Genomic DNA, 70,942 nt, shown 5'->3' with positions numbered 1-70,942 from the left:
ATTCTCGCCAAAAAAAGCTCTTCATATTCTTAAAATGTATACTTGAGGATTTGTCCACATTTCTTGTTAGACACTTTATCACTTGATTGTAATGAGCGGTCTTAATAAGGCCTATGCTTTTTATTTAGGAACCTCGTTTACCATAAAAAAGAATGATTGCATATGATTTAAGGGTCCAACTAAACCAGTTGAGTGGTGGCTCAGTTGATACATAAACTAGGACTATCCAGAATAGATGAAAGCTCCACTATCCACTCCGACCACCATTTGGAGAACGGGTGAAGAGTTATTTGATACTTTTGTGCCATGAAAAAATAAATACGGCCCCTATGGGGTACAAAGGCGAGTGATTCAATAACTATGATTACCCAAAGATATGGTAATTGTCAAGGAGAGGTAAGCATCCAAGCTCCTTAGCTGAGCTGAGCTATAAGAGAGGCGGAGAGGCCTATGCAACAGCATGTATGGAAATTTAAAGAGAACGGGGAAATGAAAATTTTGAAAAAGGTACGTGGACTGTTGGTTAATACCACAAGTATAGAAAATAATACAATGAGTCCCAATGACTGAAAAAGAGAGAGAGAAAAAAAAGATAATATATAATTAACACCCTAGTTAAGGTTTTCTTGAAATAAGGAAACATAATCATTCCATCAATTGGGGGGGTGGGGAGGAATAATTGAACCTCACATTATAGGAAAAATCGGCAAAGATAGAAAATATAACCAAATCAACAGATCCTCTACTTGCCACATCACCAATTTGATTATTGAAACCAATTCCTAGTTGGTTGGGAGAAATTGGAATCCCATTACCATCCCTAATGGAATGACATTCCTGCATTTGAGGGAATGGTCATTCCTTCCCCCTCCCGTGAGAATAGCTGATTCTAATCTTTATTATTCCAATTCCTATAAACTATATAGGGATGGCAATTTTTTTATGGGTACTTAAGCTCCCCCACCCGACAGGGTCGAATATGGAGAGTACTTTGGCAGGGTCAGGGATGGGGCTATCATTGAACCCCCGATTGGTTCGAGGACAGGGATGGGGAATGAAATCCCCACCCGGCCTGGCCCCGATTAATATACATATATATAATAATATTATATAATATTTATATCATTATATTATTCATTTTTTTGATTAATAAATAACATTATAATAATTTCAATTAATAATTAATTAAACATTATATAAATTATAAAAACTCAAAAAGAGTAAAAATTAAAAAAAAAAAAAAAGATTAAAAGACAAAAACTAAAAAACTCTCAAGACTAGTCTCTTGACTAGCACTCGACAAAGGACATAGAAGACTCAAAGAAGAAAGAACTACACAAACTACAAACAGAGTGGCGACTGAAACTAAAACCCTAGTTCTTCCTTCGTTTATCCTTCGTTTATCCTGGCCAACTGCCATTGTCATTGCCCGTTAGACGTCGGATATCTATCGTCTCCTCCATAACCTCTTCTCGAGGAAATGACATGTAAATCAATTTCCCAAACCCCTCTTGCAAAACACCATCTCCAAATGGGATTTTGTGGTTAAGAGGTCTGAATTTGACTCCTATTCTCTTATAAATTATTTATTAGTCGGCCATGCCCAAAGATCTTCCTAAACTCTTCATGTAATCGGGGATTCAAGTCTTCAATGGGGAATCTTATATTACATTCTTCCATGTTAGGGTCGGGTATGGGGGATGATTTGGGGGTTGGGGTCGGGGATGGGGAATGTAATCCCCACCCGATTGTCATTCCTAAAACCAAACGGATTAAGTATATAGTTATAGATATGGTATGAACCACATGCACCCTAAGTATATAATTATAGAAATTATAGATATTAGATATGCACTATAGGTCAAAATGAGAGCAAAGCTTGTTTAAAAAAATAGATACAAATTTTGCATTCAAAATGGGTCAATGTAAAAAGGTAGATTCGTGTTTGTAGTTGATGAGAGTAAATCCGACCTCTGAACTTGGACCAAACACATGGCAGGTTTAGGTGGACTTGTAGCCTTGTCTTCAGCTTGGAACTCACGATCCTATCATCATCTTAGAGGATAAAAATCACATCAGCCACATGTAAAACCACTTGGGCTTTTTAACTCAACTTATTGTACAAGTAATTCCGACCTCCGCGAGGAGGCCTCTCTGTCGAGATGAGCTTCCCTTCCAGGAGAGCTCCACATTCCAATACTTGTCCATCAAGCGACCACTGATTAGGTTCCAAGTGTCTCGATCAGCTAAACATGTTACAGCTAAGCACTAGGTGGTAGATACATGCATCAGGTGGCTTAATACGTAGCCCTGATTAGGTTCCAAGTGTCTCGATCAGATACCAAATGGTCGAATCGGACCATACATGTCCGGGCCAAGCATTATGTGGCCAAGCTCGGATAACAAGTGTCTTGAGAGAACCCCAGGTGTCCTACCTAACCTCCACCAAGGCAAAACGAACTTCAGGTGTCTTAAGTTGGGACAAGTAAAATACATCTGAACGACACGTATATGCTTTAAAAGACATCCCAAATCCTTTACGCGGCATGCTAGCATTCAATTCATACTTTATCCTTATTAAATATCCAATCAACCTCTACATAACTCGGCATAAATGACTTGATAGTCGGAATTACAAGCCCGTAATATCACCCCTGGCTGGTCCCATAACCTCGTTTTCTCACTCACGAGTCACGCCCAAGCTGCTCCGGGGACTTGATCGCTTTTGATTTGGCAAAAATACAAAATCTATCAATTCTGACCCTGGGCTGAACCGTTATTCTCCCTAAAAATATCTTGTTGAGTCCAGATCTCGTAGGCTTAATCAATATCCATTGCAAGTTTCTAATCGGACCTCAGAGCAAATTTGGGGGCTGAAAACAATTTCTGCAAGTACTCATCTGCCTAATTCCTAGGTTCCACCAATCTGAAGAATTGAATGTGCTTCTTTATTTCCTTTTTCCATTCAAGTAATCCGAAACAAGTGTTGGCAGATCTTCTTTGTAAATAAGAGGACAATGAGACGCAGTTTGAAACTACATACCTTGTTTATAACATGTAATGTAAAGCAATCCCCACCCTCCTCAAACCTTATTCAAAACCCACGGTCTTTTTTGTCATGATCAAACAGCAGAGACCAATTCTCTCCTCTCCTTACCAACTCCCCAACTACTGTTAAAAAATCATTAAAACTACAACCCAAATTGAAGACAACCAAAAACAAACAACAACCATGGCCTCAACACTTATTTGTTCTCTCCTTCTTTCAGTACCTGTAGTGCGCAGGCTTGTATGGACCTTCAACGGGGACACTAATGTATGCAGCCTGTTCGGAAGAAAGCTTGGTAAGCTTGGCCCCGAGCTTGCTAAGGTGAAGAGCAGCGACCTTCTCGTCGAGATGCTTGGGCAGCACGTAGACCTTCTTTTCGTACTTGCCGGTTCGCTTCTCCTTCCACAGCTCAAGCTGGGCGATCACCTGGTTTGTGAACGAGCAAGACATCACGAAGCTAGGATGCCCTGTGGCGCATCCCAGGTTCATGAGCCGACCCTCGGCCAATACAATTATGCCACTGTTGGTGTCGGGGAAGACCCATCTATCCGTCTGGGGCTTGATTGTGATCCTCTTCACACCTGGGAAGGTCTCTAGGCTGCGCATGTCGATCTCATTGTCGAAGTGGCCGATGTTGCAGACAATGGCGTTGTTCTTCATCTTCCTCATGTGGTCGACCATGACGATGTCCTTGTTACCGGTGGTCGTGACGAAGATGTCGGCCTCGGCTAAGACGTCCTCGAGGGTCAGCACTGGGATGCCTTCCATGAGAGCCTGAAGGGCGCAAATGGGGTCTATCTCCGTAACAATTACACGGGCACCGGCTTGCTTAAGGGCGGCAGCACAACCCTTGCCAACATCTCCGTACCCGCAGACAACTGCTACCTTGCCGGCAATCATCACGTCAGTGGCTCTCATCAATCCATCGGGGAGAGAGTGGCGGCAACCGTAGAGGTTATCGAACTGATTAGCAGAAAGAACAGAGCAGTTAGAAAAGGGAAGAACTAGAGTTCAGAGTGTTAATTGATTCGAGGTAGGAAATTGTGCCTCTCAGAATCGGAACAATTAACCACGAATTTGGATTATCACAAGCAATTTTTTATAGTTATTATGATTTGATATTAAAACAAGAAACTTAGATCTAGCAGATTTTGGAATGGCCAGATCTTGAACTCAGGTTTCCTAGTTAAACAGACAGATCTTGGAGATCTATAAGATTCTTCGATTGGAACACTATGAGCTCAAGATATTTCATTTTGCATAAAATCTGAACTAAAATTGAAGCAAACTTAGTGGAAACAGAACTAGATCTGAAGCAAAACATATAAAGGTCTGGATGAAGCAACACTTTTAACAGTACCTTGCTCTTGGTGACAGAGTCGTTAACGTTGATAGCAGGAAAGAGCAAAGTCCCAGCGGCTTGCATCTGATAAAGCCTCTTGACACCGGTGGTTGTCTCTTCAGAAACACCGACCAATCTGTCTTTCATCTTGTGATACTTCATCGGATCCGCCTTCAACCCATCTCTGATAATCGTGAGCACGATCTGGAACTCGGCGTTGTCCGTTGACGACGGATCCGGCAACTTTCCGGTCTTGGCGTACTCTTCCTCCGCCTTCACACCCTCATGGATGAGCAATGTAGCGTCACCACCGTCGTCGACGATGAGATCGGGACCGCCACCAGGACCCCAGTCGAGTGCCCTCTCGGTGCACCACCAGTACTCCTGAAGGGTCTCCCCCTTCCACGCGAATACGGAAGCGCTGTCGCGAGCAATGGCAGCAGCGGCGTGGTCCTGGGTGGAGAAGATGTTGCAGGAGCACCAGCGGACCTCGGCACCGAGGGCGGTGAGGGTTTCGATCAGAACCGCGGTCTGGATCGTCATGTGGAGCGAGCCGGTGATCTTGGCACCCTTGAAGGGCTGAGAGGGGCCGAACTCGGTTCTGCAAGCCATCAGCCCAGGCATCTCGACCTCGGCCAGCTCGATCTCGAGCCGGCCGAAGTCGGCCTGCGACATATCCTTGACCTTGTATTCACGACCGGAGGAGGTATTCTCGACGAGCAGCGACATGGTTGCAGATAGATCTGAGACTGAGATCGACTGTCTCTTTTTTTCTCACTCTACCGCTCTCTCGTCGAAGGCTAGGCTGGAGAGTATGTGTGGGCGAGAAAGTCCCAGAGTTGAGTGCTATAAATAAGTTTTACAACCAATACGGACACATTTTGCATGGGCTGATCAGCTAAATTATAACCGTCCACAAGAGGAGGTGGGACCCCTGTGCGTCTCATTTCTTAGATCCTAATTTACACACGATTTATGGAAAATGACGTAAAAGCCCCTGGTAGGTGAAGATTGAAAGAGATGAGTTCATCGTGACGATAAGTTATCAACATTTGTGGATTTACGTAAAAGTCCTTGTTTAGCTACTTCTCGACTTTTCCGCCGTTAGATTAGAATCTTCTGTGGTTTAATATGGTTTTTTGATGAACTAATATACGGTGGAAAATACAGTAACCTTGAGTCCTTGACCTTTGCTTCTCAAAATCGCACGGTAGGTGAAGAAAACGTCGGCGATTGGGTTAGCTCGTTCCGTAACAGAGTTGGATTTGGTGGCAGATTGTGAAAGCTGAGATCCAGAGACCGGTGCGACGGTGACATTTTCCATCTATGTTCCGTTCCTAACGCCTTTAAACTTAATTAATTAATGTGTTTAATTTTTAGGTTAGAAAGAAAACATTAATAAATTAAATTCTGTGGATATTATTTACCAACCAGCGGTTGGTAAGGTCTCCTCTAGCCGAGAATTGGGAGAGGTTAAAGGATACTGCAGTTCAATGCAGAATTCTGAATTACAATTTCTTTATAGTCTATTAGTAATCCCTATAAACTTTATTTTATTCTTAGATTTGGCATTAATTCACAGTTAGGATTTATTTTTTATAAGATAGAATTAAAAAATTCCAACATGACTGATCAGTTATTTTCCCAAAAATTAAAGAAAACGACTCGTTATTTCTTTTTTTTTTTTTGCATTTCTCTTAAATTTATCATTTTTTTTTTGAAAGAATACATATGTTAGTGAATTTTGTTTTCAAAATCTCACCTTCCGATTAAGATTTATGTTAGATCAGCGTTAATGGTCATTAATATATATATTTAAAAGTTGGGGTAAATTTAAGAGAAATGCAAAATTTTAGATAATATCCTTAAATTTCATAATGCATGTGGGAATATTGAAAGGTGCCCACGTGGCTCACGTTCGCATGTGTTGCCTTTACTACTGGAGAGAGGTGGTGGCCCGCAAGCTGAAATTGGATTGGAAGGTTAGGGTGGGGAGAAACAGGCGGGCATTTGGACCACAAAGGTCGTCTGTCGGTCCTCTCAGCCTTTAGATCCAGGCCGTTGGATTTGTAAATGGTTAATGGGTTTAAGATTACAGTTTGCAGCTTTGGATAAGTAAGCCTGTCGATTTTGGTAAAGAAGGGTTCTGAACTTTCTGATTGGGTGTTACGTGGGGCCGTTCTTATTAAAGGAAACTTTGATTGGATCTGGTTGCCTTTATTTATAACCTTCTAATGTTTTAGGCACCGGAAAGTATCAAGGTGGGAGTAGGAATGGCAACGGGGCGGGGACCCCTCTCCGTCTCCGCCCCGAAGTCAAAGATACTTTGATATTTTGGGTAATTAAAAAAATGGAATTTAAAGAAATTTTAAATATAAATATTAAATCTGAAGATATTTTATTAATTTTACCTTCGGGTTTGAGGTGGATTCAGGGAATTATATATAAAATTCATTCCCGATTCAAGGAAAAAGTATTTTCTTTGTCTCCTTCTCGTTCTCATTTAGGGTTGGGAAAAACCTGCCCCTTTCGGGGCAGGGCCCCAGTTTTACAAGGGAAAATTGCCATCCCTAAGTGGGAGAGTGAGGAAGAAAGAGATACAGGGGGAGATAGGAGATTGATTACATGTTAGGACCGGTTTTGTATCTCCTACCCATGAGAATTCTACCAACGAGCCGAGCTTTTCATGAGCTACTTGAGTTCGGCTCGTGAAAAGCTCAGCTCAGCTCGTTTTTAGCCGAGCTCGAGCCCAGTTCAATGGCTCAATTGTTAAATGAGCCGAGCTCGAGCCTAGTAGAGCTCAGCTCGTAAGGCTCGCTAGTCGGCTTGAATAATAATAATAAAATTATAGAAAATAATATATATAGTAAAAATATTATAATTATTAATTATTATAATTCTTAAACTTTTTAAATAAAAAATAAAACAATTATATATAATTTTTATTTTTCTAAATATTTTTATAAAATATAAAACGAGCCAAGCCGAGCTCGAGCTCAAGGTTCTGGCTCGAACCGAGCTCGAGCGCTCAAGCCTGGTACTATTCGGCTTGGCTTGGCTCGAATCCACCCCTATGTTTAACGAGACAAAATCAGCCTCTTACAAGATTGCCCCCCACAGCGTCCCACAGCACATCCCAGCCATGTATTGAAAACATCTCCCGAAGATGTTCCCAATACACAACGAAGATGTGTCATGGGACGTTGTGGGGGGCTGATTTGAACTCCAATTATATATGGAGAACTTCTCATCCTCCTACATGGTATTGTGCACGGGATAGTATATCATGAGTAGATGTGGATAGAATTTTTGTGAGCAGGAGATCCAAAGTCGTGGTAGAGTGCAAGAGTCATAGCATACTAGCATAGATTTTTTCTTATTATTGATTTTTAGTAACCAAATAGGGTACATATGGACTAAGGACATTCATACTCGAATAGATTGATGAGCTTAAGGCTGTGTTTGGTTGCAGTGCAATTTTATTTGTATTATTACAAATGCATGAGAGTACAAATGAAAAGAATACAAATTCTAGTTTAATTTTGTTTTGGATTTTATTCTATTCCATTTCAAGTCTTATTTTATTTCATTTTTATTACAATCAATCATTATAAGAAAAATTATAAAATAAAAATAAATCAGAATTTGCATCCAAATCATTTATACTATCAGAATTTTGCATTAATGGAATTAAATTTGCATTGCAACCAAATACAGCCTAATAGTCAAAACAGACTCAAAATTCCTAGGGTCCCAACCTAGCTGTTCTGCAGCTTATGCTTCCTCACTCTTCTAATAATTGGTATATGCACAGAAAGTAATTACTTAGTTTTATTAATTTTTATAAAGACGAAAACTAAAATTTCTCTCAAATACCCGGGTCCCATCAATTCCCCCACAACCCCGTTATGAATTTATACAATTATATTTATAAAATTTATATATATTAAAAGTAATATATTATAATGTAATCGGATTTCAAATTTTAATTGAACTGGATGGGTTTAAATCTACCTCCAATCCAACTATTAATCTATGCAAATTATAAATAGCTCATTTGAATCCAATATATTCTGTGACTTGCCCATTAAACTTTGTCAAACTTGGGCCTAGTTTTAGCCCTTAACATGGTGGTATATATATATATATATATATATATCTGAATTTGATTTGATAATTTGATAAATTTGATTATCTAATTTCGTTATGATAAAAAGAGGGATATTTGAATCCAATTTTTACCGTATCAAATTCTGATTCGAAAGAGATCATATCCAACTTATATGTAGCCTACCTACCATTCCCTTACGCTATGTTTGGTTTGAAGGAAAATGTAAGGAAAGGAAGGGAAAGTTAGGAAAATCTTTACAAACCTTGTATTGGTTTTCTTGTCTTTCCCTTCCATTCCCTACCTTTTTCCTTCAAACCAAATATAGCCTTAGTGAAAAGGATAATTTAAATTTGATTGGATTTGAAAATCCTAGTTTGGAGCCAAATCTTATCAGATTAATATCAAATTCAGATTTAATCTGATTCTACTCCATTTTTTAAAAATAAAGAAAAAATTAATAACTTTATATATACATATAATATTAAATATTTTTATATAAATTTATGTAGTATATAAACATATATAATTATATAAATTATATATATTGAACTCAATATATATTATAACATAATTAGATCATATGCGGTTAAATCCACTTCCAATCCAATTGTTAATCAGATGCAAATTATAAAATTTAAATCTAACCCGATTTATGTATATAGCTCATCCAAATTCAATATATTTTATGACTTACCCAAATATAAACTCTACCTAACTTGGGCCTAGGTTATAGCCAGGCTCAACCGTCACCTATACCGTTTCCTTGCCCATTACACCTAGGGCTGTAAAGAGATGGACTCGAATTGGATTCAACAAAATCCAAATCCAATTCAATTGGCAGAGGTGGGAATTCGAATCCCATCTAGTTTCAAGGCCTTAGTTCGAACTCAAATCATATTGGAGTTCATTTTTTTTTAAATAAAGAAAAAATTAAAGACTTTTTAACTTATATATAATAATAATAAATATGTTATATGTAAACTTATATAGTGTAATATATATAATTATATAAATTTCTATATATTAAATTCAATATATGTTATAATATAACTAGATTCCTATATTTGACAGGATGGAGTTTTATCCCATCCAATTTGATTATTAATTAGATATAGATTATAAAATCCGAATCTAATGCGATTATTAAATAATTTATGCAATGAATTAGAGATAATTGGATAGACTGTTGGACTTTTAAAGTTGATAGACCTAATTAAACCCACCCAATTCCAACAAAAGAATTGTCTTTAGTTCATTGGAAATCGAGATATTTTGTGACTTGTTCAAAGCTGAACTCTGATTCTGATATACTTAAGCCCATATTGTAGCCCTTAACATATTTGCTAAGACTAGGGGTGTCAACTGGACTGGGTTTGGTCCAATCCGGTCCAGTCCAATGTGAATCCATTACAAATAGACCTGGTCCAATCCAGTCCAGTGAATATTTTGGACCATTTTGGACTGGTCCAGAGGCTATCCAATCTGTTCAAATTCCTGTTAATTTAGATTGGTTTCAACTCAAACCTGATCCATAGACCTAGTTCAGATTATAATTAGTAATTAATTACAATTATAATGACACATATATAGGGGAGGTTTAAGTGTAAAATATGTTAAAAAAAATTTCCATATGATAATAGTAATTAGGTTGTCATTCTCCAATCTATAAAAGATTGTCTATTACATTTCAAAAAATAAATAATATAATGAAAAAAATAAAGAGCCAGGTAAATAAGAGGTGTATAGTAATTAAAACATGAAAATATGAAAAAATTGAGACAATTGCAAAGTTACAATGCATTGATTAATCAAAATGTAAAATAATATTAAAAACAATTCGTCATAACTTTTTTTTTGAAAAGTGACTAAAATAACATTTGAAAATAGCTCATTTTCTCACTATTTTTTCCAAGCGTTGAATCTTTCTCTCCTTTATTCTCCTTGATTTTCTCCCCCACCCTCTCTCTCTGTACCAATGGGATGAAACATTCTTTGGTTCTATTTGAAACAACTTTTGACTAATGGTTGGATTTGGTGAATATGAGGACTTGAGGAACGTTGGCTTGATTCCCGTGCTTCTAACGTGTTGATGTAGTTTTCTTCAATTCATGTGATTTTGAAGAGTTGGGAGTAAATTTTTTTTTCTCATTATAGGTTTTTATGCTTGGTCGGCCGTAAAAATGCTTATCTAAGACAGACTTCTTTGAAATACATTGATCTTATTGGGAAAGATTGAATTCAGATATGAAATAGAGAACTAAAAGGTTATTTTTCTTCCTTCCGCTTTGAATTTGAAAAGAACTCGTAATTGATTGTATTTCTCAAATGATTTGGTGTGAGGCCGAAAGAGAGCCTCTCAAGTGTACATGTGGGACTGTAAAAAAGAACCCCTTTCTCCCTAGGCAAGGCTATTCATAGCCTATAAGAAGGCTGCCACCTCAGGTCTCTTTGTAATTAGCAATCCACTTGGACTAAAAGAATGTGACCTACATTAATGTGTTAAATAGATATTATCCCCCACAAGCAAAAGCTCTGGACATTACTTTGAAGGCAAGCCATGGATTTAATAAACATGTATGGGAGATATTTCCAATATGCGACTGGATGATATGTGTACAAATTTTTTGCTTTCAGGAAATTAGGGTTCTGTGTTAGAAGCCTTCTAACATTTTTGTACTGTTTTTTTTTCTATGAATTTCTGAGACTTTACCCCTTTTCTAAGCACTATATTCATTCCAAACAAAGACATGTACAACTAGCTACATAACCAATAAATGATGAAACATGCCAATGATCCATAGGTGAAGGGCCTCAGGTGAACATATCAATGGCATATTCTCCCCTAGATGGTGTTTAGTACTGTGGCCACTTCCCATTTTGTTTGGTTATGGAATGTACCATGACAATTACAAATTTTGGAACACACTAAGGTTGTATTTGATACCATTGCCACTTATACTTACAACATTTTAGGTTAGTCAATACAAATGCTCTGAATTAACAATACAACATTTGGTACCATTGCATTTTCTTTGGTAAACATCAAATTTAGTGTTTTAATTATAAATGTCAACAGTCAATTCAGTGCTAATATTTTTTAGTAGAAGTGATTACCTGGTGTGATGTGACAATAATTTTTTATTTCTCAAAAAATTGCATTGACATCAATACAAATGCTCTGAATTAACAATACAACATTTGGTACCATTGCAAGTATAAATGACAATGGTACCAAATACAACAAAAAATATTTTGTTCCATAATACACCACCAAGGACAATGCCTAGGGACACTCAACTTGATATGGCTAGACGTTTCAAAACCATATTATTTTTGAGTTTGGATTTGATCCTCACAGAACTGTTCTCACATCCTTCTGCTGCCATACATTGGGAACATCTCGGTATTTGTATGTTATTTTTCATGGAGAGATATTCTCAATGCACAACTGCAAGAGACTGTGAGGACGGTCTTGTGAGTGCATTATTTTCATTATCTAGTTTAAAGCACCTAATTTTTAAGCTAAAACCAGAAAATCCACTTGAAAACTTGGTTTTTCAATGAAAAGACAAGTTTATTATTTTCAAGGCCTGTAAAACGGATTGGATCAAATTGTCTAGATGCAAAATTGTTTTTTGTAATATTCCGATTCCAATCGAATCTACTGGTATCAAGTGGAAAAGTAAATTTGTTTTTTCATCTATAAAACCGTTTTTAAGTATGATTTGCACCCCTACCTGATGCAAAATTTGTACTTTCTGTTTCTGTCTCTCTTGCACTCGTTAGCAATATATCTTGCATCTCAAACACCAATACAAAATTTATATTTTATCCAATTAGGCTCATTTTGGAAGGAGTACAAATACAAATGTGTAGAGTGCAAAATTTATATTTATATTTTGTATGTATTTGTACTGTACATATTTGTATTTATACTTCTAAACTGAGCCTTATGAACTGATCAAATTCTGATCACCTTAACCAGATCAAATTTGGATTTAAATTCGCAGCCTACTTACCATTTTTAGCTCTATCAATATTTTTAAAAGTCCGGATCTTCTAAAAGCAATATTTTTACACAGGCTAATAGCACCCAATCAGAAGTAACAGTTGCCTTTGCCACACATCTGGTAACAGTAAAGGTTGCTGACATGTTTATTTCTGATTGGTGACACTAGCTCCTGTTACACATCTTGCTTTTAGCATATCTAGAAGGTGGAGACTACAAAGGATGTGGAAATTACAAATAATTAATTTCATTACAACCACATAAATTGATTATAAGAATGTTATCTAACTGAAATTTCAAATGAATGAGGAAAAAAAATACAGAATACAATCACTGGTGTCAAACCTACTCAACATTGGCATTGACACAGGTATAGTAAGGAACTCGACATAGTAATGACATGGATGACTGAACAATAGTCAAGACTTCCGAGACAACAGCGGCTCTGATTGAAGGTTTGTCTCCCCACCTCGCTGTTCCCAGAGCCTCTGGAAAAAGCTTGATTGCATATCAGGTGTCTGAACAACTGTCCCCTCTGTTGCTTCTAACATTCTTGGGTCCTGGCCACCAGACTCTAGTTCAGGGCCAGGTTCATCTTCTGATTGTCGTTTCCATAACCTCTGAAAGAAACTTGGTTTCTTTTGTTGTGACAAGTCTGCTATCTTTGGTGTTGTTTCTTTTAAGTTCTCCACATGTTGAAGGCAGACCTGAACAGCATCATGGACTCTCACAAAACACCACTCCTTTCCAATTAATTGGACTAAATCAGATCTTGATAGAGTCAGAAGAACATCACGATTGGGGTTGGCAATTGCTATCTGCAAAAGAACCCACAAGTTTGATGAGAAACTCTGCTGTTGCAATCCCCCAAGATCCAAAAACTAAAAACCAGTGCTGTCAGATTCTGACCAGTTTGGACAGTTAAATTGGTGACTTGACCTAGTGAGCTTTCAAGATTCCAGTTAATTGATGGTTTTCACTATCAGAATGAACTGACGGCAGGTTAACCAGTAAAATGCGACCTAGTGAGCTTGAACAGCACTAGAATCTATATCCGAGTCTGACAACTTTGCTAAAAACAATCATCCACAATTCTTTACCTGGATGTCCCGTAATTTGTACTCCTGATGCAAGTCCTTTAGAGCTTGAACAGCACTAGAATCTATATATGTAACAGCTACAAGCAAAGACATTTTAACTATCAGGTATTGGTTGCTGTCAATTGTCTTAGTGTGCACAAACTTCTCCTACAAAAACACTGCCAGTATGCAATTGAAAAAAAAAAAAAAAAAGACGGGGGGAATCGTGCAAGAATGCAAACAACTAATCATCATGCAATGCGATGATGGAAGCTCAAAGATAAATAAGAGAGAAAATATTTAATCTTTTGTTGCATGCATGCTTCAAAATGGGTGTAGTTTTCATGCTGGCCACTAAAAATTTAGTCTAAGATCTGTTTCAGACGTTCTTGCCACATCTGTGACAAAGATTTAGATCGATAAAATACATTGCCTATAATTCCTTTGGTTATTGATGATGCGCGATCCGGTCTGTCCTAGCTGCCGGTTACCTCGCTTCTGACGAGATCGGAGGTGCCTGAAACAAGGGAAAAAATGGAGGCTTCCGGGGAGGAACCCGGTTGGAACACTCCGAAGCTCAAGTTGGTGTTCTTCAAAAGGCAAGGGAAATGAGGAATTCTAAGACCAGAAAACGCAAGAATCACATACCCTCTTCTTTGTGAGATGGGGGCCTTTTATAATCACCCTGTGTGCTCACTTCCATGCCGCTGCCAGATCGGGTCACTTCCTTCTGTCAACTGCCAGTTCGGGTATCATAACCTCCACTGCTAGTTGCCAGTTCGGGTGTCATAACCTCCATTGCCAGTTGCCGGGACCGCCTCTATTCGTCTGGGGTGGCGGTGGGAGGTGGCCATTGGGTGGCGGCCGTCATATGTCAGTCCTCTAATCGGTTAGGTGCGCCACCTCCGTGTACGGTCTCCTGGGCGTCAGGTACGGTTGCTCAGTCAGGCGATTTGGAGCCGAAGTGGTCTTTTAATGTGAAGTCTCGAGTTCGGATAGGAGTATGGCCCGAACTGCCCCTGGGCGGGCAGTTCGGGTTTTTTTGCCTTTGGTGCTTGTAAGGCTCAGGACCTCAAAGGGAGAGCTCGGGACTCTTTAGTTCGGAGCTCGGGTTGCAGGTTCCTTCGAGGGAGCTCGACTCTTGGGCATGCTGCCATGGCGAGCTGGCATTTCTGCCAGGTCACTCTCGGTTGCTTCCACGTGTTGCATGGCCAAGGGGTCGGGTTAAATCTTCCTCCATCAATTGCCCCCCACTCCCCGTGCTCGGGGTCTTGACCCGGCGTGGGGAGTTCATAGGATGACAGGTGGATTTGCCTCGGGACACTTTGGCCTTGATTATGAACTTTTCTGGTCCAGTCTGCTTGTGTTCTCGACTCAACCGAGGTTGGCTTGGCTTGACCAGGGGTCAGTCCCGGACTGTGTGTGGCTCACGAGCGCCAACGATTTTCAAATTTTAAATTTTTTTAAAATTTTTGAACGTGCGCGCCAAACAATTTTGAATTTTCGAACGTGCGCGCCAAAGTGTCTTTTCGTTGGGGAATGCGCAGCCGACTTTGTAGGGAGCCGTTGGATGGTTTCGATCCTGGCCGTTGATGCGCGGGTACAGTGGCTTTAAATAGTGGGGGGACCCCTAGTCACTTTCCTCTGTTGTCCTTCAGCGTTTGTTCCTTGAGCTCGCACCACTCATCTGTAGTTCGGTAGCTTTTCCTGGTGAGTCCTCAGCCCTTCTTTGTTTCGATGTCTAGTTTTAGTGGCACGGATAGCCCTCTAGGGGGGCCAGACGTTGGTTCTACGAACCGAGATGCTGCCCCCGACGGCCTTAGTGAGTCCGAGGGGGGGCCCGAGGTAGAGCTCGAGGAAGAGCCCGTAGGCCGAGTCACCTCGGGTAGTTTGGCATCCACCTCTCGTCGAGGTCGGGTGCTAGATAAGTTCGGACCCTCTACTATGACGTCCGAAAGTCTTTGGTCCCTTATCGTCCAATACAACCTACCCGGGGAGTATACTTACTTTTTACCCTTGGGCGACTTTCCTTGGGAGCACGGTTCAGATGAGATCGTGATATTCTGGGAGCAGCTTGTTGCCGGGCTGCGCCTTCTCTTCCATCCCCTAATCGTCGAGGTTATGAACCACTTTGGCGTCACCATAGGTCAGCTTCACCCAAACTCTATCCGCAACCTTGTCAGGACCATCTCCCTTTGCTGTGAGCACTGCCTTCCTTTGGATTTAGAATTTTTTTCCGCTATTCTCATGCTTAAGAAACAAGCGGGTCCCCTGCCCGGGCGTAGGAGGGCGTACTACTTGTCACCTCGCCCGGGCTTCAAGCTCTTAGACGATCTCCCAAACAAGGTCCCGGCGTGGAAGTGGGACTACTTCGTGGTTCAGAGTGCTACGGGGTGGCTGTTTCCTACTGAGTGGGGTTTGGCCGCTCCTGACCCCGGTGTTGTTTTAGATGAAGATATAGTGAAGGGCCTCTGGGACTGGGCCCGACAAGGGCTAAAATGCGAAGCCTATCTGACGGAGGATAAACTCATTCAGGCCGGTATGAGTTCGGGTAGGTTTCTTGCTCATAAAGATACTTTTGTTTTTGCTTTTATTCCTGTCTTCTGATGCCGAGCTCCTTTTTGCAGGTGTTATGGAGGCAGACAAGACTCGAGGTGCGAACTTGTTTGCTGGCATGAAGCGGAAGAAGCGAGCTGCTAAGCGAGTTTGCGCCGATCCTTCCCGAGTGGTGGAGCCTGAGGTACCGAGGACGGAGCCTCCTGGGGAGCCCGAGGTGCCCCCTTCAGTTAAGGAGGCAGCAGGGGCTCCCTATACCCGGGCTGCGCCTTCGGGCTCGGGGAGCCACGATGGGATTGGTAGTGTGCTGACGCTGGGATACGCTCTCCGAAAAAGCAAGGCCGCCACTTGTCCTGAGGAGGTCGCGTAGTGGGCCAATCTCCCTACCAATCTCTTAGGTGCTCGGGCTGCAACTCACGCCACGGTGGTAAGTCGGAGTGCTTTTTTTTTTTTTTTTTTCCGAGTTGATTTGTCCCCGTTCTGGCGGGTGAACTCCTCTATCCACGCCTTGGCGATCCAGGCGGAGAGACGCTTGAGACGGGCAGAAGCTGTCGAGGCTGGGCTATCGAGGTCTCAGAGAGACAAAGAGGCCTTAGGAATGGTGGTGAGGTATATGGCCGATCTGAAGTTGGACCTGGAGCACCAGGTCGAGTACCTTCAGGAAGACGTTAGAGAGAAGACGCAGATCTTTTCTTAGGCTGTTGAGGAGGCAAAGGCGAAAGCCGTTGAGGATTATATCGCCTCGCCACGCTTTGACGACATGATGGTGTGCTCGTACAGACGGGGTTTCAAGTTGAGCCGATGAATGATAAGGAACACATACCCCGACCTCGATATCAGCACCATAACCACCTCACGCATCACTGAGGAGATGGCTGCCGCAGCTGATGACGATGCGGATTCCGAAGACGAAGCGGGCCCTTCGGGTGTTGTCGAAGTCCCTTCTGAAGGCGAGGAAGATTGACCTCTGGGCTTGTGAGCTCTTTTGTGTCTTCTGTTTTTTTTTTTTTTTTAACCACTGTAAAGTAAACATTTAGCAATGAAGTATATTTTCTGTTCAAATATTCTCCATTTGCTGAAGTGACTATACCCGAGTTGCTAGACTTGTGCCCCGAGGCGAGTTAACATAGTAAGGCTATGTGCCCGATCTGTTCTCCGCCCCAGATTGCTTTCGTTGATGATGTGCCGAGGTCATCTTTAGCTCAGTATTCTGCCCCTTTTGGTGTCGGGGTCATTGTTAGCTCGGCATTCTGGGCCTTAGGGTGTTGAGGCTTTTGCTAGCTCGGCAGTGGCTCATGGCCTATTTAGTTTGTTAACTTATAAGTAAAATCGTCTTAAGTTGACGATGTTCCATGCCGGGGGAATCCACTTACCTTCCAGGGTCTCGAGCTTGTACGCTCCCCCAAGTACTCTCTTCACTCGGTAGGGTCCTTCCCAGTTCGGCCCGAGTTTGCCAACGCCGGGCTTAAGTACCATGATTTTGCGGAGGACTAGGTCGCCGACACGAAAGTTTAGTTTTTTAACTCTGGCGTTGTAGTACCGAGCTACCCTTTGCTGGTATGCTGTGGTTCTGATGTATGCGAGGTCCCTCACCTCATCAAGTAGGTCGAGGTTGGTACGTAGCTTGTCATTATTAGTATTGTTGTTGCATGCTTCCAACCGAAGTGAGGGGATCTTGATTTCGGCTGGGATGACTGCCTTCGTGCCGTAGGTGAGGTTGAAGGGAGTTTCTCCAGTGGCGGTCTTCTCTGTAGTTCGGTAGGCCCATAGGACACTGGGTAGCTCGTCCGCCCATAGTCCTTTAGCTCGATGTAGCCTGGCTTTTAGTCCGCGGAGGATAGCTCTGTTTGTGACTTTTGCCTGACTGTTTGCTTGTGGGTGCGCAACCGATGTGAAGTTTTGCCGGATCCCCATGCCTTGGCACCACTCTTGGAATTTGATGTCTTCGAATTGCTTACCGTTGTCGGAGATCAGCACTCGAGGTAGCCCGAAGCGGCACACTATATTCTTCCAGAAGAAGTTCTGGACATTCGGAGCTGTGATGGTTACGAGAGTTTCAACTTCAACCCACTTGGTGAAGTAGTCTACTGCCACTACTAGGAACTTCCTTCCTCCTGTTGCTGGCGGGAATGGCCCGAGTAAGTCGATACCCCATTATGCGAAGGGCCATGGGCTGGTGAGGTACTTGAGGTCGGTGGCGGGCTGATGGTGAATATTGGCGTGCTTCTGGCACTTCTCGCACTTCCTAATTAGTCCGACGGCGTCTGCTTTCATTGTTGGCCAATAGTACCCCTGTCGTAGTGCCTTCTGAGTGACGGCCCTGCCCCCCAAGTGTCCGCCACATAGGCCTTCATGAATGCCGCGGAGTACGAGCTTGGCTTCGGGAGGTCGCAAGCAGCGCAGGTAGGGGAGCGTGTAGGATCTTCAGTATAGCCGTCCGTCTATCATGACGTACTTGGCTGCCTGACGCTCTACCCTCCTGGCGGTGTTGCGTTCCGCGGGGAGGGTTCCATGTAGCAGGAAGCTCGCGAGTGGATCAATCTAGCTCGGTTCTGCTTGGGTGACAGGAGCGACCTCCTCTGCTCCCCGGAGAATGCTAGGCCGAGGTAACTCCTCTATGTACACAGTTCTCATGGTGTTGTCGCTGGTGCTGGCTAGCCGGGACAGGGCGTCGACCTCAGTGTTCTTTGACCTCGGGATTTGCTTTATGAAGTGTGACTGGAAGCTAAGCAGTGCCTCTCTTACTTTTGCCAAGTAGGCGATCATAGCTGGCTCGCGGGCTTCGTATTCCTCCGTGACTTGGTTGACCACGAGCTGGAATTGCTGCAGATAACTATGTTTTGCCTTCACCTCTTGCACCAGAGCTAGCCCTGCTATCAACGCCTTGTATTCCGCCTCATTGTTGGATGCCGCGAACTCAAAGCGTAGTGCGTACTCCAGTTTCGTGCCACTCGGACCACAGAGAACTACACCGAACCAGGGCTCTTCATCCCAGTTCGCGCTTGGCCTAACCAGGAGAGATACCCAACTGGGTGCGACCTCACGGGGCTCAGACATAGCCGGCATGGGAGCACCGAGCTCACCCGAACTGGGAGCCCTGTGCTCAACCGGGCCAAGGTCCTCAAAGCAGAACGTGCATTCTGCAACGAAATCTGCCAAGGCTTAGGCTTTGATGGCGGTTCGGGACTTGTATTGGAAGTCGTACTCACTGAGTTCAATGGCCCACTTTGTCAATCGTCCAGAGACCTCAGGCCTGAATAATACTTGCCTCAGGGGCTTGTCGGTGAGGACGGTGATGGTATGAGCTTCGAAATACGGGCCGCAATGACCAACGCATAGGTCGGCTTTTCTATCTCTGAATATCTCGTTTCTGCTCCCTGCAACATCTTACTAACATAGTAGATGGGTCGTTGGACCCGATATGTTTCCTTTATTAGTACTGAACTGACCACTTCGTCATTTGTTGAAAGGTACAGTTCTAAAACATCGCCCTCTTCGGGCCGAGTCAACACCGGGATGCTGGCGAGGTACTTCTTGAGCTCGTAAAATGCGAACTGGCAGTTTGGGTTCCACTCGAACCCTTTGCCTTTTATTGCCTTGAAGAAGGGCAGGCAACGGTTTGCTGACTTAGACATGAAGTGACTTAGAGCGGCTATCCTGCCATTTAGCCTCTGAACCTCTTTTACTTTTCGGGGTGGTCTCATATCTAGGATGACCTTTATTTTGTTCGGGTTGGCCTCAATGCCGCGCTGGTTGACGATGTAACCTAGGAATTTACCCGAGGTGACACCGAAGACACACTTGTTTGGGTTTAGTTTCATGCTAAATTGACACAGAGTTTGAAAGACGGAATGCAAGTCTCGTATTAATTCATGCGAAAATTGTGTCTTGACGACCATGTCTTCTACATAACATTCTATCTTCGTGCCAATTAAGGGTTGAAATAGCTTATTCACGAGTCTTTGGAAGGGCGCCCCAGCATTTTTCAGTCCGAAGGGCATGACCTTGTAGCAGTACAGACCGAACTCGGTTATGAAGGTGGTTTTTTCCTCGTCGGACGGGTCCATCCTGATTTGGTTGTAGCCCGAGTTGGCATCCAAGAAGCTTAGCAACTCATGTCCCGAGGTCGCGTCCACTAGGCGGTCAATCCTAGGGAGGGGAAGCAATCTTTCGAGCAAGCTCAGTTCAGGTCGGTGTAGTCGACGCACATGCGCCACTTGCCGTTTGCCTTTTTTACCAGAACTGGGTTGGCTACCTAGCTTGGGTAATGAACTTCCCTTATGAAGTCTGCTGCGAGGAGCTTCTCGACCTCCTCATCGACCGCCCTCCAGCGTTTTGGGGCTAAGTTGCGTTTCTTTGTCTAATGGGTCTGACTACAGGGTCAGTATTGAGCTTGAGAGTTATGAGCATAGGGTCTATGCTGGGCATTTCTGCCGCAGACCAAGCGAAAACATCTAAGTTACCGAGTAAGAAGCGTACCAGTTCGGATCGCAGGGGTTCTTCAAGGGATGCTCCGACCTGAAGTAGTCTGGCGGGGTCCTCTGCTGAGACAGAAATGGGAACAGTTTCCTCTGTTGGTGCAGCTCTCTCCTCCTTCTGCTCCGTAGGTCGCTCCAGTTCGAGGTCACTGGTTATCTTGGCCTTTCCCTTGAGGGCGGCAACGTAGCACTTGCGGGACTCGAGTTGGTTGCCCCGCACTACCCTGATGCCGAAGTCCGTTGGGAACTTCATGGACAAATAGTAAGTGGACACCACAACTTTTAAAGCATGGGTGATCGGCCGACCTACTATGGCATTGTAGGGGGAGGGGTTGCGACCACCAAAAAATCGTGACTGAGTCTTACCGTGCTAGGCCACGTGTCGACTTCCACAGGTACTGTGACTTTTCCCAGGGGTCTGACCTCTTCTCCACTGAAGCCGACCAGCGGGGTGTTCGCGGGCTTTAAGTCACTCTCTCGAAACTGGAGTTTGTCGAAGGCCGCTTTAAAGAGGATGTTTGCCGAACTGTCGGAGTCAATGAGTACCCGTCGGACTTCGAAGTCATTGATCTTCATTTTTATGACAAGTGCGTCATCGTGGGGGTAGTGGACCCTGTGCGCATTGTCTTCGGTGAAGAATATGGGGTCTTCCGTCCTAGACCGCTTTGGGAGATTTCGTTCTTCTTTGGTGGCCCCCCGCGAGTTGCTGCCGAGGTGCACCCTGCCACGATTGATCCTCCAATGATCACATGGATTGTTCCCCGAACTGGTTTTTCCTCCGGGGGTTGCTTCTGTGGTTCCGCTGGCCGGCTGCTGGACTCGGAAGCTTCTTTGCTGTGCTCTCCTTGCCGACCTGGTTTATTACTATTATTATTATTATTGTGCTGTACAAAATTTCGTAGATATCCATGACGGATGAGTTCCTCTATCTCGTCGCGGAGATTATTACAATGCTTGATGCTATGACCGTGGTCCCTATGGAAGCTGCAGTACAAGTTTTTATTCCTCTTGTTCGGGTTTCCCTTCATACGAGGTGGCCACTTCACATACGGGGCGTCTTTGGTCGTCATTAAGATCTTGGCCCGCTTCGCGTTCAAGGGTGTGCGGTCCGTCCAAGCTGCTAAGGGAGCTCGGAACGGCTGGCTCGACTTCATCTCCCGAGCTGGATCTTTCCTTCTTCTGTCATCTGGGTTGGGGGGCTCGCCTTCCCTCTTCCTTTTCTCGATCCCGCTTTTGGTCCTTTGGTTGATCTCCTCCTCTGTTCTCATGAATTTGTCTGCGAGCTTCACGATCGCGGGCTGGCTAACTACCATGTGCCACTTGAACTCCTTGTGTTTCACTCCTCTCTTGGCTGTCGCGAGCTGCACCGCGAGGTCCAGTCGCGGTATCTGCAGGCATGCATCATTGAACCGCTTGATGTAGCTCTGAATGGACTCTCCTCTCTGGACTATTCCGAAGATGCTCTCCTCGGTTTTGGGGCACCGCTTGCTGGTAACGAAGTGCGCAGTGAAGACCTGCACGAACTGGGTCCAGCTTCTTATTGACCCGTGGGCCAGGTTCCTGTACCAGGTGCGGGCAACCCCCCTGAAGGTGGTAGTGAAGGCCACACACATGCAGGATTCACTGGCCCTTGCCAGGTGCATTTGGGACTGGAAGGCATCGACATGGTCGTTGGGGTCGAAGGACCCATCATACTTGTCTAGAGAGGGGAGTTTGAAATCTCTGGGCATGGGGACTGCCAGTAGTTCTGATGAGAGGGGGGAAGGGACCGAGAGAATAGGGGCAACTTTTATCTCATCCGAGCTTGTCTCTTCTTTACCTCGGAGATTGGGTAGGATGCGGGTGGAAGTTCGGCAATTTCGCCGGCGCCTTTGTTGCTGCTTAGAGGGCCTGGTATTGGCACCGTTGGCTTCGGTAGTGCCGAGCTCGATGGGCCCGGACTGTTGGTAGTCTGCTGACTTGAGTGGTAGCTCAAACTTGGAGTGCCGAGGTGCTGACTTGGCTGGCAAGGAGGTTCCCGATTCGCCGGCGAGCTGCGAGGCGGGGGTGATTGGTCTTTCCCTCCTGCTCGGGGATGAGGCCTGGCTCTTGGAGGGGTTCTGAAGTTGGGAGGCTTCTCCTCGGTGGAGGCGTCCGCCTTGAGGGGAGGGCTTGACCGGCTTCGGAGCGGGGTGCCGAGGTGGAAGCTGTGGTTGGTTCAGGGGCAGTTGGGGGAACTGTTGTTGATAGTGATACTGAGAGATGTGGTGCTGTACTTGGTGCTACTAGAGCTGATGCTGCTGGAACTGCTGCATTTGGGCTTGCATTGCCCGCATGCACTGCACCGAGTCATCAAACTGGTTTTGGCTAGTCGCTAGAGGGACAGTAGTTGGTTCGGCAAAGGTTGTCTCGACAGGGAGAGGAAGGGGAACATTCACAGGCGCCACCATGTTTGGTGCGTTGAGGCTAGGGATTCTGTCCGTCGATAGGGGGACGATGAACTGTCCTATGCACACAGTGGCGGGCTGGGGGAGGCTAAGGTCTCTTTGAGAGAGAGAGAGAGAGAGAGAGAGAGAGAGAGAGAGAGAGAGAGAGAGAGAGAGAGAGTTAAAGGTTAGGGGAGGCTTTTTGAAGTCTTCCCACATACGGCGCCAATTGATGATGCGCGATCCAGTCTGTCCTAGCTCCTGGTTACCTCGCTTCTGACGAGATCGAAGGTGCCTAAAACAAGAGAGAAAATGGAGGCTTCCGGGGAGGAACCCGGTTGGAACACTCCGAAGCTCAAGTTAGTGTTCTTTAGAAGGCAAGGGAAATGAGGAATTCTAAGACCAGAAAACGCAAGAATCACATACCCTATTCTTCGTGAGATGGGAGCCTTTTATAATCACCCTGTGTGCTCACTTCCATGCCTCTGCCAATTCGGGCATCATTACCTCTGCCAGTTCGGGTGTCATAACCTCCACTGCCAGTTGCTAGGGCCGTCTCTGTCCGTCTGGGGTGGCAGTGGTAGGTGGCCGTTGGGTGGCGGCTGTCATGTGTCAGTCCTCTGATCGGTCAGGTGTGCCGCCTCTGTGTACGGTCTCCTGGGCGTCAGGTACGATTGCTCAGTCAGGCGATTTGGAGTCGAAGTGGTCATTTAATGTGAAGTCTTAAGTTCGGATAGGAATATGGCCCGAACTGCCCCTGGACTGGCAATTCGGGTTTTTTGCCTTTGGTGCTTGTAAGGTTCAGGACCTCGAAGGGAGAGCTCAGGACTCTTTAGTTCGGAGCTTGGGTTGCAGGTTCCTTCGAGGGAGCTCAGCTCTCTTTAGTTTGGAGCTCGGGTTGTGGGCCTGTTGCCGTGCTGAGCTGGCGTTTCTGCCAGGTCACTCTCGGTTGCTTCCACGTGTCGCATGGCCAAGGGGTCGGGTCAAATCTTCCTCCATCAGTTATTTAATTGCATCCAGAAAATAATCAAGCCTTTCAACCTTCAGCAGAATATGGATGGATTAAATTGATTGTTGGGCATGTCAATATAACTCTAATAAAAATCCATCCATTCGTGCATCCCTTGTGGGGTTGTCAGGACTGCTGGAACAGACCAACAGAAGGCAGTTAATCAGTTTTACAAGAGGAGGCCATGTCAGCACAACTAACCATCCACTTGTAACAATTGCCTTGTAACAACTGTAACAATCAAGATTGTAAAATTATTAGTAGATCAGAAAAGGGAATAGGACATTGATTCTTTCAACATTAAACTCTCTCTCTCTCTCTCTCTCTCCTTCCAAGAATTCAGGAGGTTGGCCCCTCGAAGAGCCCTGAGTTAGGCAGGTTCCTAACAATTTGTTATCAGAGCCAGCATGACCAACACAAGAAACACATCAGTAGACACCCGAGTGGATCAGATGGAGGTAGAGATCCATCGAATGTCTTCAGATCTCAAAGAAATGAAGGAAGGCTTCATTGCTCTCCTCCTTCGACTGGAGCAGGGGGCAATGAACATTGACAGAGGAAGCCAAGAAGAGAGCAACAATGAAAATAGCCACAGAACAGGGGCGGCAACAAGAATAACCAAAATTGACTTCTCCATCTTCTCAGGCGACGACCCAACTTCTCAGAGCCGAAAGGTATTTCAATTACCATGAACACTGGGGCAAGATAGAGTAGCTCTGGCTTCTGCGCATCTTGAAGGGGAAGCTATCCTCTGGATTCTCAGAGCCGAAAGGTATTTCAATTACCATGAAACACCGGGGCAAGATAGGGTAGCTCTGGCTTCTGCGCATCTTGAAGGGGAAGCTATCCTCTGGTTTCAATGGTACCAAAGGGGGCACCCTTGTCAAACCTGGGCAGACTTCATGGATGCCATGACTGTCCGTTTTGGATCATCTGGGTTCGAAGATCTTGATGAAAATTTGGCAAAGCTGCGACAGGTGGGATCAGTAAAAGAATACCAGATGGAGTTCGAAAGGCTGGCCGTGAGAGTCCAAGGGTGGACGGAGAAGGCATTGGTGGGAAGCTTCGTCGGCGGCCTAAAAGAAGAACTGCAACTAGAAGTGAAAGCGATGCAACCCACTTCGGTCATCAATGCGGCAGCACTAGCTAGATTGTATGAGGACAAGTTCAGTCGAGCAAGAAAGGTGCAGCGACCATGGGGTCCCGGAGCAAGAAAGGACGACAACACCAGACAAGGAGGAAGGAGTACTGGGCCTAGGCCCACTGGTTCCTTTCAAACGGCTGACCTAGGTAGAAATGCAAGCCCACAGAGACAAAGGTCTCTATTACAACTGCAAAGAGAAATTTGGGCCGGGCCATCGCTGCAAGAAACAACAAGCGTTTCTCCTCCGAACAGATGCCGAAGAGGAAGACGACATCATCGGTTGCGGAGAATTTAACCCAGTGTGGGAAATACAATCCAATGGCACGCCTGAAATATCCTTACAAGCCCTTACGGGACTTGTGTCCCCTTAGACAATGAGAGTTGCAGGGATGATCCTAGGACGCCAAGTGTCAATCCTCATAGACAGTGGAAGCTCCCTTAACTTCATAACTCAAGTCTTGGTGGATAAAATGGGACTTCCGATTCAACCAACAACGGCCTTTACGGTTCATGTGGCCAACGGTAACAGCCTATCTTGCAATAGCATTTGCATGGGCCTACCACTAAAGATTCAAGGTCATCAGTTTGCGGTGGACCTATATCCTCTCCATCTAAATGGAGCAGACGTGGTGCTAGGCATTCAATGGTTAAGACAACTAAGACCCGTGGTCTATGACTGGGCCCGTCTCACCATGGACTTCACATCAGGAAACTCTACAGTCCATCTACAAGGGCAAACATGCAAGGGCCCAAGGCCCATCAGTCTTGCAACACTGACAAAGCAAAGAGGAGATCCAGATCAGCCCATATTCATGCACATGGACTCAAATTGGACCCGGCCATCCTTAGCTAACAGCAGCCCAGATGGGCCTAGAGACTTCCAAAGCCGCCTACAACAACTCCTTCAGCACTATGGCAATGTGTTCAAAGAACCCCAAGGACTGCCACCACACTAGGAGCATGACCACCGCATCCCCCTCATGTCGGGATCAGCCCCGACCAATGTAAGACCCTACCGATACCCTTACTTTCAGAAATCTGAAATCGAGAAGCAAGTTCAAGATATGCTTAAGCAAGGGATAATACAGTCCAATCACAACCCATTCTCGTCACCGGTACTATTAGTCAAGAAAAAGGATGGGACGTGGCGGTTTTGTATTGATTACAGAGCCCTTAACAGCATCACCATTAAAGACTGATTCCCAATACCAGTCATTGATGAGCTGCTTGATGAACTCAATCAAGCCACCGTATTCCTAAAACTGGATCTACGAGCTAGGTATCATCAAATAAGGGTACATAGGGAAGATGTTCACAAAACAGCTTTTAGGATACATGATGGCCACTATGAGTTCCGGGCCATGCCATTTGGGCTGACCAATGCTCCAGCCACATTTCAAGCATTGATGAATGACATATTCCGGCCATATTTACGTAAGTTCATCCTTAATTTCTTTGATGACATATTGGTCTACAACCCCAATTGGGAGGAACATCTGAACCATCTATAGGTCACCCTTGCAACACTTGAGGCCCACCAGCTGTTCGCTAAAGAGTCCAAGTGCTCCTTTGGACAAAACCAAGTTCACTACTTGGGACATGTTGTAGAAAAGGGCACTGTAGCAGCTGACCCAGATAAAATCTCCAGTATACTGGGCTGGCCGCAACCCAGATGTGTGAAAGAATTGAGGGCCTCCTGGGACTGTCCGGGTACTACTGCCACTTCATCAAAAACTACGGCCTAATAGCTACCCCATTGACCCAATTGCTGAAACAAGATGCTTTTAACTGGTCAAACTAGGCCCAACAAGCTTTTGAGCAATTGAAATAGGCAGTTGCGAGCCCTCCAACATTAGCACTGCCCGATTTCACAAAAGATTTCATAATTGAGTGTTATGCCTCCGGTCAAGGCGTTGGGGCTGTTTTCATGCAAGAGGGGCGACCACTAGCCTTTTTCAGCAAGGCCTTAACATTACAAAAGTGGGCCAAATCAATTTATGAGGGAGAATTAATAGCAATAGCCTTAGTAGTCCAATGTTGGAGCTCCTACTTGATCGGTAGACGGTTCACAATTCGGACCGACCATCAAAGTCTGAAGTTCTTATTGGATCAATCAGTTCTACCCCCGGAACAGCAACGCTGGATATCCAAGCTACTGGGGTACGACTACAGAATTGAATACAAAGCAGGGGCTGCTAACCGAGTAGCGGACGCCCTCTCACAGCACCCACAGTCATTTCAGTTACTAGTATCTTCCTCAACTTCTCCACTCCAGGACCTACTGCGAAAAGAAGCCCAATCCTATAAGGAGTTACAGCAGTTGAAGGCCCAAGTATTGGCAAATCCCTCACTGCACCCCGGGTACACAATTAAGAATGATCTACTCTTCCTCAAAGGACACTTGGAAATCCCGACAGCCTATGCTCATCTCAGGAAGCTCCTAGAATTATTCCATGCCTCACCCACGGGTGGCCACTCTAGCATCCTACGAACACAAAAGCGCATCGCCACACAATTTCATTGGAAAGGCATGCCTACATCTATCCAGAACTTCATAGCTAGGTGTGCAGTATGCCAACAAAACAAGTCAGCCACTACAACCCCAGCAGGCCTCTTACAACCACTCCCAATACCAACCCAAGTCTGGGATGATATATCAATGGATTTCATCACGGGATTGCCCGTTTCTGCCGGCAAAACAGTTATCCTTGTGGTAGTAGATAGACTTACAAAATACAGTCATTTTCTACCTCTATCACACCCATTTACAGCAGCCACAGTTGCTGAATTATTCCTCCGGGAAATTGTGCGCCTACATGGGCTCCCTAGTTCAGTTGTATCAGACAGGGACCCTATCTTTATGAGCCGTTTCTGGGCTAAGCTTTTCCGCCTACACGGGGTTAAACTATTCAAGTCAACTAGCTACCACCCCCAATCTGATGGACAGATAGAGGCGGTTAACAAGAGCCTCGAAACATATCTGAGATGCTTCGCGGGAGATCGACCAAGACAAAGGGTGAAGGGGATCCACTAGGCCGAATGGTGGTACAACACCACTTTCCATAGTGCCGCGGGGATGACACCCTTTAGAGCTTTATATGGTTGGGACCCTCCCCCTCTACTTCCTTATGAAAAAGGAACCACCACAGTAGCGGTTGTTGAAGAACAGCTAACGCAACGGGATGAGGTGCTAAGGGAACTGAGACATCATCTCTTACAGGCACAGCAATGGATGAAGCACACCTATGATAAACACCACAAGAATGTCCAATATGAAGTAAGTGATTCGATATTTCTCAAATTACAACCCTTCATGCAGATGTCAGTTGCAAGCTGACAGTGGAACAAACTCAGCCTACGCTATTTTGGCCCATTTAAAATCCTGGAGAGAATAGGATCAGTGGCCTACAAACTGGACCTTCCGCAATATCCAAACTGCACCCTGTATTCCATATCTCCTTACTGAAGAAGGGGCCGAAGTCAGGAGTCATTACAAGTGCGACCCTTCCTATATTTTCAGAAGGACAAGTGCAGACTAAGCCAGCCCGCATCATTGATTTCAGATGGGTGCGCCGGGGAGGCAGAGTCATACCAGAGGCATTAGTTGTTTGGTCTAACCTTCCGGACGAGGATGCAACCTGGGAATCCTACTTAGATCTGCAATCAAATTTTCCTACATTAGACCTTGAGGGCAAGGTCGCTCTAAAGAAAGGGGGGATTGTCAAGACTACTGAAACAAACCAACAGAAGGCAGCTAATCAGTTTTACAAGAGGAGGCCACATCAGCACAACTAACCATTCACTTGTAACAACTGCCCTATAACAACTGTAACAATCAAGATTGTAAAACTATAAGTAGTAGAGCAGAAAAGGGAATAAGACATTGATTCTTTCAGCATTAAACTCTCTCTCTCTCTTTCTCTCTCTTCTTCCAAGAATTCAAGAGGTTGGCCCCTCGAAGAGCCCTGAGTTAGGCAGGTTCCTAACAGGGATTGAGTATTGTTACAGACTGTATAATTAAAATAGGAAGATGTTACAGACTGTATAATTAAAATAGGAAGATGTTACAGACTGTATAATTAAAATAGGAAGTAAATACTAGGGAGATATGATGTTACAGACTATATAATTAAAATATGAAGTAAATACTAGGGAGATATGATTTACCTTGATTGTAGGACTGATTTGTAGGAATTTGATTAGTCTTATTTCCTAATATATTCTTTCCTAACATAGAATTTGTAACTTGTATATATACATACGAGATTGATGAATAATACAACAAATTCTTCTTCTTCCTCTGTTTACTCTTATTTTACATGGTATCAGAGCATCTAGTCTCTGCATGCCCTTTTGTTTTTTTTTTAAGTAAACAGTAGGTAGAGGAAAATTTCTGGGTGCTTCGGGTCACCTCTTTGGAGCAGTCAGAGCATCTAGTCTCTGCAAAGTCTGGCAGTCAGCAGCCTTGCGCGCGTCTCATGCACCGCCTGAAGATTCTGCCACAGTCACGCGCCGACACGTGGAGGCGCATCTGTTGCCCGAAAATTTATTTTCGGTCGTTGTCTTTTGGCTTGCCTCATCCTGTATAGCACATATTTGTGCTTTGTTACGTGCATATCCATTCCGGTGTTTTCAACAGGTGTGCTCTATTGATTTTCGGTGTTCAAAATATTCTGTTTATTTGAATTTTGAGATTATGGCAGACAAGAAATCAGTAGTTATGTCGGATGTTGTTCCAGTGATGTCAAAAATAACTGAGCATAAGCTTAATGGCTCTAATTATCTGGATTGGAGTAAAACTGTTCAACTATATTTGCTGAGTATTGCTATGGATAACCATTTAACTGATGACCCTCCTAATGATGACTCGAGAAAGTCTTGGTTGAGGGAGGATGCCCGTTTGTTCTTGCAGATACGCAACTCCATTGAAAGTGAGGTGGTTGGTTTAGTCACTCATTGTGGATTTGTTAAGGAATTAATGAACTCTCTAGAGTTCTTGTACTCCAGAAAGGGGAATATTTCCCGCATTTATGATGTGTGCAAAGCCTTTTACAGGGCGGACAAAGGCGATAGATCTCTTACAAGCTATTTCATGGATTTCAAGAAAACATATGAAGAACTTAATATGTTGCTTCCGTTTAGTATTGATGTGACTGTTCAACAAGCTCAGCAAGAAAAGATGGCTGTTATGAGTTTTTTAGCTGGCCTACCTTCTGAATTTGAGATTGCTAAATCTCAGATTCTTTCCAGTTCAGAGATCTCTTCTCTACAAGATGCTTTCAGTAGGGTCCTTCGTACAGGAAGACAACAATACAGGAGTGGTAGTGGTAGGTCAAGTAGTGCCCTTGTCAGCCACAATAATACATCTGAATCAGGGAGACAACAATACAGGAGTGGTAGTGGTAGGTCAAGTAACTATGATAGGAATACTAATACTCGTGGACAGAAGTTAGGAGAGATAGTGTGTCATTACTATCATAAGCCAGGACATATGAAGCGGGATTGCAGGAAGTTGGAGAATAAGAAAACTCAGTCAGCCCATATTGCATCCACCACTGATACTTCTGAGAAGTCTGTTATGACATCTGTAGATGAATATGCCAAGTTTTCTCAGTACCAAGAATCATTGAAACCTCAATCTACTCCTGTTACTTCCATCGTCGAGTCAGGTAAACCCAATACATGTCTTGTTTCCTCCTCTCCTGTTACTTTAGCAGATGGGTCAACATCTTGTGTTGTTGGGTCTGGCACAATTAGTCCAACACCATCACTTCCTTTGTCATCTGTTCTTAGTTTACCTCAGTTATCATTTAATTTAATTTCTGTTAGCAAACTCACTTGTACCCTTAATTGTGGTGTCTCATTTTTTCCTGATTATTGTTTATTCCAGGATCTTACGACGAAGAAGATTATTGGTAAGGGACATGAGTCTGGAGGTCTCTACATCCTTGATACACAAGTTCCAAGATCCATAGCCTGTTCTGGAGTTGTAACCCCTTTTGAAGCACATTGTCGGTTGGGCCACCCCTCTCTCCATGTGTTAAAGAAAAATTGTCCTCAATTTCAGAGTTTGTCGTCATTAAATTGTGAGTCTTGTCAGTTTGCTAAACACCATCGTCTTAGTTCGAGTCCTAGAGTCAATAAACGAGCTAGTGCTCCTTTTGAATTAGTCCATTCAGATGTTTGGGGTCCGTGTCCAGTTGAGTCCAAAACTGGGTTTAAGCATTTTGTTACTTTTGTTGATGATTACTCTCGTATGACATGGTTATATTTAATGAAAAATCGTTCTGAGGTGTTTTCTCATTTTTCTGCTTTCTGTGCTGAAGTTAAAACTCAATTTAATGTTTCTGTACAAATATTGAGAAGTGATAATGCTAAGGAGTACTTGTCAGAATCCTTTCAAACTTACATGCTTTAGCATGGCATTTTTCATCAAACTTCTTGTGTAGATACACCATCTCAAAATGGGGTTGCTGAACGGAAAAATAGACACCTTCTTGAAACTGCAAGAGCTTTGTTATTTCAAATGAAGGTTCCTAAACCTTTCTGGGCTGGTGCAGTTTCCACAACATGTTTTTTGATTAACCGTATGTCTTCATCTGTCCTTCAGGGTAAGACTCCTTATCATGTTCTGTTTCCAAATAAAACGTTGTTTCCTATTGAGCCTAGGGTATTTGGGTGTACATGCTTTGTTCGGGATGTTCGTCCTCAGGTTACCAAACTAGATCCAAAATCTTTGAAATGTGTTTTTCTTGGGTATTCTCGTGTTCAAAAAGGGTATAGATGTTATTGTCCTACTCTTCACAGATATCTTGTGTCAGGTGATGTTAATTTCCTAGAAGATACACCTTTCTTTCCATCTACTCCTCATTCAAGTCAGGGGGAGGATGATGATTTGTTAATCTATACTGTCACATCATCTGGTTCACATCCTATTGAATCTGCTCCTGCCAGGCCTAAGCCACCTACAGTTTTATTCTCGGCGACCAACCCCTCCGGATCCATGTCCTGCACCAGCTCCTTCGTCGGCAGATCCAGTGTCAACTGATCCTGTTCCTTCATCATAAAGACCAGTCTCTAATGATGATCTTCCTATTGCTCTTCGTAAAGGTAAGCGTAAGTGTACTTATCCAGTATCTTCATTTGTGTCTTATAATCATTTGTCATCCTCTTCTTGTTCTTTTATTGCATCTCTTGATTTTATCTCTGTTCCTAAGACTGTTAAAGAAGCCCTTTCTCACCCTGGATGGCATAATGCTACGATTGAGGAGATGAATGCTTTAGAGGACAATGGTACTTGGACCTTGGTAAATTTACTTGCAAATAAGAAGACTATTGGGTGTAAATGGGTGTTTACTGTTAAAGTCAATCCTGATGGGTCCATTGCCTGATTGAAAGCCCGTCTTGTTGCTAAAGGATATGCTTAGACTTAAGGAGTGGATTATTCTGATACCTTTTCTCCTGTTGCTAAACTTACTTCTGTCAGGTTGTTTATTTCTATGGCAGCTACTTATAACTGGTCCCTTCATTAGTTAGACATCAAGAATGCTTTTCTTCATGGGGATCTTCAAGAAAAAGTTTATATGGAGCAACTGCCTGGCTTTGTTGCTCAGGGGGAGTATGGGAAAGTTTGCTATCTTCATAAGTCTCTGTATGGGTTGAAGCAGAGTCCTCGCACCTGGTTTGGAAAGTTTAGTCAGGTAGTCAAGAATTTTGGTATGAAGAAAAGTAAGTCTGATCATTCTGTTTTCTTCAAGCACTCTGCTACCGGCATCATTTTGTCAGTTGTGTATGTGGATGATATTGTCATTATAGGGAATGATACTACAGGGATTTCATCCCTTAAATCCTTTCTCCACACTCAGTTTCATACCAAAGATTTGGGAATGTTGAAATACTTCTTGGGTGTTGAGGTAACAAGAAGCAAGAAGGGAATATTCTTATCTCAAAGGAAATATGTACTTGACTTGTTGTCTGAGACGGGAAAGTTGGGAGCTAAGCCATGTAACACTCCAATGGTTTCTAACTTGCAGCTCACAAAAGATGGTGAATTATTTGAAGATCCTGAGAGATATAGAAGATTGGTTGGAAAGTTGAATTATCTTACTGTAACTCGTCCAGATATTGCGTATTCAGTTAGTGTGGTGAGTTAGTACATGTCCTCTCCAACAGTTAATCACTGGACAACTGTAGAACAAATTTTGTGCTACTTAAAAGGAGCACCTGGGCGAGGAATTTTGTATGGCAATCATGGTCATACTAGAATTGAATGTTTTTTAGATGCTAACTGGGCAGGATCCAAGGAAGATCGAAGGTCTACTTCAGGCTATTGTGTATTTGTTGGAGGGAATCTAGTTTCATGGAAAAGCAAAAAGCAGAATGTTGTCTCACGTTCGAGTGCAGAATCGGAATATAGAGCTATGGCCAAGTCTGTGTGTGAAATAATGTGGATATATCAGCTTCTGACTGAAGTAGGTCTTAAAACTTCAGTACCAGCTAAGTTGTGGTGTGATAACCAAGCTGCTCTTCACATTGCATCTAATCCCGTTTTTCATGAACGAACTAAGCATATCGAGATTGATTGCCATTTCGTTCGTGAAAAGATTCAACAAGGTTTGATTTCCACAGGTTATGTGAAAACAGGAGAACAACTGGGAGATATCTTCATGAAGGATCTTAATGGGGTTAGGGTTGATTATCTTTGTAACAAGCTGGGCATGATTAATATCTATGCTCTAGCTTGAGGGGGAGTGTTACAGACTGTATAATTAAAATAGGAAGATGTTACGAACTGTATAATTAAAATAGGAAGTAAATACTAGGGAAATATGATGTTACAGACTGTATAACTAAAATAGGAAGTAAATACTAGGGAGATATGATTTACCTTGATTGTAGGACTGATTTGTAGGAATTTGATTAGTCTTCTTTCCTAATATATTCTTTCCTAACATAGAATTTGTAACTTGTATATATACATACGAGATTGATGAATAATACAACAAATTCTTCTTCTTCCTCTGTTTACTCTTATTTTACAAGTATATTTATATTTATCTAGAAATTAATTAACTTTCTTAATCTTGTTACTGTTAAAAATAACAAGTTTAAACCGTAGAATGGGCCTTTTTATGGCACTGTATTTTTTTTTCAAGTTTCAACCAACTATACATTTGCAAATGGTAATATTTTTTGAAGGGGAAAACATTTTATAACTTACATTTTACTGACATACATATAAAAGTTTTTTACAGGGAACATGACTTTAGAAATTCGGTTACCAACCATTCAAAGTGCAGGTGCACATAGGCCTGAACCACAGCAAAGGTAAGGCCAGCCCTTCACCTTAAGGAACAAAAAAAGGGCAGTGCTGACCTCATCACAGGCCACAGAAGAAGGGACCAATACCATATAAGTGGGCTACTCATTACACTGGAGCTGTTCCTTTACTTCCCCTTTTTGTAGTTAAAAGAAAAGAAAAAGCAAAAGAGAAAAAACGAGACAATTTGGTGCTCAAGATCAAGCCCAAAATTCAAATGACTTGATTGGTCCTTGAAGGTGATTCAGAGGTGGTGGTTAGATGGCTAAAGGAAGACAACGGTAGCATGTGGAGCTATAGCAATGAAAGGAAAAAATTCAAATAGCTTGCTAGGGATATTGAGGTGAAGCTGGGTGAAAAGAAATGCCAACTCACTTACCGATGGATTAGCCAAGCAAGGGGTGAGTAGGGTGTCTTGTTTGTACTTTATTGGTGGGGAGTTAAGTCATTTTACCTCCCCTATCTCTTGTAATCTTTAATAAAGTTTATTGTTGTTGGAAAAAAAAAAAATCAAGGCCAACCTGATATACAATTGTTTGCCCCCACTTAATGTAGCCAAGCCCAGTCTGAAGCAGGATGAACTCAAGCACCCATCAGAATGGCCAAGTTCATGTCAAGCACCCATCAGAATGGTCAAGTTCATGTGCATGGTAATTGAATCAGAAATGTTATTTATCAAAAAAAAAAAAATCAGAAATGTTCAAGTTGATAAATTTTCTAAAACATACATGCTATTTCTATGTTTTTCTAAATTCGGACATAAAGGCTTGACAAAGTGAGACTTACGTGACAACTCTATAATCACAAAATAGACTCTTTCAACTTCTGGTCCACGTTTCCTAGTTCCATGTGTATTGATTTCATACTCCCGCAGCCTGATAAAGAACAACTAAGTGTAAATCTTATTTCTTTAGTCACAGGATAATCAAATAATCAATTAAAATTTATTTTTACAGATGAGTGTCTTTGGTCTTAGGAATTTCTGTTTTCTATTTTTTTTTTGTGCAGTTTTAAAGAAGCATTCATCCTTTACCTGTCTTTTATATAACTTATATTTGCAAAGTAAATAGGTGCATCAATCCGAACAATCACAATCCCATTGTATGTATATGCTTCGGGGTACTGTTGGATGTTTCTATATATAGTGGTTCCAGGAAGACGCCCCAAGATAGCTGAAATGAAAATGGTAAGAACTCAGCGAATCACAAACATATCTTAAATTGTTGATTCTCGTATTCAGATAATGGACATGACATTTCTTGAATTATTAAGTACAAACCATAAAAAGTAATAGATTGACCACAATGAATCAATGTTCATATAGTTGAAAGACTATGGCTAGCAAACACATGATCCTTAGAAGGTAAAATAGTGGCAGCAAGAACCATCCAACATGCATATTTGTTTATTTGGTATTGATCTTACAATGCTAGAATTCTACTCACCAATATGCGGGTTTGCTGATTCATGGATGACGAATGCAAGGGAGACACCCACCTACAATGCCAATATCCTGTCTTGGGTTAGTAAGACTGAAACTTTCTACATTTTCAACAATTGAGACAATCAGGAGAGATGTTCTCAAGCCAAGTATTCAATATGGATGCAAAGCTTTGATCTAGTTGAGTATTCAATTTGGTGTTTAATGTATAATTTGTGAGGCTCCCAATCTAATTGAGATGTTGAATAGTTTCACTCTTGTGCATCCTAAGTTTCAATTGACTGATTTAATATCAATTAGATTTATGACTTTGATCCTGAAGAGTGATGAAGTGTCCAACAAGAAGGCTTTTAATTAGTTCGTGTATTAGCTCCCACCTAGTGTTTTAAAAACAAATCCGGCAATGGAACCACTTTTCCTCCAGGTAGTGGGCAGCAGTTTAACCATTTGGGTCAAATGGATCAACTGTCATAAATTATAAATAAATAATATTAAAATATAAAAATAGATAAAAATTTAGTAAAAAAATACAGAGTAGTGCAGAAAAAATTGGGCATGTTTATAGTATTATATATTCATCATATTAAATAAAAAATAAGTATAGAAAATAAGAATTATTGTTGTTAATGATGGAAATAGCTAAAGATATAGAAAAAGTGCAGAAAAGAAATAAAGGACTTAGGTGCATATTAGGCTTTTAGTATCTGGATGACAGTTCCTCAAAAATAAATGATATTTTATAGTTAAAAAAAGTGGTTTAGTGTCAACAACCCAATGACCCACTGAATGATCGAACAGTTCAGCTGTTTGACCACCTGGATCATTGGGTTGTTGACTCAGTTAACGGATTTTAGTAAGTAAATAGGTCAGGGCCAAACAGCCCAGATTCCTAGCCAGGTGATGTGTTGACTAGTCTGACCAGTCCAGTCAACGACTGGTTTAAAACCTTGCTTGGATAATTTCAAAGGCAGTTATTCATGAGAATCAGGAAGTCTAACTTCTATGGTCTAATTTGAATAAACACCTTCCATAAAATTAAAATCTCCCAGTACCACAAGGATCTGTTTCAAATATCCAAGATGTCATAATCCAAATGGATAGTATGATAAAATAGAACTAAGTATACAAAGTAATTGATAGGAATCCAAATGAGAACGCATAGATAATAGCCCCTCCCCCAGGCGCATCCAATGGCTGAAACAAATACAAGGACAATATTTGCATGATACTATTTGCTAAATTCTGACCCCAACAAGGACACCAATCTCGATTCCAAGGAATAATGTCATAATGAACGTGATGGTCCAAAGAAGGAAGTCTTTCTTATCCACATGCCACAAAAACATAGCTTCACCATAATCCACCTGAAAAAATAAATCAGAAAGAGGAATAAGCACAACAATTGCTTGAAAAGGTGTACACCAGCAGGTTTACTTTATATATCATAGCACAGTAGACATGCATAAGTGGCAATGGGCAAACTATGGATATTAAAAATTTCAAAAAGAAAGAACAGAAAATTAGTTTTTCTTATCAAATGTAGGTTTTCTTTTCTCACTAAATAAAAAATATAAAACAACATTCACAGCATTCAATCTAAAAAGAGCTTCATAACCTCTTCAGAATAGTCCAACTTCCAATGAAACACATGGCAAGGCTAGAACATAAAATCATGAAACAGGGTTGGTCCTCCTCAAGTTGAAACCAAAAAGGGACTACATCTTGCTCAATATGTTCCATCCCTACATTAAGCACAAAAGGCCCTTTCCTGATAACCTGTTTCTGTAGAAAGAGAGAGATCAACTAGCACGGAACCCACGAAGATACATTTTCTTGTATTTTCATCTTGCTTTTTTTTTTTTAATTATGGCATCTTTCCTTTAAAGGTAATCCTATTTTTCTCTACAAATATCCCTTTAATCTCCAATTGCCAAAAGATGATCAAAGTGCAAGCTTTGCACTGAAACAAAGTTTTGTTTTCTATGAAAAGTTAGTTTCCCTAAAGATAGGAATTTTTCAAAAGCAAATGGTGAGGGGGAGAGGGTGAGAGGGTGAGAGAGTGAGGAACTAAGATGGGAGGGAAAATGGAGGGGACGGAGTTCGTGCAGGCAGGTCAGTGGAGGAGATCCTTGAAGATAGAAGCAAAAAATCTCCTGTTCGAAGAGATGAGAATCAAGGGGAAGGTAAGCCTGAAGGTAAGAGAAGCGAAAAAGGGTACAATATTGCTGGAAGGATTAGAAGTGATCGAGTGGCTAAGAAAGTTCATAGCTGGAGCCTGTTCAAAAGGTAAGCAGATAAACTGGCAGGATTTTAGTACACTAGAAGGGAGAAGATATGTTGTTGAATGTAAGAGGAATAGAAAGGGGTTCTTCATAGCTTTGACTGAATTTTTTGGGAAGGGACAGAGGCAACTGGTGTGTCTACCAGCAGGAAAACAGAACCAAGGCTGGGGGGAAGTAGACTGGTTGCTCAAAGAGTTCTTAGTTCAAAGAGTAGCAAATGAGAAAAAAGCTTCCATAAGGGAGGAGAAGGCTTATCTCAATAACAGCAGGGTACAACAAGGGCCAGTGGTCATGGCAAAAACGAAAGGCCATTGCAGAATGGTGGGAGGTCTAGAGAGAGAGGAGTGGGATAGTAAGTTTGTGATACAAGCCAAGGAAAAGGTTAATGATTGGAGGAGGGTAGCTGACTTACTGGCAACCAGATTGAAGTTGAAGAGTGTCTTCATAGTAACCCCCTTTGATAACTGTAAAGCCATCCTAGATCCATTAGAGAATGATTTGAAATTATTAGCTATCAATGTTCAGGCTGAGTTCGGACCATTCACAGTCTTCAAATGAAATCCAACATCCAACTCCAAGGATTTTTTTGTTGAAGATGGTGTGGTGGTGCGTGTAATAGGATTGCCATTCTATCTATGGAAACAAGAAATAGCAGAGTCTATAGCTGTGTTGTGTGGAGGAATCTTGAAAGGTGCTTTTTGGGGCGATCTCTATTCAGTAGCATTCCTGCTAAGTGGTGTGAAGCCAGAAGAAATTCCACGAAAGGTAGAGGTACGAACAGAGGGGAGCTTTGTCTATGTGTGGTTAGCTTCCTCCATTGAAGTAGGGCTGTGGAAGGAGGCTCGGTTGGTAGGAGGGGAGAAGGAGGAAGAAGAAGCACTATGTGGACTAGTGAGATTGGGTAATTCAAATGGGAAGGGATGTTTCACTAAAAAGGGCCAACATATTCTGGGAAGCCAAAAAGCTTTGGGGCAGTTGGAAGGTCAAACCTGGAGAAAGCAAGAAGAGGGTATGACAAATGGCAGATCCTTTGCGCAGGTGGTGTCAGGGGAAAAAGACAAAAAGCTTCTACTGTCGAAAGGGAGAAGGCTGAACCAGCAATCTCAGATAGGGAAGGTTGCTGATTCGACCATTAAAACAGGGGCGCATGACTCTTAAAGTGATCACGTGGGATGAAAAGAAGGGCCCAATCGAGTGGATCCCTATTATGGTGGGCCAGAGAAGGCTTTTCAAATAAAGGACATAAAGTTGGGCTCCTATAGTCTTGAGCCCAAGGCCCATTATAAGATAGATGGGCCGAGGGACATGTTAAGTAAGCACGTGACTGGGAGGAGGGATGAGCTGATAGACGAGATAAAGCGTCTATCTTCTTCAACCCCGAACCCTTCCTCTCGACTGAACAGTTCAGGCGCAAAAAAGTCTCAAGACTCGCAGTCTTGAGGCTCTCTACAGTGGGCCCCATCCAACCTGGCGAACCGTCTCTCACCAAATAGGCGCAACCCGAGATACATGAAGCCTAGTGATGAGAACAGAACAGGGCTTGAAGATTGGTTGAGTGAACAAAACAGTAACGACGATTCTGATAGAGACGAAACGCTAAGTCTGGGAAGTTTGTCTCCGAAAAGCAACAATGATCTTCTTGAAACAGAAAGTTTGCATACAATTCTTAGAGGAAGAGACTGAAGAGGCAGGTGGCGGGAAGACTAGGAATGGTGAAGAAATTTGTTCTAAAGCTGTGAAAACTCCTCTTCCCTTCGTTGAGGGAGCTGACCCTGAGTCTAATGAATTACAGGATGTTGGTGGAGAGGGACAAGAATTGGTTGTGAGGATGGATGCGGGTATTCCAGTGTTGGAAACACAGAGAAAGGTTTTCCAAGTGGGTAGGTTGTCAGGAAGTGATTCTTTCACCATGTCTACTTCCCAACGTTGTCCAAAAAGGGGAAAGGCCTTAAAACCATGCGCCGCCTGTCAACAAGTCATTTTCAGTGATTCTAGTCCTACCCCCCTTCTATCAGGTATGGGTGTCAATTCTGTTTTAGGTACCGACTTGTTTGCTATGCCTGTAACAGATATCCCAGCTTCCCATCCAGGAGTTTCTGATGCAAGAGAGAGGGTGATAGTGGAAGGAGGAGAGAGGGTGTTGGAAGGAAGTAGTAAGGGGAAGGCGGATAGAATTTGGGAGTTGATCTATACAATGATGGAGGAACAAAATAAAAAGGAAGGACTTGTAGAAAGATGTTGTAGAAAAAATAAGTGTGAGAAGGGTAAAATTCTTTCTCAAACATTGGATGGAAAGGATGGAGAAATTGGGAAGGGGGGGAAAAGAGGAACAAATAAGAAAAAAAGATCTGAAGTGGAAAGGCTAATCTCAGACATTGAGGGGGATTTAGAATTCAGTGGTAGAGGGGATAGGAGGAGGGCCTAAAATGAGGAGAATATGGCCTCTTATTGGGTCCTTTGCTATTTTGTATCGATGAAAATTATTAACTGGAATGTAAGAGGGTTAGGGAGTGCAAGGAAGAGAAGGGCGATCAAAGACCTACTCCGAAGGGAAAAACCTGATATTGTGTTGTTACAAGAATCCAAACTGATGGAATTAGATAGGAGATGGGTGAGGAGTTTTTGGAGGTCTAGAGGTTTAGGTTGGAGCTCGTCTCCTTCTTGGGGAGCCTCAGGGGGGATTGTAACACTATGGAGGGAGGATGTGGTGGAAGTAGTGGAAGAATTGATAGGCAGATTCTCAATTTCCATTAAGTGCAAGAATGTAGAAAATGGATGTGTATGGGTCTTAACCAATGTTTATGGCCCTAATTCCTATAGAGAGAGGAATGAGATGTGGGAGGAACTATATGCAATTAAGGGGCTATGGGATGGTCCTTGGTGTCTGGGCGGGGATTTTAACGTCATTAGATTCTCTGATGAAACCAGTAATCCCCAATAGGTAATCTCAACAAGCATGAGGAAATTTAATGGTTTTATTGAAGATTGTGAACTGAAGGAAATACCTCTGCTGCAAGCCAATTACACTTGGTCCAACCTTCAAGAAACCCCATTGTGCTCGAAGTTGGATAGATTCCTTTTTAACCTTGCTTGGGAGAATAGTTTGGAAAACTTGGTTGCTAAGGCATTACCCAGGGTCACCTCTGATCACTGTCCTATCCAAATAGAAGCCGAGTCTTTTCCTATAGGACCCAAACCTTTTAGATTCAAAAATATGTGGCTTACCCATCCAGATTTTGTGAAAAAAGTGAAGGAGTGGTGGGGTGAGGAGGAGAGGGGGGTAAGATGGAAGGGGATCAAGTTCCACAAGAAATTAAAAAGGTTGAGAGCCAAAATAAAAGAGTGGAATAGAGATCAGTTTGGTAGAACTGAGGAGCAAAAATTGGGCCTAATCTCTCGAATAGAGAATTTGGATGTAAAGGAATCTCACAATGGGCTGACCGAGGAGGATAGAGTGTTAAGGAGACAATTAAAAAGGAGTTGGAAGAAGTGTTATTGAGGGAAGACATCAGTTGGAGACAAAAATCTAGACACAAGTGGATTAAGGAAGGCGATGGGAACACTAGATTCTTCCATGATTTGGCCAATGGGAGACGAAGAAAGAATTTTGTGACCAAGCTAGAGATAGGAGAGGAGGTGATTACCAACCAGGATGACATAGCCAGAAAATTTGTGGACCACTTCAAATCGATTTATAGAAGGCCTCTGAGTGAGAGAACAATCATGGAAAGGGTGGATTGGCCAAGGATTTGATGAAGGAGTCGCAAGATTGCTGGAAAGGGATTTTGAGGAAGAAGATATTAAGAAAGTTGCCTTTCTAATGGATAGATCCAAGGCTCCGGGTCCAGATGGCTTTACAATGGGTTTTTATCAAGACTGTTGGGAGGTTTTGAAAGAGGATCTAGTTGAAGTCTTTAAGGAATTTGCAGACAATCACACTATAAGCCCTGGAATTAATGCCACCTTTTTGGCCTTGATACCTAAGAAGAATGATGCCAACCACCCAAAAGATTATAGGCCTATTAGTCTGGTGACAAGCATCTATAAAATTCTGGCTATAGTGCTCTCATTGAGAATCAAAACAGTCCTCCCTACCATCATTAGTGAAACTCAGGGGGCTTTTCATTCAAGGGCGACAAATAACATATCAGATCTTAATTGCGAATGAGTGTGTGGAGGAAATGAAAAGGTCTAGTAGGAAAGGATTCATTTGTAAATTGGATCTTGAAAAGGCCTATGATTTGGTGGACTGGGAATTTCTATTAGAGGTTATGCGGAATGGTGGTTTTGGGGACAAGTGGTGTAGTTGAATCTTTGGGTGTATCAGTACTTGTCACTACTCTATTCTGGTAAATGGTACGGTGAGGGATTTTTTCTAGCTTGCAGGGGTGTCAGGCAAGGGGATCCACTTTCACCATTCCTTTTAACCTTAGTAGCTGATGTGATTAGTAGGATCATTACTAAGGCTAACAGCGAAGATGCCATTAGGGGTTGGAGAATAGGGAGACACCAAGTCCCCGTCACCCACCTTCAGTTTGCAGATGACCTAATGATTTTCTATGAAGGAGGTCTTAGTGAAAAGGTAGCAAACCTAAAGGAGCTAATAAAAGGGTTTGAAAGTGTCTCTAATTTGAGAATAAATCTGGAAAAGAGTTGCGTAGCAGGTATAAATTTGGAGGTAGGGGAGGTCGAGGCTATTGCGAAGTGTCTTGAGTGTTCCACCTCTGCTTGGCCTATGTCATATTTAGGGCTTCCTTTAGGGGAAAATCCTAGGGAGAGTAGATTTTGGACCCCAGTGTTAGAAAAATTTGAGAAGAGATTAGTCTCTTGGAAGAGGAACTATATCTCTTTAGGAGGAAGAATTACCCTAGTAAGAGCTACCTTGGCTAACTTACCTACCTATTATTTGTCTGTCTTTAGGATACCGGTTAGGGAAGCTAGGAAGCTGGAGAAGTTGATGAGAGACTTCTTATGGGAGTCGGGACAAGAGAAAAAGGATCACTTGGTTAATTGGGAAATTGTGTGCAGAAGTAAAGAAGAGGGGGGTTTGGGAATTGGGAGGGTAATTAGAAAGAATCAAGCTCTGTTAGGGAAATGGTTGTGGAAATGGCCTTTGGAAAGAGAGAGATTGTGGCATGAGGTGGTGGGAAGCATTCATGGGAGGTCAGAGAATGGATGGGATGTTGGTGTATCGAGGCAAGCTAACCTAGCAGCACCTTGGAAGGCTATTCACAACACCCTTCCTCAATACCTCAAGTTTATCAGGTATGAAGTTTGTTCTGGCAACTCTATCCTTTTTTGGGAGGATATTTGGGTAGGAGACTCACCGTTAAAGGATTTGTTCCCCTCGCTTTTTTCTATTTCTTTGTACAAAAAAGAGGTGGTCTCAAAATTTGTCTCACCCTTGGGAACACCCTTAGATCCTACTTGGGATTTTGGTTTTCGTAGAGGACTTAGGGATGCTGAAATTGAGTCTCTTTATTTTTTGCTTGGGTGTCTTAATCAGGTTTGTTTGGATCCCTCCAAGCCAGATAAGAAGGTTTGGACTCCTAGACCCAATGGAACCTTCACTTGTTCTTCTTTTTTCAAGTCCATCTCTCAACTTTCTACTCACCAACCCTTTCCGTCAAAAGAAATTTGGTGTAGGCTAGTCCCCCCAAAAATTATGGCTTTTTGTTGGGAAGTTTTTCCATGGGAAAGTAAACACTTTAGACAACTTACAAAAGAGAAAACCTTTTCTCTGTATTTCTCCTAATTGGTGTATCCTCTGTAGAGCTCATGGTGAGGATTGTTACCATCTATTAGTATCTTGTCCCTTTTCTGCAGACCTTTGGGCTTGGCTACTTTCGTTGTTTGGGGTAGTTGGAGTCTACTAGCAGAAGTTCACATGCTCTTCAACCATTCTACCTTTTATTGGCCTACAAAAATAGGGAGAATTATGTGGAGATGTGCTCGTGCTGCCTTGACTTGGACTCTTTGGGAAGAAAGGAATCTCAGAATTTTTCAAGATAAGGAAAGGAACAACCAAGATTTGAAAGACTGTGTTAAACAGGGCAATACATTGGCTGAAGACCTTGGAAATCTTTCGTCAATTCTCCTTTAATGGCATTTGGAGAAATTGGTTAGTAGTAGAAAGGTGCTCATCTTTAAAGGCCAAATCAATTACAAGCTGGTCTCCTCCACCCGAAGGCTCAATTAAGTTGAACTTTGATGGAAGCAGCATGGGTAATTCAGGATTATCCGGAATGGGGGGTGCTTTGAGAAATGAGAAGGGAGAGATTTTGTTGCTCTACTCATGTCCAATTTGCAAACCACCTGGGGGTACAACAACTAATAATCGAGGGGGATTCCAAAGTGGTGGTGGGTTGGTTGAAAAATTCTGAAGAGGCTATGTGGCAATACAAGAATGAAATGAAGAAATTTAGTTGGTTGACAAGGAATATGTTGGTCACTGTATAGTGGGTGGGGAGATCAGCAAATACCTTGTCAGATGTGTTAGCTAAGCAAGGGGTAAATAGGGAAGAATTATTTTGGGCTTAGTTGTGATTCTTGTTTTTCTTTCCTAGTTTACTTGTAAGTTTCAAGGAGGGGCTGCAGCTCGCGCCTCTCACTGGGATGATGTATGAACTCACTCTAATTTGCTTCTGAATCAATAAACTTACTATTATTCATAAAAAAAAAGTTAGTTCCCTTATATTCTATGAGATTTCATGGTTCCCCCTCTAAGTGAGAATCCAATAGTATGCATCAATAAAGAGAGATTGTACCCAAATTCTCTCACTTTCAAACAAGAACCAGCATCTAAAATTTTTCCTTACAACCACAAGCACAATTCTTATGATCTTCCTTTAGCAGAGGTAGAACTAGTAGAAGAGACTAAGAAGGGCCATGCCCCGATGATATATAAGGTGGAACCCATCAAGATCCTATGGTTTCTGTGGATTGGTACCCCAGGGAAAGTTTACAGGGTCCACTTCTGTTCTTCATGCTACTCTGGGTCACAAGTCATAATGTTTTAAATTGTATTCTTGTTATTTATTCTATGGTCTTTAAGGTGTTGTCACAAATTTCTCAACAAACTCTGTTGCAACAGAATTTTCTTTCGAACATCTAGTTAGACAATTATGATTGTAAGGGAAATTTCATCCTTCCAAATACTGAATTTTGAGGAAAATTTTGAAATGGAGTAAACTTTCTGAATAATTTTTCTTTGTTCTCCATTTCTTTAGCTACTTTGTGTAGGTGTAATTCTTCCTCTTTTGTTAATAAAATTTTAAGGTCGCCTGCCTCCACCTCGAGTAAACTTAGGGGTTAAAAATAAAAGATTAAGCTTGTTTGATTTCAGGAAAAGATTGTGGGGAATATTGAAATTCATATAATGTAACCAATGGAGTTGACATTCACAAGTGTAAAATGTCAAAATGCAACACAATAGGTCCATTCCAAAAACTAAAAACAATATACTAGGAAGCATTTGAAGTCTATAAAACTTTTTCAAATTTTATGCAACTTCAAGGACCTTTTTAATAGGTAATCTGAAATATGTTAAAATGGGAAAATATATTAGAAATTCTGGTAAATTGTAGCAAAATTGCTATCCATTATTACAAGAACTTACCTAAAAACCTAACTGTTGGGGGTTCTTTTAGGTAACTGGATTTCTCAAGTTACAGAATTTTTGTTTGCCAAAATTTCTCCATAAAAAAGTGTTAAGCTTGATTACAGAAAATAACAATGGTCATATGATTCTTCTAGTTTTTGGTATACAGTTATCCTGCTTCACATGGTACAGGTCCTACAGGTTACAAGACCTATAAAAATGTCACTAATTGGAGTAATTGAAGGACAGTGGATGTACTTGCTTGAAATGACTTTCCACCATAAAACACAGTGCACGGTCTTGATTGAAATGACTTTCAAAAGGCTTAAAAGGGTAAATTCCTTTTCATCCAAACTGGTCTACTCACCAGACCCATTACAGCAGAGATCACGATGGCAGCCAGGGCACACTGCAATAGAGACAAGTTAACCAATAATTACCATTTTAATGGCACTGTTAGAGGTCAAAAACAGCAGAGTAGACATAGAAACAACAAAAAAGAACCACCCAGTAGCTACTAGTTTACCTGCATTATCTAGAAAATGGCAAAACCATGGACTCCGTAACACATGATTTAGAAATCTTAAAGCAGGCAAAGGCAACCATATTTTGTAAATCATAGTTTTGAGCGTTGGAACCAGTGTTGTATGGACACCCCACTTTTGCAGGGGACTTGCAACTTGAGTTGTGTCCCCAAGTTGACTCTTGTCTGACCCTCCAATGTGTCGGACTTTGCTACATTGTGAATCAGGCGAATTTACCAAAATGCCTGCAGTCTCCGACACTCCAAATTACAAACCTTCACTTTGAATACCTCTATTAATAGCGGTACAACCATTTAAATTGTTTAAAAAGTCATTCTAGCATTTGCATTTTTCTAATTTGTACATAACTTATTAGGTGGCCATCTGTCAACCATTGGTTTGTGCCCACACCACTTCCATGACTCATCCTAAATTACTGTCTTGTAAACCAGATTAGCCATTGGACCAAACTGGCTTGGGTTTGGTTCAAGATGGACTGAACTGGGTCTATGGCCTTTTCCATGTCTATGCCTTTACAATTACAATTATTATTATTAGTTATGCCAGTCGTGTCAACAAATCCTAATTTTTTGGGTTCACTAAGTTGGTCTCCCGGACAGATGTCAGATTCTGACTCCCATATCTGAGTCCGTGCAACACTGCTTGGAATCCAGGTGCCAGTTGAAAATCAATAACCAAATTAGATCAATTACTTACTGTTTCATTATAGAAAACAGACCTGAGGTATTTCTGTGAATAATGGTGTCATGAACAGAAGAGCACATCCCATTATGATTCCCATAACAATTCCAGACAAGCCAGTTTTTGCTCCGCTTTCATGATTTACAGCAGATCTAGAAAAAGAGCCTGCATAATTTGTTCAAAGTATTATACTTCAGAATCATTGACATTAAGGATAAAATGTTCAATACGTTATATATAACAAAGAATATGTGTATCAACCTCGATTTATGGTAAATTGTGGACCCAAACTTACAAAAATACAGGCCTCGTGAACATCTCACCTGTTGTGGGGTATGCTGAGAAGAAAGAACCACATATATTTGCCACACCAAGACCAAATAACTGTTTGCAACAAGAGTAAAATATTTTAGAATTTTCATCCAATAAAAATCATGTCTTCCACTAGCTAGTCTTTGAATACATAATGATCAAGTATTAATGCTACATGGCACACTTGAAATACACTACTTCTCCACCGCCCCCCCTCCCAAAAAAAAAAAAAAAATACACTACTATGCTTTGAAAATCTCTCATGCCACCTCATGTGAGTTTGGTACATTTATAAGATTTCAGTTTACTAAAACACGTCATAAATATGTATCTGCTCATGGACCAGTAAAGAACGAGGGAAATTTGGTCCTCTTTGCTGAAGTGAAATAAAAAATATCCTTGGAGTAAGTAAAGCATAAAAAACAGAGATTTTGTTGATAAGGGTTGCGTCAACATGTTTGTAATAGGCATTTATTACCTGCAACAGATACACCATAGATGGCGCCAATTTGGGCATCAAAAGGGGATTGGTGCAAAAAGAGGGTGTCCAATGGATCCAAATGACAACCTCTCCCTCTGCTATTATTAATTGCAGTTATATTTCTGTCCAATAGGCACACATTAATGCAACTCTTAAACACATAAAATTATATTATTAATATCCACAATCTAGATAAAATCTTGCACAGTATAAGGCAAGCTGCCACAGGGAACATTTGCTTCAAGAAAAGGTGTTAGTACAGAAGTAGAGATAATTGTCAATTCGACAGCAGCCTATACATCATCTTCGGAATTGAACTATATATTATGAAGATAAGGGTATGCACATGAGGCCAATGAACACCATCTATGCCTCTGAATGACCTTATTTGTCATCAGTCCATGAAAACTATCAGAACAAGTGCCTGCAAATTACATGTCACATGTTGGAATATCAACCTACCACAGGGGATTCCAAAACACCAAAAAGAGGTGCCTAGGCATTTGCTTGCTCACAAGAAATAGATGAAATAAGAGTGATAAGAAAAAGGAATTCCACTATAAGCTCCACTGCAATTAAATTTTCTCCTTTTAGTGGCCATCTGTTTGAAATGATACAATCACATTTCTTTGCGATCACTACAGAATTTGGAAAAAAATATGTTCTACAAAAAACTTATAGCACAATATATAAATAAATATGGACTTCATTATAGTACTGAGGGCCAAATGTAGACACATTATTTGGACAGAGTTCACAAATCAAACACATACATAGTGAAGAGCAGTGGTCTGAATCAAAATTGTTGCAGATGGGGAAAAAAATTAGAACTCATAGACACTTTGAATCAATTTGTGTACTTATATTTTACTGATTAGATGTGTTTTGTTTTTCATTATCACATTTGTGTCGCAAACACAACAAATGACAAACTTTCCATGCTAAAGTCACTGGACCAGAACAACTCAGTAACATGGCAAGCAAAATAAATATAGATTGTAAGAAGACTACCTGCACTAATAATATAGTTGTCAAGGTGTCCCCTGGTTGACAATACACCCTTGATGGGGCACCCAGCTTAAATGCCCTGAATTATATTAAGAGGGTACCCATCTAGATGACAAGGCATCTGCCTTTTTTCTGTTTTTCCCCTTATATTTCCCCAATTTTCTGTTATTAAGCATACACACATACACACACTCATTTATTAAATATTTTATTAGAAAAGGACAAATCTTTTTTCTAGTTTTCTCATAGTTTTTTTATATTCAATTTCTCTATTAAGTACTTATTATATTGCAAAAATTGTGTTAAAGTTGTTGGTTCGGCTGTCTTAATTTGTATGTTTATCTTTGTTGGGTCTTAAGTCATTAGTTATTGGGTCTTAGTTACTGGGCCTAATCTTATTTAGTGTTTATTTTGACTAGGTGTCCCATCATTAATCAGGGGCATTCTTGTCTATTTATGTAACATTATGTAATGTTCTTATATATAATAGATTAGGGCTGGCTGAGGACTATTCTGCCGCCCATCTCATATCTTCTTCTTCTTCTTCCTCTTCTCCTCTCATTCGACAGCCCTATTTCAGCAAACATGTATCAGAGCACTAATCTTTCGACTGGTTACAGCAGCCGCCTCTTCTTCTACTCGCAGTTAACTCTCTCATCTTTCTTTTTGGTTGCTGCAAAAAAACCCTAGGGTTGGTCGTAGAACACAGCTAGACCTACATCTAGGGTTTCCCTTGGTTGTAGGGCCCAAGGGGAGTTGACCCAGAGGCTGATGCCCTAATAGACGCAGTGCAGCAGACTGTAGCCATTCGGCTAAGATAGATCTGTGTGGAACAGATCTAGGCGGAAGGACTAATCTCAGCAGTCCTAGAACTGTTCGTGGGTGAGGTTATAACCCGCGATAGCAGTGCTTAGCACACAGTAGAAGCCAACACAGCAAGTTGCAGGCTGCGACAGCAGTGATTAGAACACAGCAGAAGTTAGCACAACAGAGTATAATCTGTGACAGCAGTAATTAGGGCACAGTGTGCAGTGTAGTACTCGGCGTTTCAGCTCTGTGTCGGGTTCTCGGGACTGAGTTTACAGTGCAGCAAGTTCCGTAAGTGTGAAACAGTTCACTATATATTGCGTTTACAGTCTTGACATTTACGAGTAAGTGAAGATGTCTTCCATATCCAGGGAAGTGTCTTCTAGAGATGTTAGGTCTTGTGGGAGGTCTCCTAATCTGGAGAATCCAAATCTGCACAGCCTACAGATCACAAGTGTGTTGTTGGATGAGTACAACTTCAGAGAATGGTCTGTCTCAGCCATGCTTTTCATCACATCCTGGGAACTCACTGGTTACTTGGACAGGCAGAAGAAGGAACCAGAAGTGGGGAGTGCTGAATATGCAGCTTGGCGCAAGGAGAATGCTACAGTTATGTCCTGGCTACTTGCCTCAATGACTCCAAGAGTAGCTAGGACTGTTCAACATTTCTCCACGGCTGCCAAGATATGGGAAAAAGTTTCTAAAACCTATGGGCAGAAAAAGAATAATGCCAGAATTTACAGACTGAATCAAGATATTGCTGCCTTGAGGCAAGGAGATATGAGCGTTGCAACATATTTTGCTACACTAGAAGGACTATGGGAAGAGTTAGATCACCACCTTATTATTGATTGGGAGAGTTCCGGAGACAAGGAAAAGCATGACAAACAAGTTGAAGAGGGTAGAGCATTTAAGTTTCTGGCTGGCCTAGATCCTATATATGAGAGCATAAGGTCCCAAATTCTGGGAAGGGATGAAATGCCAGACTTGCATCATGTTTACTACCTTGTGAGGAATGAAGAGGTGAGAAGAAAAGAGATGCAGGTTGATACTCAAACAAAACTAGCTGAACAGTCTGTGGAACATTCGGCCCTAATCTCTACAAATCAAAGGGGAAACAGATACTCTGACAAGAGACATCTGAAGTGCACCCATTGTGGAGGGGAAAGGCATGTGAAAGAGACTTGTTGGGTTCTCCATCTGCATCTGAAGCCAACTGCATTGAGGAAAGATAAGAAGCATCTGAAGGGTCAATCTGCAAGTGTGAATCTGGCTATGGGTCAAAGTGATGATGGTTCAAAACACTCATCTACAATTACTTCCTCTTCCATGGGACAGACTACTAATTCCCCTCGAATCGGGTCCTTGGGTTTTACTGCCGATGTGGTAGAGGTACTTAGCCGGGCCCTAGCCTGTCTAAGGACCAATTCTCTTCCATCCTCCTCCCTTGCCAGATCAGGTATTGTCTCTGCCTTTAGTGCAACTAGTACCATTGATCCTGCCTCTTGGATTATTGATTCTGGTGCAACTGACCACATGACACACATGTCTTCTCTATTTTCTTCCTATCATTTAATGTCTGGCCAAGATAAAATGAGGGCTGCTGATGGTTCTCTCTCTACCATCTCTGGGAAAGGAGTGGTTGACCTAAGCAAGGACCTCTCACTCAAATCTGTCTTGCATGCTTCCAAATTTTTCTTCAAATCTCTTATCTGTTTCAAAGCTTACTAAAAATTTGAATTATAGCATAAACTTTTTTCCTACTCATTGTGTTTTTCAGGACAGATTGACGAAGAGAACAATTGGGAGCGATCATGAGTGTGGAGGTCTCTACTACCTTGATGCAGACATCAGTTCGGCCTTGCAAACATCTGCTACTTGTAGTCAGTCCAATGTGGAGTCAATAGCTAGGTTACATCTGTGGCATGCTAGGCTAGGTCATTTACCTTTTTCATCATTGGAAGTGCTATTTCCAGAATTATTCAAAGGTGTTTCAAGTCAAGAGTTAGTTTGTGAAGTCTGTCAACTATCAAAGCAATGTAGAACTGTTTATTCAACTTCGAGTAATGAAATTTGAGCTTCTTTTGACTTAGTCCACTCTGATGTTTGGGGCCCCTCTCCCATTATTTCTGTTGATGGCTTTCGATACTTTATCAGTTTTATTGATCACTATTCTCGATGCACATGGATCTACTTATTAAAAGCACGAGAAGAAGTGCCGAGGGTAACCATGACATTTTGCAAAATGATTGAAACACAATTTGGTACGAAGGTCAAACAATTCAGGTCAGATAATGCTGCAGAATACTTTGAAAGGTCCTTGAATCTGTTTATGGAGGATGCTGGAATGATTCATCAATCATCTTGTGCTAGTACCCCCCAACAGAATGGGGTTGTTGAGCGCAAGAATAGGCACCTATTGGAGACTGCTCGAGCCTTACTATTTCAGCACAAAGTTCCAAAAAACTATTGGTCTCAAGCAATCCTTACTGCATCATATCTAATAAATCGAATGCTATCCAAGGTATTGGGGATGAAAACTCCTTTCTCTGTTCTTTGCCCTCATCTTCCTGACTTTTCTCTTCCACCGAGAGTCTTTGGTTGTGTATGCTTTATGCATGTCAAGGATCCGAAGAAGACCAAATTGGATCCTAGGGCTACAAAGGGAATCTTTTTGGGGTACTCCCCTACTTAGAAGGGATACAAGTGTTATGATCCAGTCACCAAGAAAAAATGTCACAAAGGATGTGGTATTCTTTGAGTCTCAATCCTATTTTCATTCTTCCCAGAATCCTCTTCAGGGGGAGACTAGTGGTATCCCGGGTGAATCTAGTGAGGCTCCAATTATACCAGCTACTACTAGTGATGTTGCAAATATTACTGAAGACTCCACCAGGCTGCAAAGAGATATCAGAATCACCTACAACAGAAGGAAGAAGGGTCCTCTAACTCATGATAGCAACCAATTGGACTCGGATCAACCTGTCTCAGAAACTCAAGGTAATCCTATCAGTTCCTCTAACTTGGATCTTCCTATTGCCCTTTGTAAGTCTACTCATTCTTGTACTATCAGACACCCCATTGCTGATTTTGTGTCTTACTCACATTCGTCTCCTCGTTATTGTTTTTTTGTGTCTGCTCTCTCTTCTATGCATGTTCCTACCAGGTATTTTGAGGCAGTATCTGACCCAAAATGGAAAGAGGCTATGGACGAAGAAATGAAGGCCTTAATGAAAGCAATAACTTGGGAATTAGTGGATCTACCAGAAGGAAAAGGTATTGTTGGATGCAAGTGGGTGTTCACTGTGAAGCATAGGGAGGACGGGTCCATTAAGAGGTACAAGGCTAGACTGGTAGCAAAAGGGTTTACTCAAAAAGAAGGGATTGACTACAAAGAAACCTTTGCTCCGGTGGCAAAACTCAACACAATCCGAGTTCTATTATCATTAGCTGCAAATTTCTCATGGGAGCTACATCAGTTGGACGTGAAGAATGCTTTCTTGAATGGCGACCTGCATGAAGAGGTGTTCATGGATCCTCCACCAGGTTATGGTTTTGGCAATAAGGTATGTAGACTGAGAAAAGCCCTATACGGCCTTAAGCAGTCCCCTCGAGCTTGGTTTGAGAAGCTATGTGGGGTCATGAAGAAAGGGGGTTATACTCAAAGTGGGGCAGATCATACCCTATTCATAAGGAAGAGAAATGGCAAACTTACGACACTTATTGTCTATGTGGATGATATGGTAATTACAGGGGATGATCAGGAAGAGATTAAAAGACTAAAGGAGGTTTTGGTTGCTGAATTTGAGATCAAAGACCTGGGCCAACTGAGATACTTTCTTGGGATTGAAGTTGCAAGGTCCAAAGAGGGCATCTATATATGTCAGCGGAAATACATCCTTGATCTTCTTCAAGAGATAGGCATGATGGGGTGTAGGCCAGCAGATACCCCAATAGAACAGAATCATGGTCTACAGGAGTCAGTAGGAGAGGACTACCTTGATAAGGAAAGATACCAAAAGCTAGTGGGGAAGTTGATTTACCTGTCCCTCACTCGCCCTGACATTGCTTATGCTGTACATGTTGTCAGTCAGTTCATGCACACTCCTAAAATTCCTCACATGAAAGCTGTGGAAAGGATCCTCAAATATTTGAAGTCTTGCCCGGGGGAAGGGATTCTGTTCAGGAAAAACAATAAAATTGAAGTTAAAGGATATACTGATGCAGATTGGATTGGCTCTGTTGGGGACAGAAAGTCTACTTCTGGGTACTGCACCTTTGTTGGAGGAAATTTAGTTACATGGAGGAGTAAAAAACAGAATGTGGTTGCTAGATCTAGTGCAGAGGCCGAATACCAAGCTATGGCTCATGGTGTTGCTGAACTTTTATGGCTTAAGATCCTGCTTGGTGAACTTGGAATAAAGATTGAGTGTCCTCTTAGGTTGTACTATGACAACAAGGCTGCCATCAACATTGCAAATAACCCAGTGCAACATGATAGAACGAAACATATTGAGATAGACCGTCACTTTGTTAGAGAAAGAATTGTCTCAGGAGAACTCTGCATTCCTAATACTCCCTTCGAGATGCAGATTGCAGAAGTTCTGACTAAAGGGCTAGCTACAGTGAAATTCGTGGATTTACTTGGCAAGCTAAACATGATTGACATCCATGCTTAGCTTGAAGGGGAGTGTTGGTTCGGCTGTCTTAATTTGTATGTTTATCTTTGTTGGGTCTTAAGTCATTAGTTATTGGGCCTAATCTTATTTAGTGTTTATTTTGACTAGGTGTCCCATCACTAATCAGGGGCATTCTTGTCTATTTATGTAACATTATGTAATGTTCTTATATATAATAGATTAGGGCTGGCTGAGGACTATTCTGCCACCCATCTCATATCTTCTTCTTCTTCTTCCTCTTCTCTCATTCGACAGCCCTATTTCAGCAAACAAAAGTATTGAAACTAATAGATCTACCATTTTTAGATATGATAATTTACCATGCTCTGATATGAAATTAATTGTTATTTTGTAAATAAGTAATGATCCTATTCAATTTATATACACTCTGGCTAGTATAAAAACTAGGAAGCTAACCTAGAATTTAGGTTCTCTTTGCTAAGTTTCATCACCAAGGTAATTAGACACTCCACTATTGCAGCATCACCCAGAAATTGTATATATACCTTACAATTGATAAAAAGAAGATAATGTACTAAAATTACAATAAAAACTTTATTATATTTTTATACCTCTTGATTAGCATCCAACTCATATCCATTCTTTGCTGCCAATGCTTTAGCAATCCCCACAGATTCCTGGAAGTCAAATGTAGAAGTTAAGCCTCAATAAAAAAGGCATCATAAGAAAATAGATCAAATAGTATGTCTTACCAATATAGCCACACCCGTGATAAGAAGAGTTGTTGGAATTAAAGACTTTGCATACCCAAAATTTTTAGGAATGGAAAATTTTGGAAGTCCTTGTGGAATTTCTCCTACCTAAACCAACAATCAAGGATTCAGATCTTATCGTTCTTATGATGTTATGTGCATTTCTAAATAATTTATAATTTTTTTATTCTATAAGAAAAAACCCTATCTAAAACAGATGAGGGATGTAATTATTACATTAGTTCCATTCTTCTTTTTTCTTTTGAAAAAAAAGGTCATGAAAGGGAGGAACTTGCAAGAGATGGGCTAATGAGTAGACACTCTTGTCTCTTAACACAACAACCATAATGCTCTATGCTGTCATCCATTAATATACCATGTTCACACGAGTTTCATTTGTCAATTATGTCAATATATGCATAAATGCACATTTTTTGAGTATGCATTCCATTCTTTGTAAGAAGAAAAAAAAACATTTTGCAATTACAGCCTTTTTTCATATTTATCTAACTATACAGAATTAATACACTGCAAATCAATATATAACATTTTTCCTTTCAATATAATAGAATAAAGCATATGTTGATCAAGGAAATACAAACCATTTTATTAAAATGTTCTATTGTCATTCCTTAAGTGCTTGCATTGTATGAAATATCAAGATAAGGTTTAGTTTACAAGGTTTTGAAAATCATTTTTCACCTATTCATTATTTATACCTAGGCTACCTGATGCAAGACGCAAATGAAATTCAGAGTAATTTGTGAGTTATTTGGGCCTTGACCTGAAACAGGAGAGAAAACTATCTCAAGTCTGCACTCAACTTGTGGTCAAAATTTACATGTTTAACTTCATTTTGGTGTCATTAGAAGGTTTATTCAATTATGTACCTGAAAATACCAAGATTATATACGACATAGACAATAATTTAATGACCTAATTTATGAACAGTCAGTGAGTCTATGGCGGGATTTCTATTTTTAGGTTATTTTTTGAGTTAATGCTTTAGGATTTGTTTTGGTAAGCATTAGGTTTAAGTTGCTTATTTATTACAAATTTATGTCAAACATTTAATGCATTAAAATTTCAATTTTAATTATTTTATGAGTTACGACTTCTACTCAGTTTAAGTCATTGCATTTATGTATGTCATCTGGAGAGTGTTTACAAGTCTTTAGATTAGAGATATACATCTATATAAGGTCCATAACATTCCTCTAAAAGAGAATGATGAGCTTGACAATAAAAGTTTGCCCTTGGCTTCTTTTCTTTAAGTATGATGCTCAAGAACTTTTCTTCTTTGGTATGACTCCATCTAAGGCCTCGTATTCTGTTTGGCAGAACTCTATACTTGATTCAGGAAAAGAGATGCAACTCCTGTAGTTTTTTTTAAGATAACTGAAATCCATTAATAGGGAAAAGTACATGAGATGATGTACACAAAAGAGCTAAAAAGATAGCTAATAAAGGCTACACAGGCAGGGAGCTAGCACTATGAAGACAATCTAGAAAATAACTCCTGTAGTTATTTTCTTTTAGCATTTTTTCTTTCTCTTAATCTTTATTTCTGTTACTTTAAGTTTTCCATGGTTTGTGAATTTGATCATTCCAAGGCTATCCTACTTCACCACTTTAATAAGCATAAAATGTAGTAAGAGTTCCTTTCCCTCTTTTTATGTGTTACTTATCACTACCCATTATCTGCTTGACATAACAAAAAAAAAAAAAAAAGACTAGTTTCCCTTAAAGGTAATAGAAGTAAGGTATAGGGTTTTAATTAACCAAATGCCTTTTAGTTCAAATTTTTAACTCCTCAAATGTATACTAACATTTATTCGAAGTAAGTTTTGTCTCTTTGTTGAAGGCTTTGGCTCAACAACTGAAGCCCAGGGCATAGACTTGACAAACTAAGTGTCTTCAGAGAGTATATATGACCCCAAGGCAGAGGATGGAAGCATCAAACATAAAAATCTCTTATATGTAGAGCAAAGGGCTCTACTTTTGATAAGGGATTTTGGCTAGAGGCTTAGAAGACTGCAGTATAATATACATTCGTTGCTGTGGGATACAGGAAAACTTTGCTCTGAATAAGGAAGTCAATGCCCTCAGTAAGGGCAAACCATCCTATCTGCAAGGATTTGGGTGCTAAAACCTAAAGGTTTGCCTTCTGAAAATTGCAATATCTACCTCTCAATATATGTTGTTATTGTTATATTTTGGTAATTGTGTTTTTCATAAAATTTAAATCAAGGATTTGAAAGTACAGGATCCACAATTCAAAATACCACATTTCATAATTGATCTTGCAAATGGTTCACAAGATGTTGCCTAAAGATCAAAAGCTAACCCATTTTCTTATGTGTACATATTAGCTCAAAAATAAGTGTTCCCTTGACACCCCTTGCTTAGCTAAGGTATCTGCCATAGAATTTGATGATCTATTGACCCACTTGAATGTGGCCTTAGCTTCTCTTGCTAGCCTCCTGATCTCCCTCATTTCCTGCCTGTACATCCATGGGCCCTCATTATTATTCACCATCCCGCTCACTCACTACCGCCATGAAATCTCCATCAACTTCTATTTGATCCATATTCATCTATTTAGCTAGTTTTAACCCTTATAGGAGAGAAGTAATTTCTGTTTTCAGAAAGTTCCCAAATTCATATTGGACCTGAATATAGAGCCAAAACATATCCACTTCCATCTCTGAAAACCTGCCCCATACATTAAGGGCAAATATTTCCATAGGAACTGCCATCAAAGTTCATTTTCACTCTATTGCAAGTGGGTGGAATCCAAACTTCTTGACTTGTCACCTTCAAAGTTGAAGAGGCTGCTATTGTATTCCACCCTCTAAGGCAATCATCTACTGAGAAGTCCTTGAAGATCTCCATTGTTTTAATCCAATGGATTACCTTGAGCTTGATCCCTTCTATTAAAGCTCTTACATTCTTAAACTTCCCTTTAAACAGTCTGTTATTTCCTAACTTCCCCCTTTCTTTTTGTCATAGAAATGAGACTTAAGCTGAATAAGTTAGCAACATCCAAAGGAGAAATCCATCTGAATCCAAGGGGAGTCACAAATGAGCAGGAGATTAGTACTAATGGGACAAAGTCTCACCACTAGCATTGCATAGATAACAGATATGAGGGGAAACACAGAAGTTAGTCCCCCTTTTTTGATGCATGTCACTAATGTTTATCTTACTGAGGGCCACTTCCCAACAAAAAAGTACGAGTTTTTTAAGGGGGGATTGGCTCATACCATACTTCCTTAACCAGAAAATCCTGCTATCCAGACAAGAGGGATCAAGACTGATCATTTACAAAGCTGCTAGCAGATCTAGCAATAGGAATAACTTCCCCCTCCTAAGTCCTCTTCTTAGCTCTAAGTCCCAAGCAACACTGTTTATTTAGATGTTTTGAGAGTCTCACCAGGGAGACAAAGTAACTTTCCTGATTAGTTACTTCAGCTAACCATATATGGATAGATCTTAGTTTTTGGAACTTTGTGCATTGTTAATTTTACGAGGGTTAGGATAACAAATATTGCAGTTCAGGAAATAGATTGCTAATCTCTACTTATATATACCTAAATACTCAAAAGAGATGAACAAAAAAAAGTTAACATGAATTACAACATCTCTGTATTGGCATAAAATAGAGCAGAGGATGACCATATCACGCAATAATATAATATTAGTAAGTGAATAAAGTAGAAGTTATTCTTACCACAGAAATGGAAGATGGATGGAATATTTTAACAAAAGTTGTACCAAGAACAACTGCTGTAAGGGGACCTGTAGCTCGTAGGAATCGCAAATGCTCCCTTGATTTTCCCTAAAACATCCATAGCATGAATGCATCAAAAGATGATTAAGAAAGTAGTTTATGCTAAATGTAAAGAAAAAAGACACCAGTAAACTCCTACCAAGTGCTTCATGACCAGAAGAATTGCAAGAATGATTGACCCCATTACGAAGGGGGGCCATGAAAACTACAATAGAAAAAATCCAAGGTCAGTGAAAAGAATATATTCGGTTCTTAAATTATGCTCAAAATTAAACAATAATTGTTAATGTTACAGCACAATATCAGATTCAACCAGTCCAAATATTGAGGCAGTACTTATAGATCCCTTTTAAGCAATAAATTGCAAATTGTACTTTTTTACCTATGGAAAATTTTAAGGGATTTAAAAAAATTTAGATGGTCACCCTCAACCTGGAGTAAATTTTTGGGTTTAAAAAAGTTTTTAGGGGATGATTTGGGCACATCTGAATTTTGATGTGTAAGTCATATCCCAAATGAAAAGACAGGAGATGCTTATGATGATCAAAACTAGAGTATAGAGGGATGTCTTTATTTTAGAGACTCAAACAAGAAAGTACCTCTTTATCATTAACAAGGCTCTTCTCTTGTTCATTAAAAGTTGTGCACTCAGATCACCACCTAGGTTTTCTGGTGGCATATAGAACATTATCATTTCATACATACCCCTGTTAAGAGTAGGTTTGGTACAGGTCAACCCAATCCAACTAAATAAAATTGAATACCAAATCCAACCTGCCCTATCCCATGAATAGTACCCCCATACTTGGTAAAGGATATATCTACAAGTGTTCCAATGCTACTATGTCAATGGGTCAGGTTTGGTACAGGTCAGCCTCAACCCAAACCCAATAGGTTGGGTCAAGGCAGGTTTACCCCAACCCGTTGCCATCCCTAGTCAAGACGTATACAACATAATGAAATATAGAATCATAATAACCAATTTAAATCACATTATGATATGAAAATAACATTGTTTTTTCTAGATTATTGATAACACTGCCAAAAGTACAAACTTATTCTTTGGGGTTCACCAAACTGGATATTCTGCCAATGAGAAAATCCAACATCTATACCAACATTGAACTTCAAAAAACTTGCCACCAATACCAATCATGTTTCATGGTTCCTATTTGTCTATTGCTACATTCTTGTTAATGCTGTTGATGGTTTTAGTCTTGTCCAGTTTAGGATAGACTCGGTCCCACCCCAATAAATAAATGTGAAGAACCAGTTCCAACCAGAACCTAAGACTGACCCAATTATTAATTTGGAACTACTGGGTCTGACCCAATAAGACCCAATTATAATTGACAGATATACTTTTAACCTGTAAGTTGACAATAAACCTACTTATTTTGTTAAGCAGACATAGTTCTGACATCATAATGTGATAATATTACAAATATATCATGAGAACAAAATAAGTATTAGAATGGGGTGTCTTTTTAACATGCTAATACATACATACATAATATGTATGTATGTATGTATGTATGTATGTATTGGGACACACAGTGCAGACCCAAACCCTATATAATTGAGTTGGTTCAGTTCAGTTGGGTCTGCCCAAACCTTTTTTTTAATATAAATAAAGAATAAAATTTTATTACTAAAATGATAAAGTACATAAAACATAGGTGACAAGGAGTCATCCCCAGTAAACATAAAGCCAAGAAAAGATGATAAATTCACTACTCCAACATGCAAAAGTCGTAATCCAAAGTACAAGAAGTCAAATAAAGTACTTAAAGTTTGCCAAAAGTCTGATCCAAAGTCTTCTTTACTGAGGCCTTCAAATTCCAGAAGAACCAGCACCCAAGCAACTACCCTTGAACTGATTGCCGCCCCAACTTATTCTAAACTTTTCATCTTCCCCTCAGACATTCTTTGGTTTCTCTCCTTCCAAACCTCCCAGCAAACAGAAAAGCGAATGCAGCTCCAAATGCAGCTCCAAATGCTTTTAGATTTAGGATTTTCATGGAATCTCGGCCAGCAACCAAAGATCCTCAACAGTATTAGTTGGCACCCATCTGGCCACCTTGAAGAGCTTGAAGAGATAGGCCCAAATGCCTTTCACAAACTTACATTGAACCAACAGGTGTAAAATGTTCTCCTCTTCATCCATACACATAACACATCTATTTGGGAACCGATATCCTCTTTTCTTCAGCATATCTTGAGTAAGAATACTACCCATTAACCAACCAAGCAAATGTTTTTACCCTTGGAGGAACTGGTTTTCCCCAAACACCTTTTATTGGTTCAGCCTCCACCTGATTCCTCATTAGCACATTATAATCGACTTGACTGTGAAACTTCCATCTTTACATTCTTTCCACCATTTGACATCTGAAGCCTAAGGGTCAACTACCACCACCTGCATATTTGCCAACAGCCCCACAAATTACTCCACCTCCCAATCAAATAAAGGTCTCCTAAAGTTAGGGCACCAAACCACTGCACCATTGATGATCTCATAACATTGGGCGCAATAGACACTCATTTTCTTGCTCAAGCTATAAATCTTGGGCAAAGGTCACAAACCCTTCCAACTCCAATCCAATCATCCTCCCAAAATCTTAAACTAGACCCATTCCCCACTCTCCAAGAAAAGAAAGGCTGCATCAATGAATTAAACTTAATGATCCCCTTCTACACACTTACCCCATAAGATGACCTCACTTTCCTCACATCCCACCCAAAGTTTACCACCCCATACTTACATGCTACCACCCTTCTCCATAGAGCTTCCCTCTGCCTCCTAAGCATCCATACCCACTTCCCCAATAATGCTTTATTGAAGACTCCCACCCTTCACTCCCGATCTCCCATCTTTTTTAGCTCTACACACCAAGTCCCACTTAACCAAATGGAATTTCTTTCTTTCCACCTTGATGTTCCATAGGAAATCCCTTTGTAACCTCTCAATCTCTTCCACCACTGATGTCGGACCTTTAACAATGATTGATAGTATATTGGAAAATTTGAGAGGACACTTTTTATTAGTGTTATTTCCCCCCAAATGACAGTTATTTCCCTTTCTGGTCCGACAATCTCTGTTCAATTCTATGATTTCTATCTAGTACAGGTTGCCATGTGGAGGAGGCAACCACCCTAGCCCCGATTGGAAACTCCAGATGGGAAAAAAGGAATTCTCCTAATAAATATCCCATATCTCCACCAAGGTCTGCCCCAACCATTGACAGCCCTAATTATCATCATTCTCTTCCTACATAATGGTATCCATCTAATGGAAATAATGACTTCATCCATTTTTTGGTATAGTTGCATTACATATATTCTTAATTGCAGTTGCTATGAGTAATTCAAACTCTCAACTCTGAAGCATGCCTCCACAATACAAGTTGTGCTTTCCCCAGTATCTGCTCCTCTCAATAAAAACTATATCTTTGGAATGCAATAAGTGGTTACTAGTTAGCAAATTTGTCTATAGAATGCATATATGTGTATTGATGTTTTAACAATGGATATGGCACTGAAAATAGCATAATGGCAGAATAGGACTCATGTAGAAAACCCATATAATTAGGAGAAGGCTTTGTTATATATTTATTGATATCTTTTTTGAAAAAAAATCTAAATTGCATATTTTTCATAAATACAGAAAATTGTGTGAATAAAATAAGGCTTCCGACCAATGTTGGTACCTACTATCTGAAGTCTTGGGAGGGATGGACTGGATATGGACCTAACCTTACACACTTATTTATTTATTTTTTGCACCTAGCAGCCATTCTCAGACTAAAACTTGCATTCTTATGCTTGTCAGTCCAACATTTTTCTGTTACACCAACCAATGGCTCCCATGGAAAAATATGTGAATAATTTGGGAAAATGTATAACACATGAATAATTCATATTTTCAAAGACACTGGTCCAAAAATTAGGGAAATTTTAATTTTATATATACTTTAAAATATTAAAATATATTTATATTTCACATATGCATATATTTAATATATTATACACATAAAATATACTGAGTTTTTTACTTCAAACTTTTCATATGATAACATATTAAACACATAGGATGAGCATGCATACCATAGTATTAAACACAGTATATATGATTATTTCCTGTATCATGTCTATGACATGCACATGTTTACTAACTATGAGCATGCATACCATAGTATCCCATTTGGTAGACAAAGGATAAATCATGTGATGATTTGTCCTCTTACTCTCACACTAGTTACCACTTAATTGTGTCTATGATGATGTTGATACACCCTCTTAAGCCTCTCATACAGCAAGCTAGGTTATCTTATGCTTTATATGAGTAAAAGACCTGTCAAGACTCAAGAATATTCTTCTTTTTATGTAAAATTATCTATTAATTGAATAAACAAGAAGATAGCCTAGTACCAAATATGGTTACCGTTTAGCCCTGCACCTGGCACATATATACTCAGACCATGCATACAGAGGCACAAAATAAAGGTGGAAAAAGAAAGGAAAGAAAGAAAATCTTTATCTGTTGCTTCTCAAGGAGGACTAATGATTCAAAGGAAAATTGGCATGTTATAGCTTTCAGTCGAGCAACTAACAGTAGCACAAGTTATTGCATTACCATTAAGAAACTAAGTTGGTCAAAATATCTTTTTCACCGCTAATTAGGAAGTAAAGGATTACTGAGTATAGTCAGTTAAGTCAAGTTCATGTCCTAGTGGAAATCATCATAATTTTCAAAGGGCTTCTACTTGCATACTTCTGATAATTAAAGCTGATTATTCTACTTAATAATTATTGATATGTGGATACCCAATCCATCAGTTAGTGCATATGGAAGTGGTTGTTCAGAACCCCAACAGGAAGGACTCATCTCTTTTGATTGCTCTTTCCCTCTTTTTGTTTGGTTGAAGATCTTCTTGTTTTCTACATGTATAGGGAAGCAGCTCAAGTTAATTTCTACATATGTCTTCTATTGTCACAATGTGTAGAATATGCCACCAATAGGAATTTTGTTTCTCCTTAACCGGTTGGCATATTGGACTAAGTTTTATCATTCTAATGTTACTTTAGGACCATCATATAAACCTACAATGTTACTATACAACTATTATGTAACCCTATGAATGTCAGGATAACATCAATATATTAACCACAAAGCGCCTGATTAGAAATGGGTAAGAAAAAAAAAGTGGAAACAGGATGATGACAGCTCTATGGGGAAAACTATATCTATAGAAGATCTGCAAATGTGATAATTACAAATGATAATAGGATCAACACAGATTGAATCATATGACAAAAACTTCTTATTCCAAATAGTTGAAATATGAAGTAGCATAAGCAGTTTAATGTAAAAAAAAAAAACTAAAGGGCATGTTAAATAATGAAACCTTGAGGCCCAGTAGTGTAGGAGATTTGTGATCAACATCCATTGAGGTTACATATGTCCAGGCCCATCAAACAAGTACTGAAGTAATAAGTACGGTTATATTTTGACAGTTAAAAGCCTACACAAAATTCTCTTGAATTCAAGGTCAGCTTGCAATGTTACATATTAAGCCCACTAACCAATAAGATCCCAGAGTATGCTATAGCAACAAATAACAAATTCAAATAAACTAATGTATAAAAGAAGTTTCCATTGTAAAGCAATTTTATGATGTTTGCACCGGCACTTATCGATAAATAGCACTATCCAATTTATTACAAGCAACTAAAGAAATCAACAATCACAGAGGTGCTAGAGCATACCTTACTGGCTCCAGCAATAACACTCTTAATGAGTGGCACAATTTTGCTGCTTCGTACAATACTATATCCCAAGAAGTATTTGGCTTGAGATAAGGCAATTACAATGGCTGAAGCAGTTGTAAAGCCAGAAATCACAGAGTGACTGATGAATCGAATCAGCCATCCAAGCCTATAGAGATGCATGAAGACATGATTCAACAAATTGATATCAAGAAAAGGTAAAGAAAGAAACTAAAAGCATACACATGTATGTGCCCAGTCATATTGCCTTAGCATCAATTGTTATCAAGGCACATTTTTTTTTTATAGTGCTGGTAAAAAATTAACAGTTATTCATAGTGAGATTCTTCCTACATTATCATTTCAACAAATGTCCATTTCAGCATCGCCTTTTTCCACCATTAATGGAAAATTTACTCAGAAAGACAAGATAATAAAACAGAAGATACAAAGAGAACACCAGAAAAAGCATCTAGTGCAAGATTCTCACCAAAGAAACACAAAAAGAAAAAGAAGACAGGAAAAAATAAAAGAAAGTAAGAGCAGAAAAGATGGTTCAAATTACATAATCATCCCCAAGAGTCAACTGTTTGCGATGTCATCCCATGTTACCCGGATACGGCAAGGACATATCTGGATATGGTATTGGATATGACATTTGTACTAAAAATTGAAATATCCAACACAATACAACACCCTTGTACAGGTATATGGGTATCATTGATGTCATCTACAGGAAAGAAGCAAGCTAGCCAACCACAGTGTTACTTGGATAGAGAAAACAACCTTAGAGCTTTACTTGGCTAAAGAAAGCTAATGAAATCCACAGAGTCAGCCTCAGCCATCAATTTCTCAACGCCGAAAGAGGTAAATAATCTAAGGCCCAAAAGAAAAGAAAAAACCTTGTCTCTGTGAGAAACCTTGAAACCAGAAAACCCAGAGAAAGCAACATGATCTTGCCCAAACTGTTCCTAAACCATGTTTCAGACCATAATCGATTTCAGGATCCCATCTCCAAAACCTCATATCTATTTCTGGCACACTAAGCATGCCTGTTTAGCCCACAATCCCCACATAGTTCCAAAAAGTGCAACCTTTCCAAGTTGTCTGAACATCTACACATCATTTTATGATATCAAATGTAAATCTGAACTTTTATCTTGGATGAATATATATTGCAACACCTCAACAGTTAAAATAGAAGAACGACCAGAGTTTGGTTAGAAAAATTGGATCCCTTGGATCTCACATTCACATCTAATAGAACACCTCATGAGGCAGAAAGTGGAAGATATAATTGGTAATACCTCAAGAGCCCCATAATGCATTCCAATATTCCAACCAAAAGTGCCAGCAATATTGCAAGTTCCGTGTACAATTCATCAGTAGAATCAACAATGCTACCCAACACATTAGATACCAGGAGAGAAACCAATGCGACTGGACCAATTGCAAGCTGACGAGATGACCCAAAGATGGCATACACAAATACGGGAACTAAACCAGAGTCTGTTTATCAAAAGGTGAATCAGTATTATCTAGAGATGGATATTTATTGCAAAATTCAGATATAATTATTAGAGCATACAAGAACCATTAGGCATCTAATAATGTTATCAGCTGGTTGACATCCAGGTAAATGACGATCAACTGCAAAGCAACTTCACTGTGGTAAAGGGCAAGCAAACTGTTAAACCACAGTGGAATCTGATCCTCATCCAATTGGTGACAGAAGGGTGGTGGCACTATTAGCATTAAATAGTAACCAGAAAGTGGTAAAGAAGAAAAGCAAGTACCTCCCAACAGATTGTACCAATCATATTGCACAAAACACTGCAGAAGCGTAATCTAAATACATGGTAATGGTCTCTGATAAACTTACACAGTCCATATATTGGATGAAGTCCAGCTAACCTTGCATAAGACATTGACTGTTCAATCATGACAAAAGTCAAAAGACAACGGTTAGGCGGCAGAGGTGTTCAAGTGCAGTTGCAGAAAGAAACGACTTTGTAATTCAATTTCAATCTAATATCCAAGAGAAGAACATAATTCACCCTTGTACTAAGAGAAAGAATGATAACTAAACTAGTTCACACGGTCGAGAGGGTATATACAATTCTTAAATAACAACAAATTTGAATAAACCTGGAACAAGAATAAGGGAGCTATATAATTTTCAGGAACTCGGGCAGCTAATGGCATGAAACCAAGCAAGCTATGTATTCATGGGTGAATTGGCATAAATTTAACCAAATTAGGACACTAATCGGCCAAAAATGATGGAACAAGAAGAAGTCGGACAAATTCAGAGACAAGAAACCCCGACAACCGAGAGAGAGAGAGAGAGAGAGACCTGAGGAACGAGCATGACTCCAACGGTGATGCCAGCCATGAGATCGATCTGAAGGTACTCTCTCCATCTGTAAGTACGGATCCATCGGGAGCAGGGGAGGAGGAGGTCAAGCCAATCGATACAGGACAAACGCAGGAACTTGGAGCGCCATTTGGAGAGCAGAGGAGGAATAGAAGCGGAAGGGGCCGTTGAGAATGATGACGAAGATGTGGGGTGTTGAAGAGGGATGACCTTCACCGGCCGATTCGGCATCGCGACTACAGAATAATTATCAGTAGCAGCGGCAGTAAGGTCACTCGAACTCGAGGTGGCATAAGTTATCTCCATGAGCTCCCTCGAGCAACAAGCGAAGCATCATAGCGTCCAGCCGTCCACCCAATCACCAATGGCGATTGTACTGCTCTGCTGCAGCAGCCAGTGCGAGTGGTCCTCCAGCAAACAAATACCAGAATATTTAGAAAGAAAAATAAAATAAAAAATCAGTGAGAAAGAGCAAGATGACGACTACTCGGGAAAAGGAGGACGAAGAAGATGACGACGAAAACGTCTGTAAACCCAAAATGGCCAAAAACTAACGTATCGGTTAATGATCAAGTAAGCAGTTCGTTCGAACTACACGAAATAACTGATGCCGGAAGGACATGATACCGGAAGGATTTGACCAATCAAAATCCCACGTTAATTAATTTTGATGAAAACCCGCCTGATTGATTGCCAGCTTACCACTTTGCCGGTTGATTGGTTATACATTTTCCGGTATTTCCGGCATGATAGGCAAATGCTAGAGAAAAAGAACATGAGATGTGATGATTGGTGATCTCACAAAACGGGGTCCAACGAGGCAATTTCTAAAATATAATTTATTTGGTGTAGCGAAGTTGTTATCAGTGGATGGATGTATGGGGACGGGATCCGAGATAATATTCAATAAATTAAAATATTTGTATTCTTATACAGGATGAATGATGTGCCACATCATCATCAGGAAATAAAAATTCTATCTCCGTTGCATGGCAACAATCTATATGGTATATTATTAACTGCAGAATTCTGAAATTACAGTCCGCATGATCTACTATAAGTCTCCTTATCCTGTCCGTGAATTTAACATCAATCCACGGTTTGAATTCATCCACTTGTACAAGCACGGGACCTACTTGTGATCGTCCTTGGATCCTGCCCGCAAAAAACTCCACAGTAACACACTTTTAGTCTAAACAGGGGACCTACCAGTACCAGCGTACAAGTCCAAAATTGCCCTTCATTAGACTTTTTTACGCAAGTGTTAAATAAGAGTCCGAATCTCCTGCCCATACCAACTATGCCCACGTTCGCAGTTACACAGAGAATATCTCACCTATGCAAGGGGAGGTGTTCCCAAATCAGGGGATTCGGATCTCCTGCTCACGAGAGCAATGCCCATGTATATACACAAAGCACTATCCCTCGTGAATTGGGAACATCTCCCCCTGCATAATATTATGCAGAAGATGAGATGTTCTCCATGTGTGGTTGCGATAAACATGGGCAGGAGATCCGGACTCCAATCAGGGGGTAGTGTGTCATGGATAGACGTAATAGCAGGAAGTTGCATTTTATTTAATGATTCCAAATCTCCTATCCACACAAACTCTGCCCATGTTTATCGTAGTCACACATAGAGAACATCTCAACCTCTGCGTAGTATTATGCAGGGGGAGATGTTTCCAATTCACGATGGGTAGTGTGTTGTGGGTAGACGTGGGTAGGAGATCCAGAGTCGTTAAATAAAACATAGATTCCTACTATTTCGTCTTAATCTATATGTTAAAATAATGAAATACAAACTTTTTTTCTTTTTTTTTGAATTTTTTTAATTCATGTTACTTTCGAAACTATCAATTATAAATTCTACTTTTCCCAAAAAAATCTTCCTAAAATCTCTCTCTCTCTCTCTCTCTCTCTCTCTCTCTCTCCTGTTACAATAACTTAAATAATTTAACATCCTAACATTTATCCTAAACAACCTCTTCGACTATCCCCAACTTTCTCGTAAGTTATCTCTAATTTAGTAGAGAGTCTCTCCTAAAATATCTCTAATTCTTATTTATCTTCTCTCCCACATTTTATCTACATCTATCTAAAGAAAGTTTGAATTAAAAATTTTAAGAATTATTTAAATATTCTAACAAAATTATATAATAACTTAAAAATATTTATTAAAAAGATAAAAAAGTAACTATAATTGATATAATAATATTCATATTATTACTAATACAAACAGTATAAATTATGATTTTCTGGACTATTCACTATAAATTTTAAATAATTATTGGAGATTAAACTATTGTTCATATGCTGGTTCGTTTTAGTTGTAGGTTGTTTGGCCAACCAAATCTACCTAATCAGGTTGGGGGTTGGTCACTCAGGTTATATCAGTTTGGGTCAATTTTTGGTTTGATTGGTCGGTTCAAAAGGTTTAAACTTAAAAAAATTAAATTTATGATATAAACTATTTTAACCTAAGAAATATTGGAATTTTCCACTTTTCTGGATCAATTTTTCTTTGGCCATTTGTAAACTAATTAACAGGGATCCCATGGGGCAGGAATCAGGGTCCATGTGGGGCAGTGAATGCTCTTCTTATCCCCGTCAACCGGGATGAAAATTTCTCCATCTCTATCCCCGCAGGGGGAAAATCCTTTTCATCCCCACCCCATTCAGGGCAAATCCCCACAGGGGTTAGGGAAATGGAGAAAATTGCCACCCCTAAACCTTATTTTAAATAGAAAAAAAAAGATTTACACACCTTGATACATAATATAAATAAGCCTTTTTTTGAAAAAAGCCTATATTAAAGTTAAAACTTAAAAAAATTAATAATAATATTAGGTGGTCTAGCCGTCTTGATGAGCCGCAAGATCCCTTCACATCCGAGAAACAGGTGGGTTCATGTAGAGAAGGTCCCTACTGTATTCAATTTTGGAACCGTTTAATATAGCAGGTTCCAAGAGCTCTCCGGATTAGTTGAGGTAAAAAAAAAATTGTTAAGACAATATCCCTTTCTTTTGGCTACTGTTATGTAAAAAAGATTGAAACTTTGAACGACTTATGTTTGTCTGGATGACCATCATCATGGTTTGCTTCGAGCAGGGTTTAGCTTGTGAGGCCCATGAATTTGTTATTGGCGTGTAAACTCATCATGATTCTACAGTCCGCTGAACAGTTAACATTCAGCTAATCCAAATTCGTTTACTTCAGTGGTTGGGTCTGAACAACAAAATCCAACACCACATTATATCCTGTTGCTTCAAACAAATGATCGGGAGTACTCTAAATATTTAAGCCTTGCAACATTTTAGAGAAAAGATTTCAGTTAAAAAAGGCATAAAAAAGATGACATTTTCTTCAAAAGTGACTCAGAGAACCCGAGAGACTCGGTGTTATTTGAAACAGTTAGAAAATGTTCAATCTAAAAAAAATGTTAAGGGACAATAAAAAAGATGCATACATGGCGCTATCCTGGCGGAAATGCCTTGCAGTGGAAATCGGAAATCTACGTACTTTTCCTTAACAAATTTTGATAAATTTCCCTACCTTTTTCTTCAAACCAAACATAGCCTAAAGTTCGCAGGTAATGTGAGCTCTATTTGTACAGCTTCGCCACTCTATATTAATGTGGCGTTCCCAAAAATGTGCCAACTGATCACGTGCACGGTCGTAGGCAGATAATCGAAGCAATGAACTCGATGTGCTTGGATTCTGGATTTAGTGGTCATGAAGCTAACAATGTGGCGGGACCACACTTGGATTGTCAATTTTAACCTATAGACGACAAAAAAAGAAAAATAACGAACCAATACAACTCAAGAGCAGAAACAGAACTGCAAGCCGGAAAAGGAAAGGTAAATTTGTCACTTCGAAAATTACAGGATTTGGCTCCGAAAATATATATATAGCGTGTTGCAGAATCTACAAAGCAATTAACCTCTTAC

The 70,942-nt window shown here is 40.8% G+C and overlaps 2 protein-coding genes across 4 annotated transcripts; both read right to left on the bottom strand.

Moving 5' to 3' along the window:
• Window positions 1-3,028: 3,028 nt before the first annotated feature.
• Window positions 3,029-5,215, bottom strand: LOC148868191 (adenosylhomocysteinase-like). The gene is made up of 2 exons (XM_088969611.1): window positions 4,410-5,215; window positions 3,029-4,012 (listed from the first exon to the last, which is right to left on the bottom strand). The coding sequence occupies exons 1-2, from the start codon at window positions 5,118-5,120 to the stop codon at window positions 3,266-3,268; spliced, it is 1,458 nt and encodes a 485-aa protein (XP_088825737.1). The 5' UTR covers window positions 5,121-5,215; the 3' UTR covers window positions 3,029-3,265.
• Window positions 5,216-12,736: 7,521 nt separating this feature from the next.
• On the bottom strand, window positions 12,737-67,820 carry LOC148868190 (sulfate transporter 4.1, chloroplastic-like). Of its 3 annotated transcripts, none has more exons than XM_088970216.1 (17): window positions 66,969-67,820; window positions 66,495-66,543; window positions 65,920-66,121; window positions 64,613-64,781; window positions 58,983-59,048; window positions 58,784-58,891; window positions 55,051-55,158; window positions 54,910-54,975; window positions 47,374-47,434; window positions 47,088-47,215; window positions 46,192-46,233; window positions 37,190-37,306; window positions 35,947-35,998; window positions 35,535-35,673; window positions 35,288-35,376; window positions 13,612-13,688; window positions 12,737-13,329 (listed from the first exon to the last, which is right to left on the bottom strand). In XM_088970216.1, exons 1-17 carry the CDS (start codon window positions 67,293-67,295, stop codon window positions 12,931-12,933), a joined length of 2,199 nt encoding a protein of 732 aa, XP_088826342.1. In that variant the 5' UTR covers window positions 67,296-67,820; the 3' UTR covers window positions 12,737-12,930. The 3 variants fall into 3 exon arrangements, with proteins under 3 accessions (XP_088826342.1, XP_088826344.1, XP_088826343.1); XM_088970218.1 differs by having other exon boundaries at window positions 67,692-67,820; XM_088970217.1 differs by lacking the exons at window positions 35,288-35,376; window positions 35,535-35,673.
• Window positions 67,821-70,942: the final 3,122 nt, after the last annotated feature.

The sequence above is a fragment of the Nelumbo lutea genome, chromosome 2, assembly GCF_056320005.1.
Source record: "Nelumbo lutea isolate HS-2025 chromosome 2, American lotus-T2T, whole genome shotgun sequence".
Taxonomy (NCBI): domain Eukaryota; kingdom Viridiplantae; phylum Streptophyta; class Magnoliopsida; order Proteales; family Nelumbonaceae; genus Nelumbo; species Nelumbo lutea.
The sequence above is the reverse complement of the archived record's forward strand: the minus strand, read 5'-3'. Positions and strand labels throughout refer to the sequence as shown.

Coding starts and splice junctions, on each gene's coding strand:
- LOC148868191 (XM_088969611.1), bottom strand. CDS start 5,120: ATGTCGCTGCTCGTCGAGAATACCTCCTCCGGTCGTGAATACAAGGTC. Junction 4,013..4,409: donor ACTCTGTCACCAAGAGCAAG/GTACTGTTAAAA, acceptor TCTGCTAATCAG/TTCGATAACCTCTACGGTTG.
- LOC148868190 (XM_088970216.1), bottom strand. CDS start 67,295: ATGGAGATAACTTATGCCACCTCGAGTTCGAGTGACCTTACTGCCGCT. Junction 66,122..66,494: donor TCATCCAATATATGGACTGT/GTAAGTTTATCA, acceptor TTTGATAAACAG/ACTCTGGTTTAGTTCCCGTA. Junction 35,999..37,189: donor AGATTGGTGTCCTTGTTGGG/GTCAGAATTTAG, acceptor TTGGCATTGTAG/GTGGGTGTCTCCCTTGCATT.